The sequence below is a fragment of the Piliocolobus tephrosceles genome, chromosome 6 (assembly GCF_002776525.5).
Source record: "Piliocolobus tephrosceles isolate RC106 chromosome 6, ASM277652v3, whole genome shotgun sequence".
In the NCBI taxonomy this organism is placed as follows: domain Eukaryota; kingdom Metazoa; phylum Chordata; class Mammalia; order Primates; family Cercopithecidae; genus Piliocolobus; species Piliocolobus tephrosceles.
Genome location: NC_045439.1, coordinates 26,260,285 through 26,332,373, shown reverse-complemented (window position 1 = coordinate 26,332,373; position 72,089 = coordinate 26,260,285). Strand labels below are relative to the sequence as shown.

Here is a 72,089-nt window from a genome sequence, read left to right as displayed (position 1 = left end):
GTTTATTGACAAACTTCGTAATGAAACAAGGATCTCTCATGAAATTACATTCTTTAGTAATTTAAAAATGTGAAGTGTGTTATAAAATATCTGCCTGCTGTTCTCATGTTTCCTTGGCCTCTCATTTTTCTCTATTTGCATTAGTGCATTACCTTATCTAACAAGAAAGAAATCCTTTGCAATAGCGATGCCAATTTACTCGTGTGACTATTTATCAATATCATTCTGAAAATGGTATATTGTACAAGATTCAGCTTGTATAAACATAAGTGTTGGTCCTTAACATATATACACATTAATTTGTTCACTTATTCAACAAATATTTATTGAGAACCTATCATGTTCAGGGAACTATATTGGAAACTCACTAAAGATAAAAAGAATGAACAGGACAAATACGATCTCTGCCTCCATAGTCATACATTAGCAGTACCATTGTCATAGAATTGCCAACAGTGAGTAACCTAAACATGTGTTTCTCCAGATCTAAAGCAGAATTTCTTTATAGTTTATAGAGGACAGCAAATATAACACACATAATTCATGATTTTTTAAAAAGTCCATATTACTAGTGGCAAATTAGAATCAAGGACTCAAAGTCTGTAAATTAATGAATCCAATGATAGAACAAATTCTCTGGAACTGAGTTAAAATGCTTTTAATAATCTACGTTTGTAGCCAATAATTAGTTTCTCTGTTTGAAGGTTAATTTTAAAGTATACCTCTGATGCAAGAATATTAATATTTGAAAAAAATTCTTGGCCACCCATAAAGTCTCAAATAAATTGTCTTCTAAATATGCATGATGAATCAGACTTCACTGTAGTTGGTAGCAGCTGTAGGAGGAATGAAGTGATTTTTGTTTTTGTTTTAGTTTTTATTTCCCAGGGAACAGTCCTTTCTCCACAAAATTTACTCTAATAAACATGTATTAAGCACTATTAATCAGTCATTGTGTTTATCACTGGAAGAATAGAAAGACGACTACAAAACATTTACTTTCCTATATAAAAATGTTCATTAAGGACAGGAATTAAGACAGATAGAAAACAGTTCATGCTTAGCTACATGTTGTATTTTTGTTCTAAAAAGAAAATCCCCAGAAAATAAATGTAATAGATACCTTAAAATGGAAGAAAACAGTGATAGAAGTCAAGGTGGGCTTCAAAGGGACAATGAGCCTTGAGGAACCAACAGTTAACTACAGAGGAAGGGGCGAACATCTCAGAGCACTGCAAGATTAAAACCTCACCAGACATAGAGAAATAAGTTTTTTTATTATTGAAATTAAATCCCAATTATACCCCCAAAGGGGAAAGAAAGATGGCTAGAATAAAATAGCCAATTTGTTTTAAAAATGTAAAAAATGAAGTTAGCCAGAAGAAACTAAAGAAAAATAAAGAAAAGGAAGAGGGGAATTCAGTGGCTTGGTTAGCTAGATTTAGGTACTGAGATAATGTCATCAGAAAATCCTCTCACTCAGCTCCCAGCTCTGCTTTTCTATGTGTTGTCTTTCATTTCATTCCCTTAATTCAGTCAACAATGGAATCTTTCTTTCCCCCATTCATACATTTGTTACCTGACCCATATATTTAGGCAATTGATTATATTTAGTTAATAATTAATAGTAATAGATTTAGTAGACATCTTTTATTTTGAGATGGAGTCTTGCTCTGTTGCCCAGGCTGGAGTGCAATGACACTATCTCGGCTCACTGCAACCTCTGCCTCTCAGGTTCAAGCAATTCTTCTGCCTCAGCCTCCCAAGTAGCTGGGGTTATAGGTGTCCACTACCATGCCAGGCCAATTTTTGTATTTTTAGCAGAGACAGGGTTTTACCATGTTGGCCAGGCTGGTCTCAACTCCTGACCTCAAGTGATTCACACGCTTTGGCCTCCCAAAGTGCTGAGATTACAGGCGTGAGCCACTGTGCCCAGCAATATCATATTTTTGTTATTCCTGTGAAACTAAGAACCTTATGGAAATGACCCAATAATGTATGTCTTTTGTATAATCTGTAGCAGCTTGCATATTACCGTTCACAAAGCAGATGATCAATATCTACTAGTTGCATTAAAATTATATGAAATTAATCTCAATTGGGGTAGTTAGGACCTTGTATTCTGGGTGGGAATTAGAAATGATTATTTATAATACAGGCATTGGGACAAAGAAGAGTCAGTGACAGATTGCATGAAATATATTAAAGTTCAGTAATCATTTCTAGTATTTTCAAGGTTTACATTTGAAAAAACTAGGAATAATGTTGACATGTTATAATAACAAAATAGCAATGTTTGATGGGAGAATCAATTTGTAGAAGAAGATAAATTTTATTTTGGATACCTTGTGAGCTTTAACAGCTAATAAAATATAGAAGTTGCCAGTTCATATTTCCAAATGCCTTGGGAAGTAGAAAGTAGATGAGATTTGAAGTCTGAAGGTATGGAGTAGGATTCACTGTCATGAGCATAGCATTGATGATGCTCACCATTAGGAATTGGTGATGCTCACCATTAGGAATTGATGATGCTCATCATTAGGAATGGATACCATTCCAAAGAAATGAAAACCAGCATTTGACAATATGATTGGCTACATACTCTGGGAAAAACCTACCATAACCCCTAAGAAATTCTGGATACAACAAAATAAATAGACTTTAAAATGCATTAATGAGCAGCAAAGAAAGTGGAAGAAATTCACAGGTTCAAAAAGGCTAAAAAGAGCCTGAAACTTAATGTGAGCAAATGCTAAACTCACAGACTGTGCAAGAGCATCTCCTGAGAGCAGAAATCTAGATGCTTGGGTTTTTTAATGTTTACAACCAGAGAAAGTGAGAAAGCCTTCAGTCTGGCTCAAGGTAATAAGTCAAATCTGAGCCTTCTGGAGAAAGTTGGGTTACTTGAAGTGATATTCCCTCAATACAAAAAAAAAAAAAAAAAGGTAAGCCAGAAAAGATTTCATCTGCTGGGAAAGAGAGGAACAGAGGAATCAGTTTGCCTTAGGTCATGGTAGAAAAAAACAATAAGCCTCCCTTCAAAATTCATAATGAGATTGGCCATGGTGGCGCATGCCTGTAATCCCAGCTGCTCAGTAGGCTGAGGCAGGAGAATCACTTGAATCCCGGAGGCGGAGGTTGCAGTGAGCTGAGATCATGCCATTACACTCCAGGATGGGCAAAAAGAACAAAACTCCATCTCAAAAAAAGCAATGCAAACAAACAAACAAAAAGACATAATGATAAGCCTGCCCTCACATGAGTTGGAGATTTGAACATTTATTATCTTTGCATTCTAGTAGACCACAAGCAAAATTAATGTTTAACGGTTTCCAAGCTGATAGTGGCCCAGGATACCTGGCAGAAGGAAACACAGATCCTGTGTGGAGACACATTTGCTTAACCTAGGTTCCTCAGGATCCCTATAAATTAATATCAGCCAAAGGACAGCATACAATAGAAAATTACCAAAAACTCAATTAAATAATATACTAAAAATAAGAGTCAGTAGAAAAATAATGCTTGGTCTTCAGATATTGAAGAATCAGGTACAAATTATTTTAAAGTATGCTTTAAATTTTTTTTTGGGGGGAAAGATAATTAAAAATAAGAACAACAGAACAATGTGCTTTCAAGAATTAACCAGGCACATCTGAAAAAGAACTCAAAATAACTTGTATAAATGAACAATGTAAATTTTGAACTTCAAAACTCAGCAGTTTAAACAATGGATTAGACACAGCTGAAGGGAGAATTGAAGAACTTGTAAGAAAAATCTGAAGAAACTAAAAACAATGCAACATCTTTGAAATTTAAAAAAGTGTAAGAGACTTTGAGAACAGAATGATCAGGACACACATACATCTATTTGGAATTTACAAAGAAAAATAAAACAGAGAAATGGAGAAGAGTTGACGTTCAAAGAAATAATAGCTTTGATGCTGGGTGTGGTAGCTCATGCCTATAATCCCAGCACTTTGTTAAACTGAAGCATGCAAATCACTTGAGCCTAGGCATCTGAGACTAGTCTGGGCAACATGGTGAGACTCTGTCTCTATAAAAAACAAACAAACAAAAATTAGCCAGGCACAATGGCACATGCCTGTAGTCCCAGCTACTTGGTAGGCTGAGGCAGGAGGTCATGTGAGCCTGGAAGGCAGAGGTTCCAGTGAGCTGAGATGGCACCACTGCACTCCAGCCTGGGGGAAAGAACCATGGCCAGGCTCTGCTTCACACCTGATTACAGTGGCTCACACCTGTAATCCCAGTACTTTGGGAGGCTGAGATGGGCAGATCACCTGAGGTCAGGAGTTCAAGACCAGTCTGGCCAACATGATAAAATCCCGTCTCTACTAAAAATACAAAATTAGCCAGGCATGGTGGCCTGCGCCTGCAGTCCCAGCTACATAGGAGGCTGAGGCAGGAGAATTGCTGGAAGTCAGGAGGCAGAGGTTGCAGTGAGCTGAGATCACGCCACTGCACTCCAGCCTGGGTGACAGAGCAAGACTCCATCTCAAAAAAAAAAAAAAAAAAAGAAAGAAAGAAAGAAAGAAAAAAAGAAAAGAAAGAGCACACCCAATCTTAAAAAAAAGAAAGAAATAATAGCTTTGAATTTTTCAGTCTCTGTGACATGTATCTTCAATTCAGAAAACACAACAAACACCAATAAAAGTAAGTAAAAGAAAATCCATCCTTTATTTATTTATATATTTTTATTTTTTTGAGATAGACTCTTGTCCTGTCACCCAGGCTGGAGTGCAGTGGGGCAATCTCAGCTCACTGCAACCTCCACCTCCCAGGCTCAAGTGATTCTCCTGCCTCAGCCTCCTGAGTAAATGAGATTCACAGGCGCATGCCACCACACCCAGCTAATTTTGGGGTGCGTTTTGCCCAAAAATTAGTAGATATGGTGTTTTACCATGTTGACCAGGCTGGTCTGGAACTCCTGACCTCAGGTGATTCACCCGCCTGGGCCTCCCAAAGTGCTGAGAATAAAGGTGTGAGCCACCACGCTCGGCCCCACACTTCAATACATGGTAGGGAGTGAAATTTCAAAATGCCAGTGACAATGTGGAAACCTAAAACGCAGCTGGTGAGAAATATATCTGTGTGTCTATACATATATACATATAGACACACACAAATGAGTAACAGACTGTCAGCAGATTCTCAACAGCAATATTGGAAACACCAGTAGAGTAACATTTCCAAAGGGTTCAGGGAAGATAATGGGCAAAAACATAGATTGATAACATATATATAGATATTATATAGTTATATATAGATACAACCTATAATTATATCTTTGCCTAAACTTTTATTCAAGAACAAGAGTAAAATAAAGATATTTGTAGACAAAAAAATAAAATAGGAAAACTTTAGTAGCAACACTTTCTCACCAAAGGAAGACTTGAAGAATGTTCTTCAAGAAGAAAAAAGGTCAGTTCATGAAGTAGGATTGGTATTTGAGAAGAAATGGTAAGCAAATAAATTGAGTAATATGTAGGTGAATACAAATAATGACAGGAGGTAAAATAATTATAGTAATGTGAGTAAGATAGGACTAAAATATTGCACCAAGATATGTTAGAAGATGTGGAAGATATTTATTGAGCAAATTACAAAATTTAATTGAAAAACATCAAAGAAGACCTAAATAAATGTAAATGTATACCATGTTCACAGATAGGAAGATGGAATACCAAACAGATGTCCATTATCTCACAAAATTATGTATAAATTCAACAAAATTCAAGTTAAAATGCTAGAAGTGTTCTTTTTTTTGGAACAGGGAAAGCCAATTCTAAAGTATATCTAAAAAGGTACGGTGCCAATAATAATCAATATACTCTTTAGGAAGAAAGTGTCCATGAGAAAAGTTAGGGAAGTAATTGGCTATAACAAAGCTTATTATAAAACTGTCGCATTAATTTTGAATCACATGAAACTGAGTTTTTACAGGTCCAAAACAAATATTGGCCGTTTCTCATGATTTAAGCTCACAATAAAGATGTCGTATGGTACTGGTATAGAAAAGACAATAGATGAGGAAAATCCAGAATAGAGCATATAGGGACAGATCCGTGCACATTTGGGAACACTGTCAGAAAGGCCATTATAGGTCATTGGGAGAAAATTAATAAAGGGTACTCCAATAATTAATTACCTGATAGGCAAGTGAAGTCAAATTAGGTTTATTACCTAATACAATAAACAAAACTAGCTGCACACGTGTAAAACATATACTTATAAAGAGCAAATATTAAAACTGGTAAAAGAAAATATAGGAGAAAGTCTTTACAAATATCTATTTTCCTCTCCTACAGTAATAAAATTTTCATATGGGCATATGGCTATCCAGAACAAAGACTACATTTCCTGACCTTTTTTGCAGGTAAGCAGGATCACTGGATGACCAAGTACTGCCAATGAGATATAAGTGGACATATCCATAAAGCAGCGCCCACGGACCTCCTTAAAAGACAGATGGTACACACACACTTTGCCCTTTATTTTTCTGTTCTTTTGTCTACCTTTCTGCCTAGACTATGAGTATATAACGGGCAATAAGGTATCATAAGATGAGAGCAGAGAGCTTGAGAGAGCCTAGATCTCTGAGGACTGTATGGAGCAGAACTCCCATACCACTCCAGATTGCCTGGCTTGAGACTTTCACATGAGAGAAAAAAATAAGCTTTTTTCTTGTTTAAGTCACTATTATTTTAGGTCTCTATTCCTTACGGTCAAACCGAATGCTAACTGCAATCTGCAATGACATTTCTTCTCTCCTTATTTCATTTTCTTTTTTTAAAACCTGGAGTTCCAATTTCTAATCTCCTTACTTCAAAATAACTGCAAGAGAGAAAAGCAGAATACATAGAAATAATATGATAGAAACATTCATTTTTGATACACTAGATGAGAAGAGAGAACAATAAAAGAGAGAGAAAAAGCTGTAAGAGAAATGCCAAATGCTACTGAAACGTGAAGAGTGAGGACTGAAAAAAGAAATAATAACTCCTGCATTTGTCTGGATTGCAAAGATGTCACTGGTGACTTTAGAGAGCTGTTTCCAAATAGTGACCAGGAAGCCAATGAAGCAACACAGCACTCATGGGATTACTGACACGTGCACATTATTTGGAGCCCATCCAGCTCAACACAAAACGAGGAGACATACACGTTTAGTGTTTCTGAACTACAGATGTAACTAAGTATACCGGAATCATCAAAACACAGAAATAGCTTTACCCTCGATAAATTTTTGAGATCTTTTCCATCATCATGGTACATACCTAATAGGAGCATGCCTGGTCTACTCTATCTGGTCACTAGAATGGCAACTGCCAATTCAATTGGAATTCTGTCTATCTCTCTGCTTAATTATATGAAGGAATCCTTTTTTTTTTTTTTTTTTTCCTCTAGGCTTTAGAAGGCAACCATTGCATACCATGGAATGAACTGTAAAGACTATTATTGGCAATATATTTATGTATGTATATATAAGTGCTTATGTGTAATGGAAAGTGACAAATATCCTAAAGGTATAACAAGAATATGAGCCATGTCTCATTCACCAATCTCTGTACAGAGGCCCTGAGCACCAGAACAAGGGAAACAGAAGTGAATGCAGGCCACAGTGATGAACTTTGCAAATTATGAGTACATATTCTTTGACATACCCAAGGGAGTTGCTTTTGAAAATGTGTGCACGAACTAAAAACACATATACCAGAAGAAAACTTTTCTTAAGAAGTACTGATAAAGAATAAATTTAGGGGATTTCAGTCATTGCAACATATAATAGCCTATATTCAAATATCCTTAAAGTATAATTAGAAGGATACTTAGCTGGGCGTGGTGGCTCATGCCCTTAATCCCAGCACTTTGGGAGGCCAAGGGGGGTGGATCACCTGAGGTCGGGAGAGTGAGACCAGCTTGGCCAACATGGTGAAACCTTGTCTCTACTAAAAATACGAAAATTAGTCAGGAGTGGTGGCAGGCACCTGTAATCCCAGCTACTCCAGAGGCTGAGGCAGGAGAATCACTTGAACCCAGGAGGAGGAGGTTGCGATGAGCCAAGATTGCACCACTGCACTCCAGCCTGGGTGACAAGAGTGAAAGTTGGTCTCAAAAAAAAAAGGGAAAGAAAAAAATATATTAATTTAAAATACATTTAAAAAAGAAGCATACTTAATTTGGTAGATTTAGTGATTTAGTAGTAACGTTGACCAAAAAATTAGTGTTGGGTTTGATGAAGAGTGTAGCTATTACAAAAGCGAGGGAGGTTTGCCTCCATAAGATGATCTGATTGGAAATAGAGGACTAGCTTCCCCTATTGCCATCAGATGGCAGGAATTTTTAAAATTCCCCTTAGAATTTACTTTACTTTACAGAAACTTTACTACGTCAAACGTTTACAATGCATTCCTTCTTCCCGTAGAATGAGTACAGCACTTAAACCTCAAACAGTAAAGGTAACAAGGGTAACCTATGAGGTATTAAAACAGAAACAGAAACACAAAAGACACTAACACCTGCCTGGCGGCTGAAGCAGAAATGCCTGATGAGTAACTTTCCTGCCACATGAGGTGAGGATGCTGCCTCCTATGGCAGTGAAGACCTATGAGGTGGACACCTATGAGGACACGTAGATACAGGGTCTGCACAGGTGTGAACGAATCGCCTAAATTGCCTCACACATTTCTTTCCTTTTCTTTTCTTTTGAGACGGAGTTTTGCTCTTGTCCCCCAGGCTGGAGTGCAATGGCGCGATCTCGGCTCACCACAACCTCCAGCTCCCGGGTTCAAGCGATTCTCCTGCCTCAGCCTCCCGAGTAGCTGGGATTACAGACATACGCCACCACGCCAGGCTAATTTTGCTTTTTTAGTAGAGACAGGGCTCCTCCATGTTGGTCAGGCTGCTCTCCAACTCCCAACCTCAGGTGATCCGCCCGCCTCGGCCTCCCAAAGTGCTGAGATTACAGGTGTGAGCCACCATGCCCAGCCACCTCACACATTTCTAAAGTGGATAAATCACGATTTTTACCTGATTACATAAGTTATATTAACTATACAGTGTACTCCATGCCATCCTATCTCTATGCTCCTTGAAAAAAAATTTGCCTTTTTTTGAAGGGAAAGGAAAAATATGTAGTACGGGAGGTTGAAGCCAGGAGAGAAAACAGAAGTCAAATTCCCTTTTCTGCAGCAGGAATGGAACAGGATGGGATCATGCTGTCACAGAATCCTTTTGGCCAAATCTCCCTGGTTTGGATCAGTTAATGTAACCATAATTTATCAAGAGGTACCTGGAATCTCTGCCACTACTCTGGAAGACCTAGGCAGCTTCATGACCCAGAATTGTTCCTCCTGAATATTTGAACTACAAAATGCAAATATCAGTATGCAGGAATCGAATTTGTCTCCTACAGGTAGACCCCTTGACCCAATGTCTAGATGTGCAGGCTCACCCAGGACATCTCATTAACCTTACAATCCTTGCCTGCATTTTCCCAGTTGAAAGTTTTCAACTTTCTGGACTAGTGTGTGATGGGGATTTATTCTATGCCTCTGACTCTAGCTTATTTTCCTTTTGGATCTTGCACAAATCAAGGCCATTACAGTTGACTAAGATGATTAAGCCACAGTGAATCCTCACCCATGTAAATCTAGAAAAGAATGGTGAATACCTTTAGAGAAAGTCCCGATAGAATACCTTACTCTAGGCAATTTTAATATATAACTTCTTGAAATATCTATTTTAAGGGCTGAATGCTAACTAGAAGACTTCCTTATTTTATAAATGGCTTTTTTTCTGTTTCTCCCCCAATTCTTTTCTCACAGTCCTTGGAGATAGAGTTAAAGAGTAAACCTTCAAGATTTTAAGGCTCAGTACATTTGAAGGTTATGTCAGGAACATTAGATATCTTTAGTCTTGGATTTCTTATTTATCAACTACACAAAACTCTTATATTGTAAGAAACCATATTTTATATTATTTGTGTATACACAACACTATATTGTAGTGCCTTACAATAACTAGTGGCTTATCTGTGAACTAATGGGTGCTCAAAACATTCATCATTGTTGTATTTTAGTTATTTCAATGTCTGTTGGGAGACATTGAAAGGGAGGGAGAAATAAAAAAAAATAAAACATAGCTCATATACTCGGTTCTTTTACTGAATTGAATTCTCCCTTGTAAGGATGATTGACATAGTTTAGTGCCTTTGCATTTTGACTGATTTGTCCTCTTTAGTCACAAAAACGGATATTTAGTAAATAATTGACTTTCTAAATGAAAAACTACCCATCTTCTCTATCTAAAGCTTGCCCATCCTTCTAGGTCAATCCAAGTCCCTTTAAACTCCACAACGTCACCTATGAGAGCTCTATCCATAGGGCCTTTCCTTCCTCTGAGCCTGTCCTTATCAACTCTATATACTAATACTAATCAAGGTATTCTTATATTCTTTTTTTTTTTTTTTTGAGACGGAGTCTCGCTCTGTCGCCCAGGCTGGAGTGCAGTGGCCGGATCTCAGCTCACTGCAAGCTCAGCCCCCTGGGTTTATGCCATTCTCCTGCCTCAGCCTCCGGAGTAGCTGGGACTACAGGCGCCTGCCACCTCGCCCGGCTAGTTTTTTGTATTTTTTAGTAGAGACGGGGTTTCACCGTCTTAGCCAGGATGGTCTGGATCTCCTGACCTCGTGATCCGCCCGTCTCGGCCTCCCAAAGTGCTGGGATTACAGGCTTGAGCCACCGCGCCCGGCCGGTATTCTTATATTCTTATTTAATGATTCTTATTAAGGAAGTTAAAAATAATGGCCACTAAGACTTCTGGATTTCAGTAACTCCTCTTAGATTGAAAAGAAAGGTTAAGACATAGGATAAAACACTGTTCCTAAGATTAGAGAGATAGGCAAATACAGGAAGTCAAGCTTACCAGGACACTTACAAGTGGAAATCACTGCAGGAACCAAGCCTGAGTTGAAAAAAAAATCTGAACTGTAATTAACAAATTGCTAGAGGCTCTGTGTGAGCAAGTCTGAGAGTCAAAAAATTCCAGAAGGACCTAGTCGTGGGAGGCTCTTGTATTTTTGTGAGTTTTGCCTCCAGGAGCTTGACCAGATTCTTCTTAGAGTAAGTACTTGAGAAAAATTCCATCCAGCTTTCTGCAGGGAGAGGAGAAAAAACAAATTGAAATATACTAGAGCACGCTGTTCTTTTAACAAGGCCTGTCCTCAGGAGAAACTAGTTAACCAGAATGCAACCTGCTGGGATATGATCAAAGCCTAAATGACCTGAGAGAAGAGAAATACCCAACTCCAGCCAGCTCTAGCGTTCCACATGGGAGAAGGGAAATATTCAACTCTATCCAATTGTAGCCATCTTGTCCTATCTAAGAAAGAAGAAAAATATTGAGAAACACTTGAGAAATTTATAACCCAGAGGCCTGGGGTCACTAAAAGACCTAATCTTAAGACTATAGAACACTTTTCCTCCCCTTACACCTTACCATCACATTACTAAAGGTCTAGTTACAACAATTCCATATATCTGGTAAGTTATGTCCAGCTATCAAAAAAAAAAAAAAAAAATTACCAAGCATACTAAAATGCAAAAAACACAACTCGAAAAGACAGAACAAGCATCAGAAGCAAATATGCCAGGGATCTTGGAATTATCAGACCAGGATTTAAAACAAGTGTGGTTAATAGTTTAAAGGCCTTAATGGATACAGTAAACAGCATGCAAAAACACATGGACAATGTAAGCACACAGACAGAAATCCTAAGAAAGAACTAAAAATAAATTCCAGAGATCAAAAACGCTATAGCACCAATAAAGAATGTCCTTAACAGGCTTATTAGTAGACTGAATACAGCTGAGAAAAGAATCTCTGAGCTTGGGGATATACCAGTAGAAACCTCCAAAACAGAAAAGCAAAAAAAATAGACTGAAAAAAACCAAACCAGAACCAAATATCTAAGGACTGTGGGACAACTGCAAAAATATCTAATGTATGTGTAAGAGAAATGCCAAAAGGAACAGAAAAAGATAAAGGAAAGAAAAAGTATTTTAGACGAATAACTGAGAATTTCTCCAAACTAATTCAGAAACCAAGTCAAAAATTCAGGTAGCTCAGAGAATACCAAGCAGGATAAATGTCAAAATAAAAAAAATAAAATAAAATAAAGGAAACCCAACTAGCCAACCAACAAACAAAAATCAATTACACCTGGACATATTATTGCCAAATTATAAAAAATCAAAAAGAAAGAAAAAGTCCTGAAAGAAATTAGAGGGAGGAAAAAAAAAAAAACAAACTATAGAGTACCAATAGAATAACAGCCTTCTTCTCAGAAACCTGGAAAGCAAAAAGGGAATAAAGTGAAATACATAAAGTCTTGAGAGAAAGGAGCCACTAATCTGATTTCTGTAGCCTGTGAAATTATCCCTCAAAAGTGAAGAATAAATACTTTCTCAAACACAAAAACTGTTGTCAGTAGACCTGCCTTGCAAGAAATGTTGAAAGAAGCTATTTAGAAAGAAGTAACATAATATAGGTCAGAAACTGAGATCTGCATAAAGGAAGAACAATGAAGAAAGAATAAGGGGAGATAAAGTAAAAACTTTCATTTTTCCTGTACTTAACTGATCTAACAGATAACAATTTGTCCAAAATAATAATAGCAACCATGTATTTAACTATATATGCTTACGTAGACACCTTATTATATATAGGCTTAGGAGGGATAGGAGGGAGAAATAAGAATTATTTTGTTATTATAAGGTACCCACACTATCTGTGAAGTAGTATAGCGTTATTTGACAGTAAACTTAGATTAGTTGTGATTATATATTGCAAACACTACAGCAACCACTTCAAAAAGTGCACAGAAAGTATTACTGTTATGCTAAGAAAGGGGAGAAAGTGGAATAATATAAAATGTACAGTTTAAAACCACAAAAGGGGTCGGGTGTGGTGGCTCACGCCTGTAATCTCAGCACTTTGGGAGGCTGAGGCGAGCGGATCACGCGGTCAATAGATCAAGACCATCCTGGCTAACACGGCGAAACCCCGTCTCTACTAAAAATATACCAAAAAATTAGCTGGGTGTGGTGACAGGCGCCTGTAGTCCCAACTACTCCGGAGACTGAGACAGGAGAATGGTGTGAACCCAGGAGGCGGAGCTTGCAGTGAGCAGAGATTGCGCCACTGCACTCCAGCCTGGGCGACAGAGCAAGACTCCAACTCAAAAAAAAAATAAAAAAAAAGAAAAGAAAGAAAACCACAAAATGAAAACAGAGAGTAAAAGACAAAAATAGGAACAAACAGCAAGGTCAACAAATATAAAACAGTAATAATTATGGTCGATATTAATCCAACTATATCTTTAATCATTTTGAAAATCAGTGGTCTAAATATACCAGTTGAAAGACAGACATTGTTAGAGTAGATCAAAGACAAGACCCAACTGGATGTATTATACAAGAAATTTACTTTAGATATTAAGACACTGTTAGAAAAAAGTAAACAAATGAAGAACAATATATATGTAATTCTAACGTTAATCAAAAGAAAGCAGAACTAGCTAAGTTAATTTCAAACAGAGCAGACTTCAAAGGAAGGAAAGTTATCAGAGACAAAGAAGGATATTATGTTAATGATAAAGGGGCCAGTTCTCCAAGAAGACAACAATCTTTAATATATATGTGGCTAACAATAGTGTCAAAATGCATGAGGCAAAAACTGATGGAACTGCAAGGAGAGGCCAGGCACGGTGGCTCACACCTGTAATCCCAGCACTTTGGGAGGCAGAGTTAGGTGGATCATTTGAGGTCAGGAGTTCCAGACCAGCCTGGCCAACATGGTGAAATCCCGTCTCTACTAAAAATACAAAAATTAGCTGGGTATGGTGGCGGGCGCCTGTAATCCCAGAAACTTGGGAGGCTGAGGCAGAAGAATCGCTTGAACCCAGGAGGCAGAGGTTACAGTGAGCTGAGATAGTGCCATTGCACTCCAGCCTGGGTGACAAGAGTGAAACTCTGTCTCAAACAAACAAAAAGCAAAACAAAACAAAACAACTACAAGGAGAAATAGTTGAATCCACTATCATAGCTGAACACTTCAAACCCCCCTTTATCATAAGTGGACAGATTCAGCAGACAGAAAATCAGTTGGGCATAAGTGAATTCAGGAACACCATCATTCAACTGGTATAATTGACATCTACAGACTCCTTCATCAAACAACAGCAAAATATCGATTCTTCTCAAGCTCCAAGAACTATTTACCAAACAGACCACATTTTGGGTCAGAAAATATACCTTAACATTAAAAAAAAATAGAAATCATATAATGTCTGTCCTCAGACCACAAGAGAATCAAAGTCGAAATAAATAACAGAAAGACGACTGGAAAGTGCCAAAATATGTGGTGATTAAACTCACTTCTAAACAATGCGAGATAAATAAAAAGCCCCAGTAGAAATTTTAAAATATTTTGAACTAAATGAAAGTGAAAACACATCTCTTCAAAATTTGTGGGATGTGAAACTAGTGCTTAGAGAGAAATTTATAGCATTGAATACATATATTAGAAAAGAACAAAGATCTTAAATCAAAAATTTTCACCTCACAGAACTAGAAAAAGAAGAGTAAATTAAATCTAGCATAAGGAGAGGAAAAGAAGAAGAAATCAATAAAACTGAAAACAGGAAATCAAGAGAAAATCAATAAAATGAAAAGCTGGTTTTTTAAAAAGATCAATAAAATTGATAAGCCTCTAGCCAGGCTAACCAAGAAAAAAAGAGAGGGGACACAAATTACAAATAATCAGAAATGAGATGGGGCATCACTACAGATCCCATGAACATTAACAGGATAATAAAGGAATAGTATAAATAACTATATGCCCACAAATTTGACAACCTAGATGCAATGGGCCAATTTCCTGAAAGACACCATATGCCAAAACTCAAGGAAAAATGGACTGTGTGAATGTTCCTACATCTATCAAAGAAATTGAATCAACAATTAAATAATCTTCAGAAAAAGACAGCACCAGTTACAGATGGGTTTGCTGGTGAATTATAGCAAATATTTAAAGAAGAAATTATACCAATTCTCTATAATCTCTTGTAGAAGATAGAAGTACAGGGAATACTATGTAACTCATTTTATGATGCCAACATTACCCTACCAAACTAAAGGCATCAGAAGAAAAACAAACTACACACCCATATCTCTCATAAACTCAGATGCAAAAATCCTCTACAAAATATTAGCAAATTGAATTCCATGTGTATAAGCAGAATTATACACCATTCTGAGTGGAGTTTATCCCATGTATGCAATGCTAAAATCTGGTCCAAAATTCAAAAATTAATTCATGTAATTCATCACATCAAGGAGCTAAAAAAAATCACATGATCAAATCAATAAATACAGAAAAGGCATTTGACAAAATCCAATACCACATCATGATAAAAACACTCAGTACTGTAGGAGTGAAGGTAACTTTGTCAGTCTGTTAAAGAGCATCTACAAAAATACCACAGCTAATGTCATACTTGATGAGAAACTCAAAGCTTTCCTACTATGATCAGAAACAATGCAAAAATGTCCCCTCTCACCACTTCTTTTTTAACAGTGTACTAGAACTCCTAGCTAATACAATAAGACAAAAAAGAATATAAAAGGTATACAGGTTTGGAAGGAAAAAATAAAGCTGTCTTTGGATGCATATTACGTGATTTGTCTTTGTAGAAAATATGAAATAATACTTTTTTTGAAAAAAACCTTCTGGGACTAACAAGCAACTATATTAATAAAAAGGTTGCAGGAAAGAAGGTTAATATAGAAAGTCAACCGTTTCCCTATATACCGTAAATAAACAAGGGGAATTTGAAATTGAAAACAAAATGCATCAAATTAGGTCCCTCAAAAATGAAATACTTACATATAAATGTAACTCTATATATATATATATATATGTTCCATATGTAAAAAATGATAAAACTTTGACAAAATATATCAAAGAATAACTAAATAAATGGAGATATTCCATGTTTATGGATAGGAATACTCAATTTTGTCAAGGTATCAGTTCTTCCCAATGGGCTCTATAGATTCAATGCAATGCAAACAAAAATGCCAGCAAGTTATTTTTTGGACATCAACAAACTCATTCTAAAGTTATAAGAAGGCGAAAGACACACAACAGCCAACACAATACTAAGGGAGAAGTACAGACTGAGAGAAGTGACACTACCTAACCTCAAGACTTAACCATAAAGCTACAGTAGTCAAGACAGTGTGATATTGATGAATGAATAGACAAAAAGATAATGGACCAGAATAGAGAGCCTAAAAATAGATCCACAAAAATATAGTCTAGTAGCCTTTGACAATGGAGCAAAGGCAATACAATCTTTTCAACAAATCACTCTGTAATACAGACCTTACAGCCTTTATAAAAATTAACTCAAAGTAGATCATAGATCTAAATGTAAAATACAAAACCGTAAAGCTTTTAGAAGATAACATAAGAGAAAACCTAGATGATCTTGGGTATAGTGATAACTTTTCAGATATGTTACCAAAGTCTTCATCCATGAAGGAAATAATTGAAAAGCTAGATTCCATTAAAATGAAAAACTTCTCCTCTGTGAAAGACAATGTCAAAAAAATGAGAAGACAAGCCACAGATTGGGAGAAAAATTTTCAAAAGACACATATAATAAGGGACTGCTATCCAAAATATACAGCAAATTAAAACTCAACAGAAGATGAGATAACAAACAACCAGGTTAAAAAATGAGCCAAAGACCTTCACAGACACCTCGCCAGAGAAGACATACAAGTGGAAAATAACATGAAAAGATGCTCCATATCATATGTTATCAAGGAAATGCAAATTAATTGTAATATGGTATCCTGGAGTGGATTCTGGAACAGATAAAGCACATTAGAACGTAGAGTATGGACTTTAGTTCATAATAATACCATATCATTATTGGCCCATTAGCTATAATAAGTGTACAAATTAACACAATAGGTTAATAGTAGGGGAAAGCTGGTATGGAGCTTATGAAAAAAAAAAAAAAAGAACTGTCTGTACTATCTTCTTAATTTCTCTGTAAGTCTCAAATTGTTCTAAAACAAAAATTTTATTTTTTAAAAAAGTAAAAATCATTCAGACATGAAGACTAAACCTAACAGAATATAAGAACAAACACAGACAAGGAATGGACTGTGAAATCATTTTTAAAAAATAAGATACCACCTCATACCTATGGGAGTGTCCAAAATCCAGAACATTGACAACACCGAGGGTTAGTGAGGATGTGGAACATCAGGAATTCTGATCCATTGCCGGTGGGAATACAAAATGGTACAGCCACTTTGGAAGACAGTTTGTCAATGTCTTCCAAAACTTTAAAATCCTCTTACCGTACAATTAAGCAACCATGCTCTTCAATATTTACCCAGAGGAGTTGAAAACCTATTCTATACAGAAACCTGAACACAGATGTTAATAGCAGTTTTATTCATAATGGCCAAAACTTGGAAGCAACCAAGATGTCTTTCAATAGGTAAATGGATAAATAAAATCTGGGATAGCCAGATAATGGAATATTATTCAGCACTAAAAGGAAATGAGCTATCAAGCCATGAAAAGGCACAGAGAATTCTTCAATGCATATTACTAAGTGAAAGAAGTCAATCTGAAAGGCTAGGTACTGTACAATTCCCATATGACATTCTGGAAAGATAAAACTATAGAGACAATAGAAAGATCAGTGGTTGCCAGGGGTTGGGAGTGGCATGAGATGAATAGGCAGAGCATAGAGGGTTTTTAGGGCAATGAAAATAAAAATACCTTGTTTCATTTTATAATGATGGATAACATGTCATTATACATTTGTCCAAACCCACAGAACGTCTAAAACAGTCCTAATGTAAGCTATGGACTTTGGGTGATAATGTGTCAATGTAGGTTCATCAACTGTAATAAATATATCACTCTGGTGAGAGATGTTGCTACTAGGGGAGAGTTCTTCCTGTGTGGAGCAGGAGGTATATGGAAAATCTCCATACCTTCTTCTGAAAGTTGCTGGGAACTTAAAACTGCTCTTAAAAAATAAAAAGTATCTTTCTAACAACAACAACAAAAAGCCACTGAGTTAATATCTGACATCTCTATATATTCAGAGCTCTTCTTGCTCTCCTTTTTTCCAGTAACAGATCCTACCCCCATTCAACAGAGTGGCATGTTACACAAATTGGTCCAAACCAATTTCTTCCCTGGGAATAAGGTCAAACTCCTTCTGAACCACTTTATAATGAAATTGTAAGTCAGAGGCTTCCCCTAGCCAGATCACCCAACATACAGAGAAGCTGGTCTGAGTGAAAAAGCTGGCACCCTAAAAAGAATGCAGACAAAAGATCTGGCAAGCACTGAAGGCTTCTATGTTCCTGAATCCAGTTGTTACTAAGGCAAGTTTTATCCCAATCATTTGCAGAGTTTGGTTATTTCAGCCAATAAGTTCCACTTTTTTTTTTTTTTAGATTGACTTGGTCACTTGCAGGGTCTTAATGAATCGACAACAGGCTCCTTAAGGGAGTGTCTTAGTTTATTTTCTGTTGCTATAACAGAATACCACAGACTGGATAATTTTTAAACAATAGAAATTTGTTTGGCTCACATTTCTGGAAGCTGGGAAGTCTAAGATCTCAGGGCCACATCTGGTGAGAGCCTCTTGCTGTGTCATAACGTAGCAGAAGGCATCACATGGTGAAAAAGAGGGTGAGAGCGCACAAAACAGAGAAACGGGGGCCGAACCTCATCCTTTTATTAGAAGCCCACTCTCGCATTAACTAACCCACTCCCTCCATAATGGAATAATCTATTCAAGAAGGGAGAACCCTCATAACCTGATCACCTCTTAAAGGCCCCACTTCCCTGTACTGTTATATCGGCGATTAAACTTCAGCATGAGTTTTAGAGGGGGCATTCAAACCATGGCATGAAGTGATGTTTTTATGAGTTTCGTTATATTGTTTTTACACACTACATTGTCCCTCTCACAGGGCCCTGCAAAGAATAGAAACTCAACAAATAGTTGTCAAAGTAATGACTTTTTAAATTTCCTTTTGAAATTCTGGAATAGTATGTAAGATGCTAATATTAATAAAATGATTATGTGTAGGAAATCATGAGCAAGTTCAGAGTCTCAAGAGATACTCCTACTTAAGTTGCCTGTTTTCCAAAAAATGCACGTATTTAAACATGTTACGAACATATTCCTTTCCATTAACAGTCCATTGCCTCCATATAACATATCCTTTATACTTCGTCATAGTGAAAAGTGCTTGATATAAATGTATTCAAGTTTATCACATATTAATATGCTGCCAATCATATAACAAATAATGTAGATGTGTGTGTTTATAGTACCTGTGTACATGTGTGTGTGTGTGTGTGTGTGTGTGTGTGTGTCAGTTTAACCAACTTCTTGGAAGGTATATTAATTGCACTTAGAAAACCTGAGATGTAAATCTAACAAAGTAAAAGTTGGCTCCACAGTCTCTTAAACAGGCCCCTTTCTACGAATTCTGTGTGTAACTTGTTCATAAATATGGAAAGTATCTGAAGATTTTCTTTTTACGTGTCTTGATTTCCTTGAAGACTCTGGCACACAGCATGAGATTAAAATAATCTGGCATTGCTGGCTCCTTTGCCCACAAATACCAAGGAATACATATTAGAATGATGGATTCTCTTTCCCTTGTCAACCGTGAATATGTTCCAGCCTGGGGCAAGTTCTAGGGAGAAATGTTAAAATAAACAAATAGAACCAAAGAGTAGCTTTATTCTTTTATTCAAAGTTTATTAAAATACAAGAACAAATTGTATAAGCACACATACCACTCAGCACCCATATGATAACACTCTTTCTACTGATAATCTCCAAAGCAGTTCATTTTCTGCAACTGAGAAGCACATATGAGTAGCATATGCACGCATGCATTCTCACCACATTTACCCAGGACTCTTAGCATCATGTCCCGAATATTCTCCTTGCTAGGGAGACAAAGATGGGGAGAGGCAAACTAATGTGACTACATCCAACCACTAACTGAGTCGATGACTCTTTCGTCAGTAGTTATCATCCGCACACTGGTCAACTCTGCACATCTCTGCCTCCCTCTTCGGGTGCCCGATTACTTGGGCTAGTGAGTCTGGTGACAACGTGATGCAAAACTAAACAAAACTGGCCAACATTCCCTACCCAATATCATTTCATTGCTTTGGTTATAAAGTACTGGATACTTATTTCTTTACATCCCTCAATCCTAACACACATAAAAACCACACTGACCAGTGACATGGGCCTGGAGAAGTCTTGAGAGAATTTTCTTTATTTCCCATCCCCTTCTGTGGGTTTCTTTCATTCATGTGTTTACCTGTTTGCTTTTTCAGGGGAGGGGGAGAAAGGGAGGGTTTGAGCCAAAATAGTGACTTCATTAAACATCTGCTGGGTCTTCAAAGTCTCAGTAAATATTGAATAAACTCCCTGGAGCTCTGCTGTTGCTGCCTAAGACAGGCAGTCAGCCCTGACTTGCATGAGCAGTCTTGTTTGGATATCTGCACATGTTTGCCTTCTATTGGTTCAGACTCACCTTGGAACAGAGCTAGGTCTGTTAAATCTGAGACCTTGCTTCTGGTACTATACACATAGGGCATTAGGAAGTGGCCTGATGTTTTGCTCATCCTAAAGTCACTCAATGACTTGCAGCAGCCTTCAGCCTTCCTTCAGTTGTGAGAAGTTTGTTTTCAAATCTTCCCAGATTTGTAGACCAAGCCCTCAGGGCCTTGTTCTTCCCAGTGAGCAACTTTCCAGCTTTCCCACCCTAGATCCTCTCTTTTCTTAGAGAGCCTCAGGACATGACCAAGATTGTGCCAATTGCAAAGCAGACATTGGTACTCAAGCCCCATTCCGGAAGTATATATGAAGAGTGGGTTTGGATTCTATTTTGAGAGTGAAGGAGGAAGTTGGAATCTAACTATATATACTTTAACTCTGATTTTTGGCAATACCATTAAGGGGGGGAAAAAAGTCTCCTAAAATTAAAAGCCTTACTGTCAGTCTCCACTGCTGAGACACATGACATTGGGGATGTTCTGAAAAGCTCTAAATGCTAGTAAAGGTTTTCATTAATCCTTCAGTGGGACAGAAGTCAGTGTCTACATTTTTCCTTTTTCAATGGTCATATGACTCTAATTAAACTTATTTTCCAAACCATCAGTTAGAGGTCGGGTGGAACAAAGGTCCAGATTCATCCATCCTCTTATGATTGACATAAAGGGACATCCTGTAAATTAGTCAATCCCTCTTGCTTTGCACATAGCCCACAGGGCATGCTGAGAACACCTTATAATCCACCTTTGACTTTTCCCAAAGGCATATATATTGTCTCTAACCTGCCCTCTAGAATTTTATGCAACAAGGCAGCACCAACATGTGACCTCACCATATTTCATAATTTTTATTTCAGAGCCCAAATAGTAAAATACACTCAGGCAAAACGAAAGACAATAGGCTCTTCTTCCCACCTTGATGAGAGAATAAGCACTTCCTGGTTAATGGGAGAAAAAATGAACTAAACAGACCCCTGGGAAGTTGATATTACCAAAAATCAAGGAGACGTTCTATAAATGAGGTGAAGACACGGGACCGGAGACCCAATGTGAAAAAAGAAAGTCATGTAAGTTAAGTGGCTGTCACTTAGCTATACAAAGCAGGAACAGTTACTGATCTGCCTCTAAGGAGGTCAGTTACATTTTAATAGCTGTATGAAACACTTCTACATTACTCTGCAGGCATCTCCATTCATGCCCGTTCAAGAAAATCATTGTTGATCCCACTAGTATTTTCACTAAGCAATAAATAAAGTCAGTTTTTGATAGTTCCAAGACATAAGTCTTTTAAACAATAAGTGTTTGAGTAAACCCAGATGCTATGATAATATCTAAAATTTCTTGGAAACTATTTCAATAATGGACAAGCTAATGCAGCTTAAAAGGCCTAACTGATAGCTCCATGTAAACACAGTCTATGGGAGAAACATGATTAGGGAATAAGAAAGAGAACTCAGACTTTTATATATGATATAAATATATCATAGATTTATACTATGATATATAAATAGATATACTTTTCCCTGTGAGACTAAGAACTACAATTCTTCAAAGGAACATACCTTATAAAACACATGATAGGTAGGTGAGTATTGGCAAACTAATAATTTCTCAGCATATCAGCTAAAGCATTGATTTTCCTCTACCTCAAAATAATGAGTTCTTGTTAATTTCATAAAAGAATACATCACAAGAAATCATAAAAATTCATGTTGTGATAAATAGGTTACATAATTACAGACTTAACCCTGATAATACCAAGGCATTCTACATAGTGTAGGATTCCTGAGCTTTGTCCATTCATTTTCTCCATTGGCCCTTCCACAGCCTTTCTTCCAGAAAATTCTTACATGTTCTATTGAACATCTTCCTCCCTGGTAGCCTATGTCTTTCCATGTTTCCTTCCTCTGCTTCATTTCTCCATTGGGCTATCCTCAGGGAGAATTGTCTGCACACACATAAACGACCTCCTTCTTTAAAAATATAGCACAACTGGGTGATTTTTCCATCATCCTTTTCCCCAGTTGACTAGCACTGCCTCAGCCAAATCTCATCCCCCCACCGGCTTATCTGACATACTGTTACATTATCGTACATATAGAACAAAGGGGAAGCTTAAGGACAACAGTGTGAATGTGCTGCATCCGGGTTCTTTATGTTCCTGCTTTAGCATCCCATGTAAATCTCAACACCATTTTGAGGTTAAAAATCAATGGGGGCCGAGATAAGCCTTGAATGTAGAGGTTAACAACTGAGGAATCGGAAATGATTATTCTCAGTATGATTTTCCAGCAACTCATTAGGTAACATCACATTTTTGAAATTTGTTTTGTTTCTTTGTGGGTGGCTTTTATAGAATTTAAAACATTAAAAAGCTGATGTTGCCATGAAAATCAGTCACAATGGAGCTTTAATATTTACACAATATACCAGCTAGTGACGTGACTGACATGTTGCTCCCATTTAAAAAATAAAATAAAATACTTTTGGTTCTTGCACACTTAGTTCTCATGCTTTTCTCATTTCAGACAACTAGTTTAAGAATGTATTTTCAACTTTAGTTTTTATCTACCCATTTTATTTTTTTATTCAGTTATTAACGGAATGGACAAAAGATCCTTTGACTGTACCGTCAAATACAATCATACACTATGATTTCATAATAGTCTCACATTTACAAAAGAAATTATGATATGAAATTGGTTGGTCTATTCTTTTGGGGGCTATAATCTTAAATATTACTTACGGGTAAAACTATAGTGTCTATTTTAAAAAGAAAAAAACATATATATATTAAAATAGCATTATAATCATATGCTATAGGGACTTTAGATACTGAGGGACTAAACCTCAGCTAATGGGACCAAAGGAAGATCCAAGTCCAAATTCAAACGTCAATGGAAATTCCATGATACCGGGGGTTGCCTTATAACAAAGCCTCCAAAATGGTTGATCGGAATTCTCTCTAACTTCCTCTTCTTCTATTTTGCAATGGAAGTAAGCTTGTTTGTTTGCACCTATTCTTCATTATAGCTCACCTACTGTGGGAGGAAATCAAGGCTGTGCTGAATGGCCATGGTACCTACCTCCCACAGCAGCTGAGAATATATATATATATACATATTTGTATGTATGTATGTACGTATACTTTCTTCAGCGCAGCATTCAGAGAGAACACTGCTATAGAGACTGAGATTAGGAATGACTTGGGCCACATAGTAATTGTAGGAATGGAGAGGAAAACACCAGCACCACCAGACCCACTGGTTTTCCTTTAATAGGGATCATGGGGTATAATTAACGCACTGAAAATATACATACCACATACATGGTTCAAAAGTAATTATTTCCAAAAGAAACCCCTCACAATTACAAATAGTTAAGTATTTCTTTTCTTTCCATCTCCCCTTTCTCCTCTCTAGGAGCATACGACAAATATATTGTTTTTATATGTGTATTCTCTATGCCACTTTTAGTTGAGCTCCTTCTTCTTTTTCTGGCCTTGTGTATGTTTCTATGTTTCTGTGGTTAACAAATGAGTCCCATTCTCTACAGCTTAAGGTTAGAAACTGTGAATTTTCCAAATCTTTCTGCCTCCTCCTCCCTAGCTTGACAATTTCATTTCTTTTTTAGCACTCTCTCCACCTGCCTAGAAATTAACCCTCAGATTACAGATGATCATTCTAACCTCCCAGATTGAGGGATCATTCTTGGTATCTAAAATATACCAATAAATTCTGGGATATGAAGACTGAGAGCACTACATGGCTAGAAACTGGAACATAAGAAATGACTTTAACATAAGGTCTAACCTTAACACCAACGTCTAATCACAACACCAATGTCTAACCACATGGCCTGGGTTCAAGGACTTGTAATATTTGGGAATTTTCCAACTGGGCTCCATCCATGCCAAATAGAGCCAAGGCAATATCCTTTATCTTAATGTAGACAGTACCTTCCCTAATGTAGTAATTATTCAGGTAAGTCTTTTCTTCTGGTCTCAAAGCATGCATCAGCTGTATCAGTTCCTTCTCAATGCAGAATGAACACACGCTGAATCAGGGTTTCTTCCTCCCCGTCTTGGGATCTTTTCACACAGGGCTTTTTACTAAGAGAGGTGATACGGCTACTACTTAGCCCAATGCCATTTGAGTAGTGAAAGAAGTATGGAGCTGTTAGAGATTCATGTTCTTCCGATAAACTCCTGTCTTTCAGTAAGCCAATAGGGTTCTGTTGAAATAGGGATTCAGTTCTTAATGTCTTTGCTTTTACATAACTTTTTAAAACAATAAGCTCTCTTATAATCATACCTTTAACCAGCTAATCTAGTTTTCTTTCATCTCTTGCTGAAATTCTTCTCCAGCCAATGCCGGACTTCTTGAAGGTTGTAGGAGAAGGGGCCTTTTCCTCCCAGATAAGCGATTTTCTGTCTCTGCACAATGCACACACGTTCAAAGGCGACCCCGTAAGCTATGTTGGCGTTGTTGTCCATGCAGTCAGCCACAACTCGGCACTGGGGCGGCAAGGAGAAACGCTCCAGAAGCTGCTGGGCTGCTGCACATCGATCTTCCTGGTTCTGGTGCTTCTTCACCTCAAAAGACAAAGAGGAGTCCCCAGGTATCGCCCAGCCGTCTGATGGATGAGCCTCATCAATGTAGACCAGCAGGAAGTCGGCCACTGAGGAGAACTCTTCCACCAGTTTGCGGAAGGCTGGCAGCTGGCTCGTGAAAGGAGGTCAAGTGGCTGAACCAAAGTTGACCACTAGTGGGCGCTCAGGGCTAGCAAAGTCAAGGAGGTGGCATGCGGCTCCCTCAGCTATCTTCTCCTGGGTACCATGGCCACTGTTGTCACCTCCTTCTGCACTGGAGACATGCACCACACTGGAATTGGGGGCATCCTCACCCAATTTCACCTGAGGGTAAAACAAAAAAAGAGAAGGTGAGAACATCACATTAAACACATTGCCACTTCAATTCACATTAAATAGTTACAATTGGCTCTAACAGAGTGTGGTATTTCCTTCAGAGCATGTGGTAAACATGTATCGATTTGAGTAAAGAGGCTTCATGGCAGGTAATGTAAAGAATGGCCCAAAAGAGAATAAGAGTCTTTTTTATTCTGTATAGTCACTGAAGGTAATTATTTTCATCACTGAAGGCACTGGAGTTAACTCTTCTTATAATTAAGCCAAGGCTGATATCCTTTACTATCTTTATTTTGCTGTCAATTCTTAACATGCATTCTATAACAAATGATTAATTGACTTCATTTTAAAAGTTAGAAGCAAATGGTCTACTTTAAGACAAATTATCAGGGTCCTGGGACATGGTGCCTCCTTCTGAATTCTGAAACACCAGGGAGGACCTCTATTTTCTTGCATGATACTAAGTCATTTAATCTCAACCAATGGCCAATGATACCAGTGGGCTCTATTCTTGGCCAGAGCTAGAAAACCTGAGGTCTACCATTTATAAGAAGGGTTACTTCCACTTAATCTCTTTAGTGATTCAGTCTTCCCACCCGTAAAATGGAAATAATAATGCCTGTCTTCCACATATGGCAACTGGAGGGCAACAAGAGAAAAAGAGCTCTTCGTGCACTGTAATTATATGAGTGTGCGTTGCCCTTATCAGATGCTACCCCACCATGTGAAATAAAACATCATCATTCTTGGGCAATTTTGTGTTTAAAAAATATATATATCCTGAGCAAAGCTTTGAACTCTCCTCAATATGGCATCCTTCCTGGAGGCTTCTACTGCCACTGCTTACAAGGTGGTTCTTACCACTCCAAACTTAAAATTTCCATTAAAAAAAAAAAAAAGACAAAAAGAAACAAAAATGGTTACTCCACAGTTCTGTATTAATTTCTCATTTTCCATGTGTGCTTGTTTCCCTCTCTTTATCTAGGCAGTCACACTAAAAAGTACTTTTCTACCCCACAATTTGTTAACAAGCTCCTCTGAATTATAAAATATTGGGGCAGAAGAGGTAGAGATAAAAATTGTTTCATGTGCTCCCTTTGCACATGGTTTATATAGTTGAAAACAGAATGAAGGGAAGTTTGCAGCCTTTGAATCTGTAAATTGATAATAAAAAGCAGGCAACAGTAAAAGAGCCAATTACTTCAGTTTGAATTAATACAGTTGGATCTTCCTTGGAATGGTTTAATCAAAGCCAATAACATTAGGGACAACTTACGACAGTACAATTGATTTTTATATACTATCCTTAATATTATAATATACCTCCAACTGGATCGACTTATTTCCCTCATATACATATAGCCACACATAATGCTACTGTTAATTGAAGTCACTTAGAAGTGAATTGTTAAAGATGTAACAATCCAAACTGATATAACACACTCAAGGGCTTTTAGTCAGAAGCTTCTATCTAATGTTAATGCATAACTCATTTTAACTGTCGAGAAAGAATTAAAGTTCTTTCTCTCCCTTCTAAAAAATCCTAGCAGGGCAGGTTTGAAATAAGCATTATTAGTGTTCTAAGAGAAATCTTACGGTAATAATCTTCCTTCTTAGAAAGGAAGCTGCTGGTGTGATTTAAGTAAGTACATTTTGCTTTTTAGTCACCGCCATAGAGAAAATTATTTTACTTATACTAACTTTCTTGGCTAATTTGCAAGTGACACAAGATGGAGAAATCTAATAAGCACATTTAGCTGGATTCTTTCATATGAACTACACTAGTCTTTAAGGCGTGAAAATATACATCAAATTTAAAGATATACATGTTGAAGGTATTATAAACCTTTTTATCCTTGGGTTCTTTTTGTACTTCCTTTTTTATAGATCTAGGTAGTGGGTAGCAGCCTCTTCTCTTTAGATCTTTCCCATTTGAAATAATAGTAATGATTCTAGAAGGGATGTTTTAACAATATCACGTGTACTGTGTACCTCAACATACTGTGATAAGAAGACCTAAATGCATTCAGATTAGTCTGTTATAGTGACTTCCTGTCAAGTAAGCAACCTGTACACTTGTAGGTTCTTGATAGGTAAAAACATGCATCTGCATTTTGGAATCATTTTTGAAACCTATGAACAATTATGTGGCCTTGATAAATGGGCCTCTAACCCCCTGACTCATCCAAGCAGACCTGTTGATCCTTTCATTATGTCTGATTATTCAACTGAATAATCTAATCTGATGCTTTTGTCACAGGAGGCTCTCTTGTTACCTGCAGTAAATTTTCTTGGGAAGTTAATGCACCCTCTCCTTCTTAGAGACAATGTATAGTTCAGCTGCAGAATTCTTTCCAAAACACAGACTAATTTGCCTTCGGAAATTTAGAGTAAGTACAACACTGTCACTCTAAAATAAAAAATTAGGAAAGTTACCAAATTCTTAATGCTCTTTATGTGGGGGATTTAGCATTTTGTTAGGATTAGGGTTAGACTGGGAAGTATATTATTTTATTGAATGAATGCTAGTTGTTATAATCCTAGGTCAGTGAAGAATTTTACACATAATCATCACCCTGATCTGCAATGAACATAATCATATTTGGGTGATGGATAAGCTCACTGAGGAAGATCAATTTAGAAATATGAATCCTGGAGCTGTCTCGTAGAGTACTACCATAATCACCACTCAGTGTCATTGATCCATCCTTGATTGTCGCATCTGGTCAGTGCACAAAACAAATGTGGCCTATTCTTTTTATTTTTTTGAGCAGCCAGGGTCCCTTACTGAAATTACAATGTCATAAATGGATATTCTTATTTGTAAAGGTGCCTAGACAAGAGAAAATGCATAGATAAAATTAATATTATTAATAAAACTAAGAAGGAAAAACACACACCCACCATCCATAAATCCAAATGGGAGTAGACCAGTAGTCTGCTTTTATAAGCTTCATATACTAGTCATAAAATGTGTCCATCTTTGCTAAAATCTGATGGAGGACAATTTAGCTAAAATAAAGAACAAAACACTTTTTTAGATATGGAAGTTTCCTTTAAAAGAAAATATTCTAAAAGGATATTACTGTTCATTCTCATCTCCCCATTTGGTCACTATAAAAATTAAATTCCTAACAGACCAGAGTTTCAAATGGAGAACTTCTTGGTTTGCTGGGTTATGCGCCCTGCTGAGACAGGCTGGGAGAATCACCATTGTCTTCGATGATGGAAGATTCTTTGCTCTCCCCAGGAGCAAAGCATTCCTTGACACAGAGCCAAAATGATGAAGAAAATAAAGTCGGTCCCATAATAACATTTAGGCTGCAGGAAAGAAGCTCAACAAAAACAAGTTATCCCTTGGTACTCCCAAACTTTGTTTTAATTTCCCACAGTGGCACAGAAAGTCTGGCCACAAGTTACCTATCATCTTAATTTCTCCTTCTTAGAGGGTTTGTGTTTGGTTTTTGTCCTTAATGAGACATATTTGCCAAAGAGGCATTCAAAAGGCATTTTTTACTCTTGCGGAAGAGTAATTAGGTCGGTACCTCTTTCTCTGCCAGCATTAGCTGCTCTAAAGAGAACCCTGCCCAGTATTTAATGCCCAAACACAAGAAGCATCATTTCCACTAATTGGTCTTGAAGTTCCGATGTTCCCAAAGGGTCCCTTTATTTTGCAAGGATCAGAAAGGACATACGTAAAATGTGATATTGTCATCGCTGACTTTTATCTCTCTCATCTGCACTATTACAGTGGTCCTTTCTTACGATTTTGCAAGCAACATCAACACAACACCAACAAAGGAAGTAAATAAAGGATTTGCATTTTTACAACAGAAGACATCTCTGGGCCAAGTTCGAATGCTGCAATGGACATCTTTAAAAGTATTAACATGAACATAAACATATAGCATATATAAAAATTCGATTCCCTTGATGATGTTCAGTGTTCAGTGCATGGGGAAAAAGGAAATGCTGCTTTAGCATGTGGACTGTGAAATGCAGGGCAAGGGAGAGAAAAGAACCATTCATCAAGTAGAAGCAGAAAATACAGCATATACTACTAACCTTGTTTTTTGTTTTGGAGTTTTATTTCTTTTTCTTTTCCACAGCCTGAGAAAGGCTTGTGGACAATATATCACATAATCTCATAATAGAAAGTAAAGCAAATTATAAAAATGAAGGGTGGGTGTGTGGCAGCAGAATTTTCACACATACTTCTTGCTATCCAAAGCCCTGAAAATGGCTTTATTAACTATCAGGAAGTTTCAAATTCTTTGACATAATGACCAGGCTACATCAATGTCCTTAGAAACATGGCCAAACTATCATTAAGCAGAGATTTAACCATTTATATTCAGATTGGCCAAATAAATCAGAGTTGAAGAATAGGCTACGTACTCCTTCCTCTGAGCTCAATTCCCTTTTAGCTATTCTCTTTTTAATTTGTACCTTGAAAATGTAGCTCTAAGCTCTATCATTCCCCAATGTTTTATCCAAGTGATGGACAAGCTCTGGCTGTGGCCTGCTTTGTGTTCTTTGGGGACTGTTTCTCTCTTAAAAGGACCATTTTCCATTGTGGAAACTAGTGTCAAAGGCTTGAGGTGAATGAAGAGGAGGAGGAGAATGTTAAAGAGACCCTTTCAAAACCAAAATTATATGTTCAAATGAATATGTTTTCTGTACCTCTGCAATATTAACCGTGCAGAAGCTAAACTGCCTGTCAGCATCTATACTGTGTGTTTACTTTTACACTTCATTTAGGTAGAGCCAGGCTCCCAGACAGAGCAGTTTGCTTATTGGTTGCATGTTTTTAGTCTCTGAGCACCAACACAAGGATATACTGTTCAGATGCAATGACACTGACTGAAGAAACTTAAATAACAAACATCTTTTATTCACCTCAGGGTCTCTCACCAGTGTCTATAGACTTTCCTTTCAATCAAAATTGTACACAGAATCCATCTCTTACTAAACTCACATTATCTTTAAAGGCTTCTCCATAAAGTTAATTCAAATCCTTTTCAACCTTCTAAGAAAGCGTTTATTAAAAAAAAAAAAAAGAAAAATTTATTTTGTTCTTTCTTTATTTCTGTGTTGCCCCTTGTGGAGGCAAAGCATAGGGATAATACTTTTACTCCACTTTCTCTACATATCTTTTCAGGCATCTGACATGCAGCAACAAGGAGAATTAATGGCAAATCACATGTCTAGTTGTATCACATGGGCGCATACCCCTCTCATCCTGGAAAACTTCATTTCTAGGGATGGGCAGCCTTGAAATAATGCAAGTCAGGATTATGAAATAGTGCGATGCCATCTCAAACAGAACCTCCTACAATGTCTCTAGAAATGACTACACCCAAAGACAGTGGCACAGATGACAACAGCATTCAGAGAAGTGATTCAACCTGGTTGAGAGGTTACGAGTGACCCTCAAATACCACCAGAGAAACCACTACCCTTGCCATACTTGAAGACAGAAAGAGACCATCATTCAGTTCCAGCTGTGTTCATAATGTTTCCATTTACCACACACCCACTCCAGTCTTGTCTTTGGACATGTGGGTCCTAAGGTTGCTTCTACACATGGTAGTTATTACATAAATCATCAAAAGCAAACGTAATAACATCAGTCGTGAACTTGGTCACTAATCAAATCAGTAGGCAGGGACAAAGAAATACAGAAGAGGAATATACAAACCATATGCAAAAAGAAAAAACAAATCACTCATCCTTCCCAATTTCCTGGAATAGGAATAACAACATATTGCAACACAATGGAACACTATACATTAGTGAAAAAAACAATAAACTTTATTAAAGAGGTATTTGTTTGCTTTTCCATTTTATGTTCAATAAGCTGCTAAACGGGAGAAACAACCTCACTTAATATTTGTGAGTAACATTACAGCCCCCATTGTTTATGTAAGAGATGACTTTTTTCATGTTTTTCTTAATGAAACATGACATTTATATAAGAAATCTATGTATATAAGTAAAATTCTTCCAATAAGTATTTTGTTTTTATTTTTGTTTTTACTTTATAGACAAAGGCAATTTTCCTCCCAAAAAGTAAGAGTTTAATATACTGAGATCAAACCACTGATATTTCCATGGTGTCTGCTAACACATATAAAATAGGATGTTGAACAGGGAACTTCCTAGTTGATGTCTGATATACTTGTGTACTCCTCCACCTGCCTCCAAATTGCCTTCCCCTAAAACAAACCATGAAAACTTCCCATTCAATGTATACTTTTGTGAAAATGAAATGATGAATTCAATATCTACTTTTCTAGATCTCCCATCCTCTCTGACATGCACAATATAAATGAGTTTTTACTGTTAGAACTTTGAGCACCAATTCATATTCTCATAAAAGAATTTCCATCTACTAAAAAGAGCTCTTGCTATTCACATTTTTAACAACAATAAACACAAACTCTCTTTAGGTTACTATCAGTGCTAAAGACATGTATTGTGGTAAAATTTTCCTAGTTCACAACAGATATTTTCTTCTTGAACATCTGATTTTCAGAAGAACAATCCTGTCCTGAATTCTTTGTAATTTTACAAGTTACTTCTTCTCTTTTCCTGCTGCATGGTTTTATTTTTCTAGTGTTTATTTATGGAGGACGCGTTCCCTTGTGCCTCTACTATTTCAAGTTCCCCGTCTCTGGTTCTAAGGTGCTGCCTGCCTAAAGCACACCACTTCACTGAACACCTGGCTTCTATATTCCTCTAAAATACAGATGTACAGTTCCTTTTTCTGGCATCTTGGGCAAGGTCCCACTACACTTTTAGGGAAACCAAGATTGTCTATTTTGATAACTACTTTTGCCAAAATAGTTCATTCTTCTCAAGCCAGGTTGAGGGGGTGGAGGGGAACTTTAGAAGTCATATGGGCATAGCAGGTAGCGGAAAACTGACAAAACACCGGGGCCAAAATCTTCCTCTGTGCCCCTGAAGATCTTAGTTGAAAATGCTCTACCAACATCTCTAACCAGCAAAAAGCCTGGAACACAGTATTTTGCATTTAGAAACTAAGATCACCACCTCTGATTTTGAGAGAGCAACCCCCGGACACTACCTGACCAGGTAAGGTAGACCACTGCTCTAATGCTCCTAACAGCTCTGAGATTTAATGAAGCATAGACCCATCATCTCTTTCTAGGGCAACATCTTTTATTTTTGAGAAACAAAGTAAAGGAGGCTCCCCTTGCAAATTCTGGATTTCTGACAGCTAGTTTTCAGATTTTTCTTTTGCAAGTTGGTATCTAGTAACTCAGGACTCACTGCCTGAAAATCGCTTCCAAAGGGTTCAAATTTGAATCAATGTAGAGGAGGTACACAGCTGCTTGCTTCCATTAACTCTTACCTCGACCAGAAACCAAGCAGCTATGATGCCCAATCACACTTTCTGTGACCATTTTCTTATTTTGTCAACTGTCTGAGAGTTTTCAGTAGCATTTCTCATTTCTTGCTTTTCAGTACCCACCCCTCGAGCACACTTCCTCAGTGTACCTCACATAGCCTCGCATCAAGCAAAAAATCAAAATTCCAGTTTATGGCAAGAGCAGAATAAATGCAGCCGTCTCCTCTTCCCGATCATTTTCTGACTTTTCCCAAATGATTGCACCAGCACAAATGCCTTCTACTCCCAAATCACAGCAAGATATTAATAACCCTTAGTAGAAAGACTCCTCATTAGGTCACACAGAGTTATTATGGCTTAATAGCTGTCACCCTCCCAAACTAACCTGTGCAACAGGTGTGGAAAGTAAACTCAGAGGCTCACTTGGCAGCCCCACAAATAGGGCTTCACAGCTCTCACCCCAGTGCTCCCAATGGCCTCTGGTCCCAGCATGTGAGCCCCTGCCCCTGTAGACCTAAGGAGAAGCCCTTCTCAGCTCAGCTCACCTGTTTGTAGGCATCGAGGAGGAAGCTCTTCCAGACGCAGCGCAGTCCCTCTGAGGTCAGCATGCGCCGCCACTCTCCGCGAGTGGACTTGGAGCGGCTCAACAGCAGCACCACGTGCTTGAGCAGAATGACCGAGTCATAGAGCGCCAGGAAGAGGCAGTTGGAGAAAAAAACTGGCAGAATTTGCAGTGTGATCAGCAAGTCTACGCTGAGGATGCCCATCTTCTCTGCCTCCTGAGTCAGTTCCCTTGTGCGCTCTGGTTCCCCTTCACCCTCTTATTTAAAAGGGGGGTGGTGATAAAGGGGGTGGGGGAGGTAAGGGGGAAGGTTGGGGGTTGGGGGAGAAGGGGGAAAAAAAACTAAATTAAAAGGAAGCCCAAGTTGTCTCCTCTTTCAAAGAAGCAGAAATGGCAAGACTAAGTCCAGTCTCTCCAGCCCAGCAGTTGGAGTGTGCCCATCAATTCATTCAATTCGGAGCTGCTGCTTTTTTTTTTTTTCAGGATTTAAGATGTTAAAAAAAAAAAACTGGCGTACTCGTCCCTAATCCAGTTACCCCTGTCAGAGTCCGTTAAAGACAGGCAGTTCTACTTTCATTTCCAAGCACCTATGAGACTGTGGCAGAGATTTTAAAATTTTCTTTAGCCTTTCATTGTCTCTGTGCTCTTTAAACGTAGACTGTTTCTTTCTTGAATTGCCAGAGTTTTGTTTTTTTGTTTTTTTAAATGTGCTTTAAGGGTAGTTTTTTTGTTTTTGTTTTTTTTCTCTTTACTCCGTTTTACACACACTTTCTGTGCTTCTCTTTCTCCCAGTCTCACTCTCTTCCCCAGGAGCGACTGACTCCTCTTTTTTCTCACTCTCTGTCTTTCCCTTCTTGCTAGCTGTCTGTGGTGCAAAGTGCCTCTCTCTGCAGCCCAGTGAGTCTCCCTGACGCCTTTTATACATTCCCTGGCTAATTGCTGCAATAGAGAAATGAAAGCCTAATCTTGGTAAAGATCTTGACGTCATTGAGAAAGAGGGCTTTACTTTGGCCAGGACTGCAGTGAATAGAAAAGCAAAACTCGACAACCTTTTTTTTTTTTTTAGAAGGGGTGGGGGAGAGACAGTGGAATTTTGCTTTGTGATTTAAAGAGAGAGAAGAAAACTAATAATCTTGACAGCTTTCAGGAAATGCTTCCAAACTTTGGGAAAAGTAATTTAATATAATGTGCAGATTGATTTGGCCAACACTCTCTCTTCCGATTATCATTATCGTTAATTTATGAGGGATTTTGGAAAGAAAAGATCCTGGAAGGCAGGTAGAAAAGAGGAAGAGTTATCACAGGTGGTCTTTGCTCTGTTTCTTGGAAAATATGAATGTTTATATACGATCTTTACACCTGTATACCATGACTCCAATTCTTCGTAAGATCTGTGACCTAGGTCCTTTAAATTTTTTTGAGTCACTATCTTATTTAAGAAAATGCAAAGTGAGTTGTAGGTGGAAAACTTGCAAACTATTTGAGTACCATCACAGCATTTCTTTAAAGCTTCTTGCAGAAACTTGAATACAGGTTTCTTTTTACTTTTACCCAAGCTTCTAATGAAAAAAAAAAAAAAAATCCAAATTCCTCCAGACAGGGAAGGAACTAGGTGACATTCTTTTAGCTTCATTTTGCAGATAAAATTAAAACTTTCCATTGACTAGCATTAAGAAGCCAAAAGGCTGAGAAATTAATCATTTATGAAAGCTCTTTAAATTTGGTGTTTCACCTGCTTCTGTTATCATAACCCCTAAGAGACCTGATACTTTAAGGAATCTTGCTTTTTGTTTGAAAAAAAATTTAATTAAATGTATAGGAACTTAAGAGCAGACTGCATTGGCTCAAGGTGCCACACTGACCATTGTTCAATGGCTTGCCTCCCCCATGAGTCTTTAGGATAGATATTTAGGCAGACAATGCTTTGGCAGAATGGCATGACCCCCGTTTTATTCTACTTTTTCATCCTATGTTACCCAACAGATCACCTCTAGGAATTATATTTTCTTGGAAGAAGGTAAGGCAAGTACAGACTTTGGGATGGGGTGTAAAATTGTAATTGAAAATTAATTAGCTGAGTTTTCTATGTAGCCAGAGGTCTCATTAGGCATAAGCTAAGCAGTAGGTGCAAGCTTGTGGTTAGTGTATTGTGTATTTTTTCCATGTGGCTAAAACCTTCATGATCACAGAAATAATTCAGAAGTCTAGACAAGAGTTATTAATTTGTGGTCCTGTGAACTGAATTCTGCATATTGATGCATTTTGTTTGGTTGGCAGGTTGCTTTTTGCCTTTAAAAAATAATAATCAAAAGAGAATGCCTTTAGGTTATGTGAGATCAGGGATTCTTGCCCACTTTGTTCACTGCTACCTCTCCAACACCTAGAACCATGCTTGGCACACAGCTCAATGTGGATGGATGTTGTGAATGAATGAATGAACAGGGCATGTAGAGGGCCTCTGCAGTGCTCTACACTAGGGGGCACCATTCACATACAATAGGACGTGAATGGGGGTGCCCTGGAATTGTAAAACGTGGTGGCCTTGTGCAATGCCCTCTCTTGTGACACAATTCTCAGCATTCCCTACAAATTATTTCATTTTTTTCCTTAGTTTGGCTCCTGATGAGTTTTGAATTTGTATCTCATGGACAAAATCGTTAAATACTTCAAAGCTTAGAAAAATAATATAAACCATATAGAAAAATTATATTTTCCCTATGACTAGCATACAATGTTAGCAAAAGAATATTACTAATATATACAATGTACATTTACTGCATGTACCTTCTCAAACTACTCAATGTCCTTATGGGAAAAAAGAAAGAACAAAGGCACGGAGTTGACAACACGGTATTTTAACTGGTGGAGATATGAAAGCTATATTGCCATAGTTCCCACCAACAATGGCAGAATGCGTGGTAGACTCAGGAAATGCTGCTTCCACTCACTGCCCAAGCCTTAAAATCTCTCCCCTTCTCAGACCTTCATTCTACCTTGATTGAATTAAACCAGTGCTCCCCTGCAGTGGAGACTTCAGCAGCTTTAAACCAATTCTCTCTCACTTGCTTTAGCTCTGAAGCAGAAAAGTACGTTTGTGAATTGCAAGCTAAGGAGAAGGATTGATAGAAAATCAGAAAAACCTTACTTTTAAATGCAAAGTTCAAAGCATATCCAGCTTTAAATGGTTATAAATTAGAATTAGTACTCTGTTGGGGGCTTTTGTTTCTTTTTATTTATTTATTGAGGTTAGAAGTGTTTGAAGGGAATGTTTTTAAAAATACGAGAACAAAAAGACACACGGCCAATCTGATTATGTCATTTCTCAGATTTCTTCTATCATTTTTCTAAATGAATGAATAAACAAATCACAAAACTGTGGGCCATGCCTCTAGCAGATAGACAATCTGTCCATCCAAGAAATTACATTTCTCCAAAGCTATTTCTTTTTTTATGCATGGTCCACAATTGCTTGTTCCAGTTATTAAGAGTATTTATCATATTGATTTTCAAGTAATTTTATACTCATTAAGTAACAAAATAATCCTAAGGTGACAGAGTATGATTTTTCCCATCATATAGATGAGAGAAAGCAGATTACCAAAATTAGGGAGTCCCAGCTGGTGTTGGGATATTTTCCCTAACTCTAAATAAGCTTCACTTTTTTTTTTTTAATGTCTGTTATGGGTCCTGGTCATTACTCTGAGAACTAAAACCCTTGTCGAAAGTGGTTTGCTAGTAATTTAATCTTCAAAATGGCAAAGGCTATTAGGACTTCACATCTGTTTAAGACTGTCCCGACTGAGGATCCTTGTTTAGATTTCATGTATCCTTTCAAAGGGCTTGGATAGCTTCTTGGTCATGTATGTGTTCTTAGCAGCTTGGCTATCTTCTTGGTCATGTATGTGTTCTTAGCAATCAACATGTAATGAGTTAAATGCAAACAAATGAGCGGCATGTCGGTTGCATTTCCCCATATGATGTTGTACACGGGGTTTAAATTCCAAAGAGAAGCAGCCTCGGGCAAAATGCTTTGGGCTTTTTATGAAAAAACCTTTGTAAAATTGTTTTAACTTTTTTATATTCCATAGTAAAAGAGCATTATGTCCTACTGTTGCCTCTTTCTGGTTGGAAAATAACAAGTATATGAGTCACTAGCCTTCTTTAGTCCTCTTCTTGACTCTAAAATCGAGATTGAGAAAATAAAGTTGGATAATCTGAAAGCAGACTCGGAAATTTTAAGCACAACAGTTGCCACTACTATTTCCTTATTATATTTGAAGGAGCAGAAGAGCATCCAGACAGTTCTGTGATTTTAACAGTTCATACCATAGACTTTCAAGCTGTCTTTGTTTTGTGGAATTTTATTCTTTCTAAATCAAGTGATTTGTCAAGTGCATAATAAAAAAAAATGGCATTTTCATTTTTACTTTATTAAAAACCTGTCAAATAAATACATTATAAATCCAAAAATGTCTGGAAACAGCAGGTATGCTGATTTTGGATTTGAGAATATGGTTGCCATACACAACCCCTAAAACAGCGCTGCTCTTATCAGGGCAAGGAATCACAAACTGTAGAAACTTCTGCCTCTAGTGACTGTGCCTGACAGGGAGTTATGATGAAGGGTTTACACCACAACTACTGAATCACTCAAAATTCCCTGTGGGCCCATCCATTCTATAAACACAGTCGTGTTCTCTGCCTTGTGATGAAAGGAGAAGCTCAATGGATAAAATACGCAATCCCACAGTAAACTCTGACACACCTTGAGCAAAGCAACTTGGGGGCGGGAGGGCAGGCTGATGCCTTGGGAGGTCTGAGCATTGTCTCCCAGCAGCCCTCTCCGTAGGTTCCTCTGCAGTGCTGGCAGACAGCACCCATCTGAGGTGTTAATGCATTCTTCCCTCAGGAACTGTGGCTTCTCTTTTATTTTCCAGGCTACCTACTGGTAAGACAGAGGGGGGGAAAGAAGACAAAGGAAATAAAAAGGAGAGGGAAAGCAAAAATGAAGAGAAAAAGGCAGATAAAGACAGTAGGAGAAAGGCAGGGAAAGAAAAGTTTCAATGAATTGCCAGTGGAGGCCGCCAACAGAGAGCCAATAAATGCCAATTGTGGCAATGCTTTTTGTGAGGCAACAGCTGCCCAGTATCTGGATGAAAGCCACCACCGCATTTCACAGAGGCCACAGAACAGCTGTTAGGAGACAACAGTAGCCTTCACTTGCGATTGGCCTGTCTAGATCCACGTCGATAGCCAATCCCCTACCCTTGCTGCCCAAACCTCTCCAGGTGCCTTGACTGTTACTTGGTTTTGAGAACAGTTTATCAACCTCTAGAGACACCCAGAGTTGGGGATGGTGTGGGAAGAGGTGTGGTAGGGGAATCAAGAAGGCTCTGTAAAGTTAAACATGGTGAATTCATTCATGACCAAAAAAAAGGAAAGAAAAAATGAGGAAATTGAACTCACCCTTTCTTTTCTGAAACTATGACTCAATCTCTTCTTTCTCCCTAAATCCTTGACCCAATGCACTAGACCAAAAGAAACAAAGGAAAATGGTCAAAAATAGACATCATCTCTGGAACAACATTTCCTTTACTTTGTTTCATTCCTCAGCTCATAGGAAACCACCAGATGATATTAAGTTTTAAAATAAAATAGGTCATTCTTTATAAAAGGCTTTACAGCAGTTTTTTTTTAAAGTCACTTATCCATCACCTCCCTCATATGCTGAATATGTGAACACCAAGCATGGCAAAATATATTAAGAAACATGCTGGCTCATGCCATTTCAGAGGTAATGGTGTAGTTTGTTCCCACTGAGAGCAAAGGATGCCACACCTCCTCTCTCAAGAATCAGTACACTAAGTAAGGCTCAAAGGAAATAAACTAGATATTCTATTCTAACCTTAGTGGAAATGAGGAAGCTAATAGAATTAACTGTAGCATGAAAAATTCCTGTTTGGTAAGAGGATAAAATACCTGCAATGAGGATGATTGTATAATGAGTGTGTTACCAAGGGAGGTTATGAAAATGTTATCAGTGGATTCACTCTCAAGGTAGGCTAATAAAATTCTCTCTCAAAACCTTTTTAATCTTGTGGTACTCTTAAAATAATGGTTCAGAATAAGTTACTACAAAACATTACATAAACAACACAACTGAGCAACTGGCGGAACACAATAATTTATAAATTATTGTTCTGTTTCCATTTCAATTTTAAAGACTAATTTTTTTTTTGTCAGATTAAGTGAATCCTTATGCTTTTCTAAGAGGTGGTAGACAGGAAAGCATTAGTGTGTCTTCCAAGGACAAAATATAAGGCATGAAATTCAAATCTATTTTTACATCCAGTCTCATTTATTAGATGGACACTGGGAGTCTTTTATCAAGATGTGATCACTTAGCTAAATGATTATTTTCAAAACAGATGTAAAAACAAATTTCCAAATAGTCATGCTTTACTATGTCAGGGAAATTTTCTGTTATGTTTTAAAGATTCTATATCTACCTTCCCAAAATAAAACCAAGACATTTTATGATTTTTATGCCAGTAATGAGCTAAATGATACACCAATCTAAGACCTTGAACTCCTCAAAGCAAATATCTCTATTGCTTTCTGATAAATGTTAAATAATACCAACTCACTCAGCAACTTGGCATTTACCTTTTATCAACAGATGTCACATTCTGGTGAACTTCATAAGTCACAGAATCTATCTCTGGAGCCATAGAGGCCCATATGACCAGAAACAAATCTCTGATTTTATTTTTCTACCAGTAAAATGGAGGTTAAAATGTTTTCTCATATTTATACCATGTTGATGGGTAATATATTCAAGTTTATAAGAAACTTAGCTTTATTCTAAAAATATGCAATATAAAAAAAAAATCTTGACAAGTTTTTTCGGACCTGCCTAAGTCAATAGATTAGATTCCTTCTAATAAAATCTTCTTTGTAAAAACAAACAAACAACCAAAAAAAAAAAAAGGAAAGAAAAAGAAACACACACACACACAAGCACACAAACAACAAAAAAACAGATCCTGACAGGCAGGCCACATATTATTTTTAGTTTGAATTACCAACCTGTTCTACCTTACTTGATGGAGATTTTGGATGTAGTAGAAAATAGAAAAAGTTATCTGTAACTAGGAACCCTATGGGTGGGTTCTTTGCCTAAAGAATAATAATAATCAACCTGAATGTTAAACTCAACCCTAAACTGAACCTGATGCAGAGCCCTCGAGAGAGGTATGTTCCTTACCTCTAAATTACCGCATAACATTCCCTTTATTTTCCAAGATTCAAGGGAGAGTATAAATAAAAGCTGGCCAAATATTCCTGGCCCTGGAAAACAAATGCTCTCTAAGTTTCCTGGACCAGAAAGGAGTAGAAAAACTTTTAAAAACATAGGAGAAAAATCACTGACATTTTAATGGACAAGGTGCTTATCAAAGTAAAGCCTCAAGAAAATGCAATGTTTGGACCCAGCACAGTGGCTTATGCCTCTAATCCCAGCACTTTGGGAGGCCAAGATGGGTGGATCGCTTGAGACCAGGAGTTCGAGCCCAGCCTGGTCAACATGATGAAACCCCATCTGTACTTAAAATACAAAAATTAGCATGGTGTGGTGGTGCATGCCTGTAACCTCAGCTACTTGGGAGGCTGAGGCACGAGAATCGCTTGAATCCAGGAGGCAGAGGTTACAGTGAGCCGAGATTGGGCCACTGCACTCCAACCTGGACCACAGAGGGAGACTCTGTCTCAGAAAGAAAAAAAGAAAAAAATGCAATGTCTGCCAATACTTTGGGTACTACTTTGCATGCTGTTTAAGAGATCACTTAAATCATCCTACACAGAAATGTTTCCCTACTGTTCTGGGACCTGAAAACTATGGATCTCAAAAGATTGTCTTTTTATACAACAGACTCACTCTTCTAGAAGGAGTTAGAGGGTACCAGTGGTTGGAAAAGGCAAATGGCAAAGCAGAAAGATGGAAGGTAGGGCTGGATTTAGATGAATGGATATCATAAAGAATTTGAGGGCAGTGTAATAATAAATAGTATTTGATTGCCTTGATCACAATAGATGCTAAATATTAGAAAAGTAGAGAAATATAAAGAATGGAGAGCTTAGTTCAATGGCAGGATATGAAATTGAAGGTCAATAGGCAAAATATTTCCCTTTTCTATCTGTAGCCCCAGTGTAAAGACATGGGGTATGTGAGAAAAGGAAAAGGAAAAAGCCAAGAGACATCAACTTACATTAGAAATTCTACTCAAAATCACTCAAAGGATTGACAACTCTAAGTCATTTTATTATTATTATATTTTTGGTTGAGTTAGCCATTCACTTATAACAAACATTTGTCGAAAGCTACAAAGTTAGTCATTGTGCTGGGCATTGAAAATAATCCTGGGTCTCAAAAAAATTTAGAGACCAGTAGGAGGAGACAGACATATAAACTAAAGAAGGCAACACGATGCTTCTTCACGTGCTATAATATGTGCTATAATAGAACTGAATCGTACCGTAGAGTATAGAGAAAGAATTACCCAAATCTGTGTGAAGCCAGAGTCAAGAAAGGGTTAATGAAGAAAATGCACAGGCCCAGCTAAATGGAATATTGCAAAATGAAATTCATTCACGTGGTATCTGATAATGGAACAAGTTTAAAATGATTGTTTTGTGTACATCGTGTTTGTAACATTTTATTATAAATCACTATGAGAGGAACTTACGTGGTATTTGACCTTAGAACATAATTAGGAATGGATAACCTTCTCTCAATAAGCATAAAGTTGACAGAGATCAACAAAAGGAAAGAAGTTCGTTACAATCTTTGTTTTGTGTGTGTGTGTGTGTTTATTGTTGTTGTTTTGTTTTTGTTTTTGTTTTTTGAGACAGAGTCTCACTCTGTCACCCAGGCTGGAGTGCAGTGGCACCATCTCAGCTCACTGCCAACTCAGCCTCCCGTGTTCACGCCTTTCTCCTGCCTCAGCCTCCCGAGTAGCTGGGACTACAGGCGCCCACCACCACGCAATCTTTGTTTTTGACAGACCCTATCAGTATCAGCAAGGAACAGGGACCTGGGTACATCCTTTGTCTCCTTTTCAATTAACAGAAAGTTAGTACATACAAGCTTAATGAGTCTCAGCATCTAGATGTTACAGAGCATGGAAACTAGGAAGCAGTTCTTGGCAATGCTATTCATTTATAGTTAAAGAATACATTAGTGGTGAAGATAGCAGCAACCAATTAAGTTTTAGTTCTCCACAGTCACATCTGTATAATTTGGAGCCATTCCTTTCATTTTGGGGTTGGCCAGGTACCTCACCAAGACATTTTTATAAAACATGTTGACATTCCAAATTAGTGACTAGATAATATTAGAGCCTTTATTTAGTATTAATCTTAGTATGAATATTAGTGCTAATATAATAACTAATATTAATGCTGCTTATGGGGGGAATGGGCTTATAACTAAAAATGATTTTAATCTACATTTCCATTCTTCCAATTCTCCTCAGTCTAAACCTCAGGAAATTTCTCTTGCTTCTTTATTTGTGGTGCTTCTTACCTCTGTCTTCTCATGGCAAGTTACCTGAACAGTGCACAGGAGGCACGGCTAGAGACTTTGAGGATGTTTACTGGTAGTGGAATTGTATAGGCCATCTCAAGAAAGAGGTAGAGATCAAGATTTCATGAAAATAGGAAGTATTTATGAAATACAGAGTCTCTCGTATATGTGTACAATGAACATTCTTATTTCCATATTCAGAGTATAAATTGCTGCTGGGAAACAGTTAAATCCTGAGATTTTTTAAAAAAAACTTTTTTATCATGGAAAAATTTCAAACATGCAAAAGTAGAATGATGTGTATGAGGAACTACTCAGCATAAGTTCCTAACCAATCTTGTGTCCATCTTTATAACCCCTAGTGACTTCTTGCTTCCTATGTAATCTGAAGGAAGTTCCAGTGAAGTTTTTGGTTTTCCCAGAATATCTACAACAGTATCATTGTCTACAGAAAGCATTATATAAATTAGCTAGCTGCTTGATTTTTTTTCTTTTATATCTACCTTTTTGCTCACTCTTTGACAATCATCTGTCAAGCTACTAAGAAATATATGGGAAATAGAAATTTTTCTCCATCATTTCTGAGCTAGAAACCAATGTTTTGTCTGAGTACTGTACCTATATGCTACAGTGATAGGTGTTTTAAAAAAGGCAGAGACAGATAATAATAAAACCGTAACATTTTCATAAATTATTGAACCACAGTCATTTCCTTTTTTTCCCCATTCATTTTCAATGGTATGCAGTACACATGCTGACTCAGAGTAAGATTGCTTTTAAAATTATGAGGTGGTCTCAGTTTATTCATTTACATCTATCCCAAAATGCAATGTCCCACAAGGTATGACAAGAAATTGCCATCCAGGTCATAAGAATCTGACAACTGTGATAAAACAGAAGCAGATGATAAGAATTCATGGAAGTAATAAATACCAAACTAACGTGTTTCCTAATGAGAAGCTTCTCATAATGAAACTTCATTGATACAAAAAACAAGCAATTAACCATAAAACAAATACTGTATGACTACAAACTTCTTAGTGCAGCTCATAATAGGTCTGTGCACCTTACTCTCTAAAGTCATTCCCCTTCCTGAGTCATTGACCTTGTCCTACAAGTAATAATCTCTTTCGTCAGTGATCTGTCATCTTCTCAACTACTTACCATTCCAGAACAACCCCAAGCCCAGAAAGTGATGAATGGATGTTTTGGAGGTTTTTATGGAAAATGTAATACCCTTCCCCATAGCATCGATTACTAAGAGAGAGGTGGAAGGTGGGAGGGGAGAAGTGTGTGCAACTATTTGATTCTCTGCATTCTCTCTAACAGAGGTATAAAATTTTACCTGATGCTCTACAAGTATAGCACACTTGCATATGCATGTACATTAAATTTTGTAAGTGTGCTTTGCTATATTGAAAAACATATTCAAATAATAAATCTCAATACATGAAAATGACTTTCTTTTCCTACAATACATAAAAATGCCAGGCCAATCTGCTTTCTATGATCAGACACCAAAGAACTAAACATTGAATGATATCCAACTTTATGAGACACATAAAAATGAAATAAAAATGAGTAAGAAAATAAACATTTAAAGAGATAAACACTGTCAAACAGAAATGGTTACAAAGTTGGTAACAATCTGCATTTTTCATTGTATTTTTATCTACCTAGCCTTCCCCTCTATGAATTTCTTCTGCTTATTTTCCTTCTTTTAATAATATTTGCTCCCATAATCATTGACATTAAAGTAGAGGATGGGAAGCAAGACTCAGTTTATATTCATTGGGAGAAATATAAGTAATTGGAAAATGCAAATATTTCCTGTGTTCTTGAATGTTTTATTTAGCAACTTTCATTTAATAGCTCTGAAAAATTGAACCTTGTGCCATATGAAACTACCACATTCAACCTTTTCTTAACCTAAAAAACAGCAATTTCATATGGTTTAACTCTTTGCTAATTTTAAATGGCAAAAGGTTTATAGATTGCCTTTCTACTTGAACTATACATGGTTATTTATTGGTGAAATGCACAGAGGAAAAATGGAAGTAGTTTTTCTTTCTTTTTTTTTTTTTTTTTTTTTTTTTGGAGACAGGGTCTTGCTTCATTGCCCAGACTTCAGTGCAGTATGGTGGCACAATCATAGCTCATTGCAGCCTCAAACTCCTGGACTCAAGCAACCCTCCTGCCTCAGCCTCCTGAGTAGCTGGGATTACTGAATTACACCACCATGCCTAGCTAATTATTTTATTTTTTGTAGAGATGGGGTCTTGCTGGTCTCAAACTCCTGGGCTCACGAGATCCTCCCACCTCTGCCTCCCAAAGTGGCGAGATTATAGGCATAATCCTTCATGCCCAGCTTGGAAATATCGTTTCTATTAGTACATGCTTGATATTGTTATTTGAAATTTTTATTTAATTGTATCATACTAATGGTGAAAAACCCATTAATAATATTTTCAGTCTCACCCATCAATGACTGTTATCAGCTTAACATATAGCCCCTGGATGGAAGTTACATACCTTGCCAATTAGTATGTCAAGCACAATAGTGCCTTCTTTAAAATGAGTACACTTAAAATATATGTTAGAACATAGCATGTTAAAACTCAGTAAAACTTTGGGCTAGAAAAGGTTTTGTAGGCAATATGTTGTGTTGCTATTAACAAATGTGAAGGAATTATACTACAATAGTAATGGGAGGAAAGGGACAATTTAAAGTTTTAGAGGTAGAAAGGCAATCTTAACCAAGGACGGACTCAACTGAAGTTATGTTAGGTATGGCATTCAAGCCAGCAGGAAAGGACTTCTGTTACAATCTAAAAGTTTGAGCTTTTATTTATATTCATAAAAAGTTGAAAAAGTGAATTATATATTTTTAGAGTGGAATGTAATTTCTTCTCTGAGGGAACAGCATATCTCTGCTACTCCTAAGGCTATCATTCTTAAGGGAATCTTTCGTAAGACTTGGTTTCTGAGTTGCCTACTCAATTTGGGAGTTGGCTTAGTCTGCCCATGTTGTAGACAAAGTTAAACAAAATCCACAAAGCTGGTTAAACACATTCTTTAGACACCAAGTCAATACTGTAATAATTTCGTGATCCACCTTGATTAAATATATCAAAACAAAGGAACAGCAAAGAAATACGGATTATATCACAGGCCACCAAGCAAGTACCCAATTATCTTCTCACATAATCCTCCTTTTATAATAATGATAATAATCAACACAAACTGCACCAACAAGTAAGGATTGCTGACTCTCACTGAGAACTTATTATATACCTGCCTCTCTTCTAAATATTTTAGTAGCATTAAGTCATGCAATCTTCATAACAATCTTATGGCCTAACTGCTACTATTAGACTCATTTTGTAAATGAGAAAACCAATACTCACGGAAGGGTGAAGTAAATTGCCAAAGGTCACAATCTTTGAATCACAGAATTCTTATGCTAGAAGTGCCATGAAGCAATCAACTAGTTTGTTTCTCAATTTGTATGATAAGCTAAAAAATTCCATCGCCTACAACCAACACAGGATTTAGTGTTGGTTGTAGGCGATGGAACCACATTTACAGGTTCCTTGCAGATGTGATTATACAGGCGAAGGAACCACATTTACAGGTTCCTTGCAGATGTGATTATGTTGAGGATCTTGAGATAGGAAAGTTATCCTAGATTATCTGAAGGTCCTTAAATGCCATCTCATGTGTCTTTATAAAACGGAGGTAGAGAGATATTACACACACGCACGTGCACGCACACATCCACACACAAGACAACAATGAGAAGATGGAACACAATGAGACTTGAAAACCGATTTTGGCCCAGTAACACTGATTTCAGACTTCTGGCCTCCAGAACTGTGATTGAATACATTTTCAATGATTTTTTTAAGCCATCCAAATTTGATAATCTGTTATAGCAGCCACAGGAAACTAATACGGGCTGCAATTTGAAGAATATTTAAACTGTTGAACACAAGCTAAATGTTCCTGTTTTGTAAAACTAAAGAGGAGAGTTCAGATTTCTTCCTTCAGCAATGTACTATGTATTACTCAGGGTTCCCTAGAGTGACAGAACCAATAGGATAGATATATATGACGGGGAGTTTATTAAGTATTAACTTACACGGTCACAAGATCCCACAATAGGCTGTCTGCAAGCTTGAGGATCAAAGAGAGCCAGTCTGAGTCTCAAAACTGAAGAACTTGGAGTCCGATATTTGAGGGCAGGAAGTACGCAGCATGGGAGAAAGATGTAGTCTGGGAGGCTAGGCCAGTCTCACCTTTTCATGTTTTTCTGCCTGCTTTATATGTGCTGGCAGCTGATTAGATTGTGCCCACTAGATTAAGGGTGGGTCTGCCTTCCCCAGCCCACTAACTCAAATGTTAATCTCTGCTGGCAACACCCTCACAGACACACCCAGGAACAATACTTTGCATCCTTCAGTCCAATCAGGCTGACACTCAGTATTAACCATCACAAATCCACCCCTTGCCAAGTTGTACCCATACACATCACCTGAGATCATGCATAGTCTTCACATAAAGACAATAATAAGGTCATAATTATGCCTAACATAATGTAACTCTCCTTCCTACAACCAGACATGCACCAGTCCCAAACCAAATACTATTACATGAAGTTAACAATACTTAAATGCTGATATGAGGTCAATAAATCTTATGCTACATGATAAAGGAAAAGGAAATGAAATGAAGATATTATCTTAGTACAAGTGTATATATTCACAAACGTTTTTAACAAAAGGAGGAAACACTCATGACATTTACAGTCCTAGTTCCTGCAGCTGGTCATGTGGTCATAGCTGGTATTGATGATTACCTTCTTCTACTGCCCATTCTATATTTTGTCTTCAGCAAACATCTCAGCAGGTCGTGTTTACTTTGGTTTTTTTTTTTTTTTTTTTTCCTGGTGGAATGACTCAAACCTTCATTCCTGAGGGGTCTGAACCGTTTGTAGTCCAGCCTGGATTGGGCTGTTATAGTTTCCCATTGACCTTAATCACAGGGCATGGTAATACTAAGAGACACCTTAATGGAGAAGTAGACTGATTTCATCTTGATGGTCGGCGCCAATCACCACAGCCAACACTGTAACTCCCTTCTTAGCCTGTTGACTTAAAGGTAGGAGGAGCCCAAAGTGTCCAGGTGGCAATCTTAACTTCCAGTTTAATGGAATCATTGTTGTGTTTCCTGATGGTAGCATTCCTCCTACTGGAACTAAGACCTCTAAACCAGCACAACGTAATGTCACGGGAACAGGAAGCAAAAATTTTGCTAGTGGATCACTAGGGGTGATGGTGAGTGGTGCCACTTCCACTTCCACCCCTTGATTCCTAGACCCACGAATCTTGGCTATGAGAGAAACAGTACTATATATTGGATGCTTATTCAGAGCATACACAGCCTTCTGGAGAACTTTGCCCCCGCCCTGCAAAGTATTGTCACCTAGTTGGTGTTGTAATTGTGACTTCAAAAGGCCATTCCACCATTCTATCAATCCAGCTGCTTCAGGATGATAGAGAAACATGGTAAGACCAGTGAATTCCTTAAATATGAGCCCACTGCCACACTTATTTAGCTGTAAAGTGAGTGCTGGTCAGGGGCAATGCTGTGTGGAATATCATGATGGTGGATAAGGCATTCTGTGATGGTAGTCTTGGCAGAAGCATTGCATGTAGGATAGGAAAACTTGTATCTGGACTAAGTGTCTATTTCAGTGGGGACAAACCTCTGCCCTTCCCATGATGGAACAGGTCTAATATAATACCTGCCACCAGGTAGCTTGCTGATCACCCCAAGGAATGGTGCCATATCAAGAACTCAATGTTGGTCTCTGCTGCTGGTAAATTGGGCATTCAGCAATGGCTATAGCCAGGTCAGCCTTGGTGAATGGAAGTCCATGTTGCTGAATTTATGCATAACCTCCATCCCTGCCACCATGGCCACTTTGTTGATGGGCCCATTGGGCAATGACAGGGGTGGCTGGGGAAATAGGCTGTGTGGTGTCCACAGAACGGGTCATCCTATCCACTTGATTATTAAAATCCTCCTCTGCTGAGATCACCCATTGCTGAGCACTCATATGGGATACAAATATCTTCAGTTTTTAACCACTCAGAGAGGTCCATTCACATACCTCTTCCCCAAATTTCTTTGTCACCAATTTTTCAATCATGCTTCTTCCAAGTCCCTGACCATCCAGCCAAATGATTGACTACAGCCCATGAATCAGTATATAATCACACATCTGGCCATTTCTCCTTCCATGAAAAGTGCACAACCAGGTACACTGCTCAAAGTTCTAGCTACTGGGAATATTTCCTTTCACTGTTGTACTTTGGTGATGTCCTAGAAAGGGGCTGCAGTGCTATAGCTGCCCAGTCTCAGGTGGTGCCTGCATATTGTGCACAATCATCTGTGAACCAGGCCCTAGTCTTCTCTTCCTCTGTTAACTGATCATAGGGAATTCCCCATGATGCCACCAGTGTAGGCTGGGGGAGAGAAGGCAGGGTGGCAGGAGTGGAGACCATGGGCTTTTAAGCTACTTTCTCATGTAACTTACTTATGCCTTCAGGACCTGCTCAAGCCCAATCATGCATATACCACTTCCATTTGATGAAGGAATGCTGCTGTGCATGACCCACTTTATGGCTAGATGGGTCAGAAAACATCCAGTTCATGACAGGCAATTCAGATCACATGGTGATCTGATGACCCATAGTCAGACGTTCAGTTTCCACCAAAGCCCAGTAATAGGCCAAGAGCTGCCTCTTAAAAGGAGAGTAGTTATCTGCAGAAGATGGCAAGGCCATGCTCCAAAATCCTAGAGGCCTCCACTGTGGCCTTCACTGTGATTCACCCATGGGGGCCTGCTAAAGCCTCCAAACAGCATCCCTATCTGCCACTGACACCTCAAGCACCATTGGATCTTTTGGGTTATCTGGCCCAAGTGGCAGAGCAGCTTGCACAGCAGCCTAGACCTGTTGCAGAGCCTTCTCCTGTTCCGGATTCTACTCAAAAATGGCAACCTTTCAAGTCACTAGATAAATGGGCTGGAGTAGCACACCCAAATGAGGAATGTGTTGCCTCCAAAATCCAAATAGATCCACTAGGCATTGTGCCTCTTTCTTGGTTGTAGGAGGCGCCAAATGCAGCAACTTATCCTTCACCTTAGAAGGAATATCTCTGTAGGCCCCACACCACTGGAACTCTAGAAATTTTACTAAGGTAGAAGGTCCCTAAATTTTAGTCGGACTTATTTCCCATCCTCTGACACACAAATGTCTTGCCAATAAGTCCAGTGTGTTTGCTACTTCTTGCTCACTGGATCCAATCAGCATAATGTCATCAATGTAATGGAACAGTGTGATATCTTGCAGAAGCAAAAAGCAATCAAGTTTGCTCCAAATAAGATTATGACACAAAGCCAGAGAGTTGATATACCCCGAGGTATGACAGTAAAGGTATATTGCTGGTCTTGCCAGCTGAAATCGAATTGCTTCTGGTGGGCCTTATGGACAGGAATGGAGAAAAAGGCATTTGCCAAGTCAGTGGCTGCATACCAGGTACCAGGAGACGTGTTAATTTGCTCAAGCAATGAAACCACATCTGGTACCATAGCTGCATTGGAGTCACCACTTGGTTAAGCTTATGATAATCCACTGTCATTCTTCAAGATCCATCTGTCTTCTACATAGACCAAATGGAAGAGTTGAACAGGGATGTGTTGGGAATCACCACCCCTGCGTCTTTCAAGTCCTTGATGGTGGCACTAATCTCTGCAATCCCTCCAGGGATGTGATATTGTTTTTGATTTACATTTTTCTAGGTAGAGGCAGCTCTAATGGATTCCATTTGGCCTTTCCCACCATAATAGCCCTCACCCTACCAGGCATGGAGCCAATGTTGGGGGTTCTGCGAGCTGCCAAGTATGTCTATACTAATTATGCTGGCACGGGGGAAATGACTACAGGATGAGTCTGGGGACCCACTGGATGCACTATAAGTTGGACCTGAGATAAAACTCGATTAATTACCTGACCTTGATAAGCCCCTACTTTAACTGGAGGACCACAATGACATTTTGGGTCCCCTGGAATCAACATCAGCTCAGAACCAGTGTCCAGTAGTCCCCAAGATGTCTGATTATTTCCCTTTCCCCAATGCACAGCTACCCTGGTAAAAGGCTGGAGGTCTCCTCAGGGAAGGATGGGAGAAAGATTCACTGCATAAACTGTCCGTAACGTAGTGGGGACACAGCCTCCCCTTCATTCAAGTGGTACTGGGTCTGTAAACTGATTCAAGTTTGGAAATTGATTGAAGGGCCATGATTCTCTGTTTTTATAATTCAAATTAGTCTTTTGTCCATTCGACCTAGAAGTTTTCTGCTTGTATAAATTAAGTAGGAATGCAATAGGCTTCCTACCAATTTCACTTACAGGAACACCATGATTAATTAGCCAATGCCAGAGCTTTACACAAGTCAGACTATCCTGATTGCTGCTTTGTCTCTGCTATCCATGATAATAGCTACGTCCACCTTGCCTTTGAGGTTGAGTGCTGCCACTTGGCCCCTGCCACCTTGGGATCCAATTATTCCCATTGTACTTAAATTTTGTAGTTAAGTGACTATGGTTCTCACTGTTAGATCTGACATAAAAGAAGAGCAATTATAGGGCTCTTCAAAGATGCAGGTGCTGCCCTCACACATCTATTTTGTAAGGCATTGGTCAAGGGTATATCTTCTGGACCTTCCCAGCTGGGATGAGTAGGTCTGAAGTAACTAATCCATTCCACCATCCCAATCCCCCTAAGCCTTTGGATCCCTTCCTCTACATTAAACCAAGGAAGATCAGGCATTTCCAGCTTGCTCACAGTAGAACATCTTTTAATCTGTATTTCAGCTAACCAAGCAAATAAACTATTAGAAATTTTTTTTAACTCCCTGAGCTGCAACACTAAATGAAGAGTTCCTACTTAGTGGGCCCAAATCAATAAATTCAGCCTGATCCAACTCTATGTTCCTTCCACCATTATCTATACCATTAATATCCATTACCATGCCTGTTCTCCAGATTGCTGTTTATATAAATTAGAAAACTCAAACAGTTCTTTTTGAATGTAGCACACCTCCTCATAGGTCACACTCCCAATCTCACCTCTAGGGGTCCGCCAGGACTTTAGTTATAGGTCTAGAAGCAAACAGGGGTGTTGCGGGTGGCTCCTGAGGATGATCAACATTATTTTTTCTGGCAATTGCCTCAGGGGATGCCTTCACTGTTGCCTCAGGCAGCACAGGGTTTATCTCCTCAGACAAAGGTGGAAAGACTAATGGCAGCATGGGTCAAGGGGGGGATGTTGCCACTTCTGGGGATGGGGAAGCTGTACCTTCTAGCAAAGAAGTTTCATCAGAGTTTACGAACTCAGCGTCCCCAGCTTCATCAGGGTCCTCCCACATGTCCCCATTCCAAGTTGCAGGGTCCCATTCTTTTCCAGTCAATGCCCTCACTTTAACAGTAGACAACTGGTGAGGCTGTGCGTGCACCTTTCATTGCAGGTCAGCAGCTCATATAATAAGGGCTTGTGTCTGTTTTTCCACAATTTCAGCTCCTTCTCTATAGGAGATAAGACTCTCACTCAGGGAAATCTTAGCAGATTTGAGGCTCAGTATCTGCTTGTAAGGCCAGGAGACAGAATCCCTGAATTCATCATTTTCTTTCATCACTTTGCCCACTGAACTTAGGAGGAACCAATCAGCTTCATTATGTTCCTTGACTCTCCACATATGGTCAAAGGTATGATGTATAGAGTCACTAAACTCCTTGCCTCTCATGAGCTGTGAATTAGGAGTGGCAAATGCATTAATTTTGCATAACTCTCTAAACAGTTAATGTCAAGGACTATCAGTGTTCTCCATACTATGAGAAGTAGAGTCCTTAGCATTTTTGGTTCTAATCATATTAAACAGCCAACTCTAGAAATCCCAAAACCAACGAAAGAACTTCATCTTTAATATTCTGTTCCTCTAGAATCACTCCCTATACCAAAATCTGTATTAGTCAGGGTTCCCTAGAGGGACAGAACTAATGGGATATATATAAAGGGGAGGTTTAATAGGTATTATCTTACATGATCACAAGGTCCCACAATAGGTTGTCTGCAAGCTTGAGGAACAAGGAGAGCCAATCTGAGTCTCAAAACTGAAGAACTTGGAGTCTGATGTTCGAGGGCAGGAAACATCCAGCACAGGAGAAAGATGTAAGCTGGGAGGCTAGGCCAGTCTCACCTCTTCACGTTTTTCTGCCTGCTTTATATTTGCTGGCAGCTGATTAGATTGTGCCCACCAGATTAAGGGTCTGCCTTACCCAGACCACTGACTCGAATGTTAATCTCCTTTGGTAACACCTTCACAGACACACCCAGGAACAATATTTTGCATCCTTCAATCCAATCAGGTTGACACTCAGTATTAACCATCACCACTACATTTGACCACTTCACTCTCGAAAAATAGTCTTTGTAATTAATACATCATCCATGTCTTTTTGCCTGCCTTCTTCAGAAGTAGATATTAGCTTTGTTTTTGCCCTTTCCAATAGGCCTCCATATTCTAAGTGATTTCATATCACTGTTACATTCCATAGGCTGAATTATGCTCCTTCATTTGATCTCTTTCTTACAAGACTAACTTCTGGCATTATAATCATGTTTCTAGTATTCCTCTAATATCCCAGTGTAGTTGTGAAACTGAGGAATGGTCCCAAGATTTGAATTAACTGATTTTTTTCAAGACATGAGTATAACAGAGAGACTAAGATATATATTGAATGAGGTGGATGTGTTGTATGATTTAAGATTAATATTGGATCTTTAACTTAAAAAAAAACAATTAGGTTAATTTCAACAAAATCCTTCTATTACAAGGGGATATTGGATCTTTAACTTAAAAAAAAAATAAATAGGTTAATTTCATCAAAATCCTTCTATTACAAGTGGTTATATATTCCAGATGCATTCCTAGCCAGCCCATGAAGTTGCTTTTAGTCATCCAGACTCTCAAGAAATTATTAAATAATATCATCTGTGACTTCTATATTTAGAATTTAATCTATAAGGTTATATAACAAATTGAAACAACAAATGTTTCCTAAGTGAGAGTAAATAAGACTTTTGCATAACAACAAATGCAGGGGACACCATGATCTCTAGCCTATTTACAAAAGTTATAAAAATTACAGATACTTTCACATGCCCTAAGCTCTGGCAGATTTTATACCAACTGACTGATTACTCTAAAACAGCAACTGCATTACTCCATCCTAGGATAGCCAATAGAGGTGAGGCTGTCCATCCAAACCCATTTCTCTTTCTTAAGTAAAAATAAAAATAGGATTCCAAAATCAGAACCTGTTTCACTCAAGCTAATTGATGTAGCCATAACTAACAATGACACAAAAGACCTGGGAACTCATGGTAGAAAGGATGCATTTTCAATTGCCTATAAAACGTTTTCAACATATCATCATTAAAAAGATTTCACTCTTTCTACTTTATGTATGGTATTTTTGGCCAGGTTTCTCTAACTAAGCACTATGGACATATTGGGCTGGATAATTCCAGGCTGTCTTGTATATTGTGGAATGTCTAGCAGCATCCCTGGTCTCTCTTCACTAGATGCCAGTAGCACCACCCCATCCCCAACCCAGTTAGGACAATCAAAAACGTCTTCAATATTGTCAGATGTCCCCTGACGAACAAAATTATCCCCATCATTTAGAACACATATTAATACTAATCAGCACAACAAATTGACTGAAAAGGGATAAGTTAAGAAAAAAAAGAAGAGGACTAAACTCTCTTTTTCACTGGTCTTGCTTTAAAAAAGTAAGAAAGTTGTAAAGCATGCCAACAAGGACCCCCCTTCACATGAAAGACAGGCTTTTTTAAAAGAATAATTGGGAGTTTATTTTCAATCAGCCAATTTTGTGGCCAAAGGATAGTCTGTTCATGTTTTACATCTCTTCAGCCGTTCTCACTGTGGGTTTCTGGTGATGAGAATTTTAAAGCCAATCTGTGATTTACATGGATTACCGTGGTGCCCAGGACAGGGAGGCATCCACAGAAGTGCTATTCATATATGTATCTAGAGCACACAGAGGCAATGTTTCTGTATTAGACATGAGCAATTTCATTAATTTAAGTGGCCAACAGGCAGAGTTTTAATTCCCTGGGTGATCCAGGAGTGGAGGTAAAGAGAAAAGGACTTAGAAAGAGGCCAGCTGAGATCCTTTTCCCCTGTTTTCACCCCAAAAGAGAAATCTCTGTTTTTTCTACAGTGATGAAACTCAGTGATATTGGTCATGGGGCTCCCCATTGCAATAAGGTATCATAACCTTTATGAGAAATAGAAACTTGGGAAGCAGCTTTTCAGGCCTTTGTTTTCAAAATAATTTTTAAAACTATATAAGTACCCCAATTTTATAAAAAAATTATCCATCAGTAGCATAAATTTCTGTGAATCTTTATAGAAATGACAACCATCCTAGTGGCTGGGACTCTATGAAGTGTCTACTTGCACTGTGATTTCTCTTCAAATCACGTAAATGCTTGACATTTTTAATAATATCAGGGGTTACATGATACTCTCTGGGTGTGTATTCCATTTATTTTAGGGTCAAAAAATTACAAACCTGCTTTCAGATCTAAATAATTCTCATAACTCCCAGAAACAGCCCATTACAGTCTTTCCTCCTATTACCAAGTGAGGGCAAAGCTTATTGGCTGCCTTTCATTTCTCATACACTCAGCCAGCAATTCATTTCTGCCCATCCCACAAAGATAATACATGTGCAAAAAAAAAAAAAAAAAAAAAAAAACCAAAAAATTGGCATGTGTTCATGATTATTCTTTTTAATCAGACATCATCATACAGGCAATATTGTAACCTTCCTGTTCCTGGCATCACAACCACTACCTTCCAAGGCAAAGGACATGAACCCTGCCTCAACTCCTGTACCAGCAAGTCAAGGGCTTCTACTGAGGATCTTTTTCAGAGTCATGCAAAAATGAGTTCAAGAAGTGTAGACTGAAAGTAGACGGGGCCAGTTGTTTTTGCCAGAGATAGGCACTCCTGCCCCTCCTTCTGATTAAGGGTTTTGTTCTGTTGATGGAGGGAGTTTCGGTGGATGAGGAAGGCTACCCTTGAATTATCATCTCTTAAGTGGAAGCTGACAGTGCTAATAGTTCAAGCACAGGTTGATTGATGAGACTGTCCCAGCCTTAGAGGCAGGCAATCTTTGTCATTGCAAGGCTCAGGCAAGCAGTTTCACCTGCCGCAATGCTAGTATCGCTCCTCCTCTTCCCGTCTTGCTCAAAAGTAAGTGAGAAGCACTGCTCTTACTGAGCATAGAAATCTCAGGTACTCTGAGTTTTGTTGACTTTGCAGATCTGAGGACTTTGGTTGACAAATGAGGATTCCTCTAACAGTGATTCTTAGTGAATATGGTAGGATATGGAAGAACATGGGGGAAAATCCAGGTTTTCTGAGGCCTGAAGCTTCTATAATTTGGGGGCCCTCTTTAAGGAAAAAGGTATTACCATTTATAAATACAAAAATTAGGTACAAAGTCTATAGTTACTCAGAATGTGAAAAAAAACTTGCAACAAATTAGAAACTTTAAAATCCGGAGAAGTACCACAAACATCACAAAGCCCAGAAAAAAATGCACAGTATTTTAAAATTAATTACCTATACATTTCTTACATTTTGTGACTGCATTTTCTTCAGTCACCTCTTCATAATATAATACATGATACATGATACAATTGTCATGTAATCTACAGAAAGAGCAAAAGAATAATAGTCTTTTCTGTAAATCTGCAAATAGGAATAATGTTCCTTCTTATTGGCTGTTTAGAATATTTTATTTCAACTTTACAACCCATTAAAGGCAATGTAAAATTTTATTATGGATGTTATATTTTCTTTCATATGAGAACTATAAGTCTGGATTTTCAAGTAATGAGCTTCAGCTTTAATACATTTTTAACCTTATTTTTCCTCCACAATCACATTTCTTAGTCCTCTTGCTCTGTACCTTGCTGTCACAATACCAGGCAATTTCTCACAGAAGACAGTATGCTGAGAAGGATCCCCATGCTCGAACAGATAGCAACATATTAGCTATGACTGCAAATCACACATATACCATTAAATCTAAACTAAATGTATTTCCACTAAAATTGCTGCTCTTCAACTCCACCAAACACAAAAAGTATGAAGGAGCAAAAGTCAGGATGTAAAAAGACAGTTATTTCACTCAATTATGGTTAAAATGCCTCACTTTTCTAAATTTTGTAAAAATATATGACTACATAAATACATTGAAAATGAAGGGCTTGAAGATTAGCTTCATTAGCATCAGCACAAATCTGCTATAGGGAAAACAGAAAAGGTTGTGCACCCTGTTCAGTACTCTCATCTCTCTCTAATTTTCCCCAAACTTCCCAACTTGTTTTACCACAAAGTGACTGGCAAGAAAGTTAGTTATGTAGACTCTGCCAGGAAAATGTTTAACACGAGAATGACTGTATTAATTGTCAAAGGAAGACACCATGAGGATTTAGGCACACACTCAACAAATACATAGGATCTTGAGAAAATCATGACACAGATATAGAACATTTGGAGAAATAAATACACGAAGACAGCTTAATTCTGTACACATTCATGTCAATGTACGTATTACATATTTGTTAGACCAAGCATTGTGTATTAGTCCCTTTTCATGCTGCAGATAAAGACATACCCAGACTGGGTAATTTATAAAGAAAAAGAGGTTTCATGGACTCACAGTTCCACATGGCTGGGGAGGCCTCATAATCATGGTGGAAGCTGAAAGGCACATCTTACATGGAGGGAGGCAAGAGAGAATGAGAGCCAAGTGAAACAGTAAACGCTTTTGATAGGTTTGGCTGTGTTCCCACCCAAATCTCATCTTGAATTCCCATGTGTTGTGGGAGGGAACCAGTGGGGGGTAATTGCATCATGGGACAAGTCTTTCCCATGCTCTTCTCATGACAGTGAATAAGTCTCATGACATCTGATGATTTTAAAAAGAGGAGTTCCCCTGCACAAGTTCTCTCTTTTTGCCTACTGCCATTCATGTAAGATGTGACTTGCTCCTCCTTGACTTTCACCATAATCATGAGGTCTTCCTAGGCAGGGTGAACTGTAAGTCCAATAAACCTCTTTCTTTTGTAAATTGCCTAATCTTCGGTATGTCTTTATCAGGAGTGTGAGAACAGATGAATACACTCTTACAAAACCATCAGATCTCATGAGACTTATTCACTACCATAAGAACAGGATGGGGGAAACTGCCCCCATGATTCAATTATCTCCCACCAGGTCCCTCCCATGACACATGGGGATTATGGGAGCTACCATTTAAGATGAGATTTGGGTGGGGACAAATCCAAACCATACCATTCCACCCCTGGCCCCTCACAAATCTCATGTCCTCACTTTTCAAAACCAATCATGCCCTCCCAACTGTCTCCCAAAATCTTAACTCATTTCAGCATGACCTAAAAAGTCCACATTCCAAAATCTCATCTGAGACAAGGCAAGTCCCTTCTGCCTATCAGTCTGTAAAATCAAAAGCAAGTTAGTTACTTCCTAGATACAATGGGGGTATAGGCATTGGATAAAAACACCCATTCCAAATGGGAGAAATTGGCCAAAATGAAGGGATTAAAGGCCCCATGCAAGTCTGAAATCCAGCAAGGCAGTCAAATATTAAAGCTCCAAAATGTTCTCCTTTGACTCCATGTCTCACATCTGGGTCACACTGATGCCAGAAGTGGGTTCCCATGATCTTGAACAGCTCCGCTCTGTGGCTTTGAAGGGTATAGCCTTTCTCCTGGCTGTTTTCATGGGTTGGCATTGAATATCTGCAGTTTTTCCAGGTGCACCATGCAAGCTGTCAGTGGATCTACCATTCTGGGGTCTGGAGGATAATGGCCCTCTTCTCACAGCTCCACTAGTCAGTTTCCCAGTGGGGACACTGTGTGGGAGCTTCAACCCCACATTTCCCTCAGGTTCTCCCTGAGGACTCTGCCCCTGCAGTAGACTTCTGCCTGGACATACATCCTCTGAAATACAGGCAGGGGTTCTCAAACCTCAATTCCTTTTTTTTTCTTTTTTTTGAGATGGAGTTTCATTCTTGTTGCCCAGGCTGGAGTGCAATGATGCAATCTCAGCTTACTGCAACCTCTGCCTCCCAGGTTCAAGCAATTCTCCTACCTCAGCCTCCCAAGTAGCTGGGAGTACAGGCGTGCACCACCATGCCTGGCTAATTTTTTGTATTTTTAGTAGAGACAGGGTTTCTCCATGTTGGTCAGGCTGGTCTCAAGCTTCCGACCTCAGGTGATCCACCCATCTCAGTCTCCCAAAGTGCTGGGATTACAGGTGTGAGCCATCATGCCTGGCCTTCCCAAACCTCAATTCTTGACTTCTGTGTAACAGCAAGGTTCAACACCACATGAAAGCTGCCAAGGCTTGGGGCTTGCATCCTCTGAAGCCACAGCACAAGCTATATCTTAGTCCCTTTGAGCCATGACTAGAGTGGCTGGGATGCAGGGCACCAAATCCCTATGCTGCACACAGCATGGGAATCCTGGGCCCAGTACATGAAACCATTTTGCCCTCCTAGGCCTCTGGGCCTGTGATGGGAGGGGCTACCGGGAAGACCTCTGACATGTCCCAGAGACATTTTCCCCATTTTCTTGGCAATTAACACTTGGCTCCTTGTTACTTAGGCAACTTTCTGTAGCTGGCTTGAATTTCTCCTCAGAATATGGGTTTTTCTTTTCTATCATATCATCAGGCTGCAAATTTTCCAAACTTTTATGCTCTGTTTCCCTTTTAAAACTGAATGCTTTTATTAGCACCCAAGTCCCCTCTTGAATGCTTTGCTGCTTAGAAGTCTCTTCTGCCAGATACCCTAAATCATCTTCCTCACGTTCAAAATTCCACAAATTTCTAGGGAAGGAGCAAAATGCAGTCAGTCTCTTTGTTCAAACATAGCAAGAGCCACTTTTACTCCAGTTTCCAACGAGTTCTTTATCTCCATCTGAGATCACCTCAGCCTGGATTTCATTGTCCATATTATTATCAGCATTTTAATCAAAACCCATCAACAAGTCTCTAGAAAGTTCCAAAATTTCCCACATTTTCCTGTCTTCTTCTAAGCCCTCTAAACTGTTCCAACCTCTGTCTGTTACCCAGTTCCAATGTCGCTACCACATTTTCAGGTGTCTTTACAGCAGTGCCCCACTCTATCAGTACCAGTTTATTGTATTAGTTTGTTTTCATGCTGTTGATAAAGGCATATTCAAGACTGGGTAATTTTTTTTTTTAAATGTTTAATGGATTCACAGCTCCATGTAGTTGGGGAGGCCTCACAATCATGTCAGAAGGTGAAACGCATGTCTTACATGGTGGCAGCGAAGACAGAATGAGAGCCAAGTGAAAGGGGAAACCCCTTATAAAACTATCAGATCTTGTGAGACTTATTTACTACCACTAAAACAGTATGAGGGAAACCACCCTGCAATGATTCAATTATCTCCCACTGGGTCCCTACCACAACACATAGGATTATAAGAGCTACAATTCAAGATATGATTTGGGTGGGGACACAGCCAAACCATATCACATTGTACTTGGTGTTAGAGATATACACTCTGGACTTTGCCCTCTGTGGAGTCCTCATCTTAAGGATAATCTGTGAACTCAAATTCACACATGAGAAAGAAATATGTTCTTACTTAAAAATGCATGAAATCACGGGAAAAAAAGCCTACAAGAAAAGATAGGTAAATATTTAACTGATTTGTTTTGGAGGAAAGATGATGATAGCATATAACAGAAGAAACCACAAAGGAAAATCTATAGATTTAAGTATCTTACAATTAAGCTCAACCCTACACACAAACTATCAATTAAATTGAAAAGCAAAAAGTGAGCAGGGGCAAATTTCCAACACATTTACCGCAGATGGAGGATAAATACAATTTCTATATAAAGCGTTATTTGAATTAGCAAAGAAAAGATCTAGTAATCCAATAGAAAAGTAGACAAGAGACAGGAATAGATAATTCACCAAAGAAAGATATTACCAAAACATATGAACACACATTTTAAATATAAATTCAATCAGTGAGATTATTTTTCACTTACAAAATTACAAAAATTGTTTTAAAGGCAGAGTTTAGTCCCGGTGAAATCATGTTAAGAGCAATTCCACCATATAGTTAGTGGGAGTTTCAATTGGTATAAATATTGCAGTATGTTGAATAACAGCCCCCAAAGATGTCCAGGTCAAAAGTGTTAATATCTATGAAAAAATACTTCTACTTTTAAAATTATCCTAAGAAACTATTAGAGATGTAAAAAAGTGTAGGGGAAATGTTGTTTATATTACCATACTTGTAGTGGCAAAATAGTAGATGCAAACTACATGTCCAACAATAAAAGATAATATAGTAAACTATAGTCTACACATATAAATAAATAATTTGCAGTTATAGTTTTTAAAATAACGTTCAACATCATAAAACCATGCCTAAGGTATAATATAAAGATATTTTAAAGTAGGACATAAGAACGTTGACATATGGACAATCTTACACAATCAAGTTCCTCACAGTGTGCTTATGTTAATGAAAATGTTAGAAAAAAACATGAATAAGCAAAAATAAATAAATTCTATAACATCATTTGACTGCATACTAGGAAGCTATACCAGGGATTACCAGTTACTTGTCTAATATCTATTCTCACTTACCCTTAACAACATAACCCCAATTCTATTTGAAGCTACTTCCCAGATAACAGTACATTTCCCTGCTTCCTTTAATAGCTAGATGACTATGAGACATTATGGTTAATGGAAAAACAGTAAAATTTATTGAGTGGAACTTCAGAGAACACCCCTCTAAAAGACAGAAAATTGGTAAATTTTCTTTTTCTCATTCTTTCACTTGTGCTTCAAATGTGGATAGAGTTCTGACAGGCATTTCAGACTCTATGACAACTTGAGAATGGAAACCACATGCTAAGCCTGGTAGAACAGAAGTATAAAAATGTCCTGGGTCCATAATGACCATAGAAATGCTAAGCATGCATTGAATGGGTTATTTCTAGACTTCTTTAATGTGAAAGAAATACAAGTCTCTCTTACTTTAGTATCTGATTTGAGTTTTCTGTTACAAGCATCCAAATTTCAATTTAACACAATAGTTATTTTTAAAATCTGCTTAGCAATATTTGCAAAATAGGTAATTCAAGCAAATCCTCCCACTAAAAACAAATAGAAAAGTTAGACAAAATAATTTTTACAAGATAACTTGAAGCTATGAGAAATAAGGAGGCTGTTAAAAAATTATAAACCAAAAATGTAGGAGAAAAAGGCAGAGAGAGACAAATCCAGCATTTGGGGCAACTTCAAATGCAAGAGGGTGCATAGATTCTGGAAGAGTAGCTAAGCGGTTCAGAACCTAAGAAGAGTTTTTAAACAACGTAGGGTAGAAAGACAAAACTTGAAATCCAAGATTCCAGTGCTTTATCTTAGGAACCCCAAAAGCTGTAGCTTAAGAACAAGGATAACTCAGTAATATACCAACCCTCAAGAAAATGAGAAAGTTCAATAATCTCAAGCCATGAAATTAGATTAAGGTTATTCCAATTGTTTGTATTTCCAGCCACTTGTCAGATGCAAAAGTAAAGCTTCACTGAAGAAAAAGAACATTATCTTAGTTTATTATTTCCAGAATTGTTTATATACAATATCTTATGCTCAACCGAAAATAAGTAGACACAAAACAGAGACAAAAATTGCGACAAGACAGCGAGAGAGAGAGAGAGAGCAGAGAGAGAGGGAAAGGGAGGAGGAGAGAAAGAGAGAAAGAAAGAGAGAAATTAGTTAATAGAAGCAAAGCAATCAAATATTAAGATAATAAAGTTATCAAAACTAAATGTTGAATCAGCTAACTAGATAGTGGACTTATTGAAAACTATGCCAAATATGTGCAAGGAAATAAATCAAGATAGAAACTATTTTCCTAAAAAATTCTCAGAAATCACAAAAGAAGTGAATCAGATCAAAATTCCAAAATCAAAAATACAATAATCAAAATTAAGAATCCAATGGATACATTTAAAAATAAATTTATATTAATCTAAATACTATATTCAGATTAAGTTACAACAGTGAAATAATTAAAAAAAATACATAATGGTCTCTGTCCGAAGTGCTTGGCACAGAGTTCTTAAAACTCTTATAATGTCCTAAGCAATAGGGGTGCTAGAATTATTTCTTCTAATGTGTGGTCTCTGTTCTGGTTCCTGAGACATAACTCCTGATACCCTTGTAGACCAGGGTGCTGGGAAAATCTTCTGTTCTAACATTTGGCCTTTGCCCCCTGGTTCCCAACATAGAGCTCCTTCCAATCCCTTGGAATATCCTGGGTGATAGGATAATATTTTCTTCTCATGAAGCAATTCTTGGTGGGCTTCTGGGTAGCCTCAGGATAAGGGCTGGTTGCCAGGGGCAACTCACTATGTGATTAAAAGATTGGAACATTCAGATCCACCCCCTAACCTCTGGAGAGGAAACAGGGGCTAAAGGTTGAGTTTATCACTAATGCCCTGTGATGAAATCAACCATCCATATGTAATGAAGTCTTCATCACAACCTAAAGTAACTTGCTTCAGATGAGCTTTGAAACAATGGAACACAGGGAAGTTCCTGGGGTATGGGTATTCAGAGAGGGTATAGAAACTCCACACCCTTTCTCACATGACTTGCTCTATGCATCTCTTCTATCTGGATGTTCATCTTTGTAATATCCTTTATAATAAACTGGTAAATGTAAATAAAGTGTTTCCCAGAGAAGGAGGTCATGGGAACCCCCAAATTATAGCTGGTCGTCAGATGCCCAGGTTACAACCTACTACTTGCAACTAGCACCTGCAGTGGGGGAGGTCTTGTGGGACTGAATCCTCAACCTATGGGATCTGATGATATCTACAGGTAGATAGTATAACAGTTGAGTTGAGCAAGAGGATACCAGCTATTGTCTGCTGAAGAGTCTACTACAGAATCATTTGGTTGCTGGTAGGGAGAAATCTCCACACATTCTGGTGACCAGAGGCCACAAAAGTTTTCTAAATATTTTTTTCTTTATTTCTCAATGATTTTTTTCCCCTATATCTCAGAGCAGCTGAAGAGAGAATTAGTGATTTGGAAGACAAGTAGATGGGGAGAGTGTTCAGGATAAGCATATATTAAAAGCATGAAAAATACATAAAAGTAAAATAACAAAACACTTAAAAGACACACTAAGAAGGTCTGACACAGCTGGACTCTTAGAATAAGGGGACAAATAATAATCTAAGAACACTCTAAACCTGATGAAAATGTCATAGCTTATGAGCTTAAGAAGTATATATGAAGAGGAAACAATAACAACTTCTGTTTCTACCCAAGATACAGAAATAGGAACCAGATTTACCATTGTACCATAAACAAATGGAAAGCAAAAATGTATACATGAAAATTGATTTTCAGACCCTGAGTAACAGGCAATGTAGGGCTATAATCCTAGATAAAAAGAAAACAAATATACAAGGTTAACCTTATGCTTTAACCAGTTTGTGTTTAGAGGCAATTTTAAAGCTGTAATACAGAAAGGGGAACCAAAATAAAGCCTAATGGTCTCACTAAGTGAAGGGAACAGAAAGTGATTTAAAAATTTGTTTAAATTTTTTCCCTTATGTTTCATTTAGGATTTTCTCAATGTCTGATTTTTGTAATTTTTCTTTATATTTATCTTGCTTGGAGTTTGCTGAACCTCTCACATCTCTTGCCCATTATCTCTTCAATTATTGCTTAAGTCTCATTCTCTTTCTCCGTTCTTTCTGGGACTTTACTTATATATACTGTCAGGCATCACTAAACAACTGGAATATATGTTTTGAAAATTTCATTATTAGGTAATTTCATCATTGTGTAAACATCATAGAGTATATTTGTGCAAACCTAAATGGACAGTGTACAATAGCCTATTGCACACTTACACTATATGGTATAGCCTATTGCTCCTAGGCTACAAACCTGTATAGCAGTTTACTGTGCTGAGTACTGCAGGCCATTGTAATACAATGGTATTTTTGTATCTAAACATAGAAAAGATATAGTGATAGTGCTATATTATAATCTTCTCAGACTGCCATCATATATCTAGTCTATTGAATTCTTCATTCATTCATATTTTTCTATGTTTCAGTAATTTATATTCACTTGCCTTTGAGTTCCTCAATGTTATCTCGTATGTACACTCTAATGTTAAACCATTCCAATGAGTTCTTAATTTAGTTATAGCTTTTCTTTTCAGATCCATAATATTCACTTGGAAAATTTTTTATAGGTTGTATTTATCTGTTGAAATTGCCATCTTTTTATCAATATTGTCCTTTTTCTGCTTTCCTTAATAACAAATTTTATAGCCATTTTATAGTCTTTGCTGCTAATTCAAGCATTTGAATCATCCGGGGATTGGCCTATATATTTATCTTTAATTATGGGTCACATTTTTCACCTTTTTCATATGTCTTATCATTGTTTTATTTATGCCAGAAAGAACAATAGAGACTGGAGTAAATGTTATGTTCCTTCATAAAGAGCATTCCTTGTCCTTTATTAAGCAGGCAGGGTGAATGGCGGGCTGTTTTTGAACTAATTATTAATTGAGCTGGGTGATAGTTTGATTGCTACTTTAGTTTGACTCAGTCACAATTTAATAAAAGGTATGAGAAGTAGCAAGGAAGAAATAAAGACTGATAGAATTCACACATAGAAAATCAAAAAGAAGTTACAGATTGGATGCAGGGTCAATATGCAAAAATCAATAGTTTTTTTTACACATTGACAAACAAAAAGTGAAATTTTAAATGATATCATCTACAATAATACCCAAATATATTACGTTTCTAGAAACTAAGAAAAGATGTAAAGCATCTCTATTCAGAATAACATAAAACACTATGGAAAGAAATAATCATCCAAATCAGGGTCCAGCCCACTTTTTCTGTAAGGATCAAGTAATAAATATTTCAGCCTTTGCAGCTAGCTGGTCTGTATCATAACTGCCCAATTCTGCACTATAATGCCAACACAGAAATAGACAATGTGTAAACCAATAGGTGCGACTGTGTTCCCATAAAACTTCTTTTTTCAAAAACAGGCAGAGGATACATATTTATCCTATAGACTGTAGTTTGTTGACCATTGATCTAAATAACCACAGAAATAAAATGTCATAAATTTTATTTATGACATATTAATATGTCATAAGTATACAATAACTATATCCATTCTCCCCAAATTGATTTTTTAATTCAAATCCTTCACAGTCAAATTCATATGTTTGTGGGTTTCTTTATTTTTGTTTGTTTGTTTTTTGTTTTGGTAAACATTGACAATCTAATTCCAAAATGCAATAAAAATTAAATGGGCAAAAATTTGACAATACAACGCTGAAGAAAAACAGAATTTAAAAACTTTACAGATGTTAAGACTTATTTTAACACTCCAGGAAGTAACAAAGAATGGTATTGCCAACAGAATATATACCTAGACAAACAGGACCTAAGAGGCAATCCAGTAACATCTTTGCATGTACAAACATTTGATTCATGACAAAGATATCACTGCAAGGCAGTGGAGAAGGGATGGTCATTCCAATTACCCATCTAGATAGGAATAATATAAAAGAACATATTCCTCATATAATACACGAAATTAATTATATGTATATGATAGATCTCAATGTGAAAATAAAACAATGAGGCTTCCAAAAGAAACTATAGAGGAATATTTTCAGAACTTTGAGGTAGGCAAAAATTTCTTAACCAATATATATAAAAGCCTAGTAGCCAAAGAAAAGATATTAAAAAGAAACACATCTAATTATCAAAGACATTTTGAGTGAAAAGGGAAGCCATGGGTGAGATAAGATGTTTTCAAGGACTTAGATAGATATTACATAAAAGAAGATCTCCAGGCGAAAAGATGCCAAAGATTATAATACATCAGGAAAGATGTAAATCAAAATCACAAAAAGATATTGACAAGAGTTGGAGTGGCTAAAATCGCAAGACTGATCATATTGAATGTTGGTGAAAATGTGGGATGCCTAAAATTCTCATACACTGCTGGTGGGCCATAAGTTGGAAGAACTACATTATATGCTAAAGTTGAATATACGCATTTTAAGAACTACATTGTATGCTAAAGTTAAATATACACATTTCCTATTAACCAATTCCATTTTTAGGTATAGTTCAAAAATAAATACATGCACATATACACAACAATGTTCACAGCGGCACTATTCATAACAATCGAATGAATTTGTGTTGTTTCCCAGTTTTATGGGAAAACTTTTCCCATAAAAGGGAAACTTTCCCATAACAGGGAAATGTTTTATGGGAAAGTTTTCCCATAAAACTGGGAAACAACACAAATTCTTGCCATCAGTAGAATGGATAAATCATTTGTAGAATATTAATTCAATATACTATTAAACAATAATGAAAATAAACTACTCTCCCACATATAATATAGTTATACCTCAGAAACATAATGCAGAGTAAAAGAATTTGCCAGATATGGAAAACATGTATTATATTATTTCATTTAATTTTTTAAATAAGCAAAACAAAACTCTAACATCCTAAGTCACGATAGAAGTGTCTCGAGAGGCAAGAGAAGATAGTTATAGAGAGAGTATACCAGGGTTACCTGGGTGTTTGCAATAATCAATTTCTTGACAAGGGTGATGATTACATAGATGTTTGGTTTTATGATTATTCTTTTAGCTCTACACATCCACATTAATGTTAAAAACTTTGCTCATTCAGATAAGCAGACAGTAACTGGGTTTCTTTCTCTAGGGCACAGAAGAGTGACTGGAAGAATAAATAACTTAAAAAATAATCACTTCCAGTTGTTGAGGTTGGGGTTATTTATTTTTGTTTTAACTTTTATCTTTATACTTTTACTTTTTCTCTGTTAAAAAGTAACAGTTGTCTGCATTCCTCTGTACTAAGAAGCAATATGACTTTTTAAATTAAAGAAAAGCTACTTCAAATTTGTAAAGACTGGAAATCTGAGACGATGTTAAAGCCATGAATCAGTATGGATAACAATAAAGGGCCAAGGGTACATTTTGACAAAAATAAAATCCTGCATATAGCTTAGGTTTGTGGAGATCAAGGTTGCAAAATAGAGGAGTCAATCAGAAATGAAAAGTCAGTCAAGGTTGAAGGTATATACTTAGCTATTGCAAACTTACCAAAGATGTAACAGTTTACTCCAAGTGGGGAAAAATTTAAAGGAAAATGTTGAGGAAATATGGAATGTAAATGTATGTGCCAATTTATATCAAACTTCAAATTTCTTTGATTATGAGTACATTGACTATTTGGAAAAAATATCTTAACTTTTGGATCTCTCCATTTTAATATTTTTACTAACTATTGAGGTGAACACACATTACCTAATATACCCCTTTATACATGGTAGTTTTGAAATTTTTGTTTAGTCAAATAAATGCAAATTTGCTGCTGATACAAACCTAGGAAGAAAAGTCAATATATCAGATGTCAGAATCAGGACTGAAAATATCTCAACAGGCTAAAACCTTATAACCAAATTCCAAGATAAAACATTAGGAGTAAATGTAATGTCCCAAACACAGTTCAGAAAAATTAGCCTCACAAGTCTATGATGAGATATACCTTTGTGTGAAAAAGACTTAAAGGATTGAAATTATGAGGAGCCCAATATAAATTAATGCGGTGTACAAGGCTACAAAAACTTAGGTCAATTTTAGGCTATATCAATAATGCAATGTCTTGAACAGGAAAGTTAATAGTCCCATCAGACATTTCACTGGCCAGAACAAACTGGAATGTTGAGCTTGGTTCTGGCTGCAGGTCCAGTGGAAGGCTGCCAAAATGGTGAGGTGTCTGGAAACCATGATTTAAGGATGGTTGATTCTTGGAAATGAAGAAACCTAAAGGGAGACAAGACAACTGTCTTTGAGTACTTAAAAGGCTCTCATGTGTAAAAGGGATTAGATTTTCTATGAAACTTTATAGTACCAATAAAGAAGTACTGAATATTTCACCGTAACATGAAGAAACAGATTATAAGGTAGATACATCCAAAGTTACAACGGGTGATGCATGAGAACTTCCTGTTGCTGAAACTCTTTCACTGTTACGTTGAAATTTAATAAATTGGTAGATTAAACATAACTCAATAGTTTAAACAACATTAATAAAGTCTCATGCACTTAGCACTAAAGTTAAGAAATAAAGGATTAGCAGTATTTTAGAAGCTCCTATGGGATAGAAATATCTTGAATTCATATTAGTCATATCTTTGTTTTTCTTACAGTTTTACCCCCATGTGGGTTTCCCTAAATTATATATTGTTTAGTATTAAACTGTATGAGTTAATCATGCTGTGTATGTTATTCTGGCTTATGTTTATTTTCTCAATGTGAAGTTTTGTATTTATCCATGATGATGTGTGGTGGAATGGGTCTGATATGGTTTGGCTGTGTCTCCATCCAAATCTCATCCTGAACTGTAGTTCCTGTAATTCCCACGTGTTGTGGGTCGGACTTGGTTGGAGGTAACTGAATCATGTGGGTGGTTACCTCCCATGCTGCTTTCATGGTAGTGAGTGAGTTCTCATGAGATCTGATGTTTTTTTTAAGATTTCTCCACTTTGCTCAGCACTTTTCTCTCCTGCCACCATGGGAAGCAGGACGTGTTTGCTTCCCCTTCCACCATGATTGTAAGTTTCCTGATGCCTCACCAACCATGTGGAACTGTGAGTCAATTAAACCTCTTTCCTTTATAAATTACCCAGTCTCGGGTATTTCTTCATAGCAGCCTGAGAATGGACTAATATAGGCTCATTTATTTTCGCTACTATACAGTACTCTATTTGTATGGGCATATCAGAATGTATCAATCCATTGATGCATATTTGAGTTGTTTGCAGTTGCTGTTAAGCACAACTCCCCAAAAAAACATGCTTATGTGTGCTTACCAGTGCACAGGGAAGGGTTTCTTGGGGTTGTAGAGCAAGTTCAACTTCACTAGGTAACACTAAACACTTCCAAAGTGGTTGTGCCAATTTACCTTCCCATCAGTTTTGGATGACGGCTTCTGGTACTTGAAGTTACTGACATCCCTTGGTGTTTTCAGACTTTTAAAGTTGCTTATCTGCTATGTGTGAAATGTACCTAACTGTGATTTTAATCTGTTAAACCCTTTATACAATGCCTTCATATGCTTAAAAACCATCTGTCTTTCATTTTCTGTGTAGATCTCTTTTTTTTTTTGTCAATTTCTCTAATGAGTTATTATCTTTTTCTTATTGATACCTAGATACTAATCCTTTTTTGGCTGCTTGTTTTGTTATTATTTTCTTCTAGAATGTGTCTTGTCTTTTTTATTCCTTATTAAATTTTTAAATATTAATTTAACCTCCTGGTTGTAGTAGAGGTTGGTTCATGAGGTTTAAGGAAAAAATCCATTTCCATAATATAAAAGTGCAAAGGTAAAACAAGTGCTGATGTAGAAGCTGAAGCAGGTTTCCAGAAGATCTAGCTAAGATCATTGATGGAGGTGTATGCTAACCAACAGATTTGCAATGTAGATGAAAATCCTTATCGTACAAGATGCTATCTCAAATTTTCATAACTAGAGAGAAGAAGTCAAATATCCAGCTTTAAAACTTCAAGGGACAGGCTGACTCTCCTTTTAGGGGCTAATGTAGTTGATGACTTAAAATTGAAGTCAATTGCTCATTTACCAATTTACCATTCCAAAATCTAGGGCCCTTAAGAATGACACTAAATGCACTCTGCCTGTACTCTCTAAATAGAACAACAAAACCTGAATGACAGTGTATCTGTTTCTAGTATGACTTACTGAAATATTGTAAGCCCACTGTGAAGACCTCCTATTCAGAAAGAAAGATTTCTTTCAAAAAAGTGCTGCTTATTCACAATACACCTGGTCACCCAAAAGCTCTGATGGAGATGTCCAAAAAGATTAATGTTATTTTCATGCCTGTTAACACAGCATCCATTCCATAAGTCCAGAAATCAAGGAGTAACTTTGACTTTCAAGTCTTGTTATTTAAGAAACACATTTCATAAGACTGTAACTGTCATAGGGATTGATTTCTCAGATGGATCTGGACAAAGTACATTGAAACTCTTCTAGAAAGGATTCACCATTCTAGATTAGATTAAGAACATTTGTGATTCATGGGAGAAGGTCAAAATATCAACATTTACAGGAGTTTGGAAGAAGTTGATTCTAATCCTCATGGAAGACTTTGAGGGGTTCAAGACTTCAGTGAAGGAAGTCACTGCGGATGTGATGGAAATAGTAAGAGAACTAGAGTTAGAGGCAAGGCCCTCCACCAGCAAAAAGATTAGGACTTGCTGAAGGCTCAAAAATGATCATTATCATTTTTTTAGCAGCAAAGTATTTTTAATTAAGGTATGTACATTGCTTTTTTAGATGTAATGCAATGCTATTGCACACTTAATAGACTAAAGTACAACGTAAATATAACTTTTGTATGCACTGGGAAACTAAAAACAATTGAGTGACTTGCATTATTCCAATATTTGCTTTATTGTGGTGGTCTGGAACTGAATCCACAATATTTCTGAGGTATGCTGTATATATTATATTTTCTTGTTACAGTATTTTTTGGTCTTGACATGT

At 37.5% G+C, this 72,089-nt stretch overlaps 1 protein-coding gene across 2 annotated transcripts; it reads right to left on the bottom strand.

Moving 5' to 3' along the window:
* Positions 1–19,875: 19,875 nt before the first annotated feature.
* DIO2 (iodothyronine deiodinase 2) lies at positions 19,876–53,480 on the bottom strand. 2 transcript variants are annotated; one of them, XM_031935832.1, is made up of 4 exons: positions 53,327–53,480; positions 38,342–38,521; positions 33,560–33,834; positions 25,052–25,627 (listed from the first exon to the last, which is right to left on the bottom strand). In XM_031935832.1, the coding sequence occupies exons 3-4, from the start codon at positions 33,779–33,781 to the stop codon at positions 25,052–25,054; spliced, it is 798 nt and encodes a 265-aa protein (XP_031791692.1). In that variant the 5' UTR covers positions 33,782–33,834; positions 38,342–38,521; positions 53,327–53,480. The 2 variants fall into 2 exon arrangements, with proteins under 2 accessions (XP_023086153.1, XP_031791692.1); XM_023230385.2 differs by lacking the exons at positions 38,342–38,521; positions 53,327–53,480 and adding an exon at positions 28,544–28,651 and having other exon boundaries at positions 19,876–25,627; positions 33,560–33,931.
* Positions 53,481–72,089: the final 18,609 nt, after the last annotated feature.